At 40.5% G+C, this 72,089-nt stretch overlaps 1 long non-coding RNA gene across 1 annotated transcript; it reads left to right on the top strand.

The window, feature by feature from the left end:
• Positions 1–47,969: 47,969 nt before the first annotated feature.
• Positions 47,970–66,440, top strand: LOC117074729. The gene is made up of 3 exons (XR_004433679.1): positions 47,970–48,011; positions 53,043–53,307; positions 66,175–66,440. It is a non-coding gene; the product is annotated as an uncharacterized LOC117074729 (long non-coding RNA).
• Positions 66,441–72,089: the final 5,649 nt, after the last annotated feature.

Below are 72,089 nucleotides of genomic sequence, written 5' to 3'. Positions count from 1 at the left end.
ATTTTCTACTGGGTTTATATTTGCCACTGAATTTTTAATACAAAGAACATTTATTTGGTGTCTATGATGTGCTAAGCACTTGTGAGTTACGGCAAGAGAATGCAGATATAAATAAAATAGGCTTTCTATTCTCAAGATTACACAATCTACAATATAAAGCAGTCACTAATGAATGGTATTAGAGTTGAGACCAAAAATGCTATGGGAGCAAAAAGCAAAAATAAAACCAAAATGATGTGGGAAGTGCAGTTATTCTGTCAGGGGGGAGAAATCCACAAAGGAGGTGGTACTGGAGAAAGGATGAATGGGGTTTCAGATGGTAAAGAGGGGGTGGTCAATATAACAGGGGCAAAGGGAATGGGGTTTCAGATGGTAAAGAGGGGTGAGATCAATGTATACCGGGGCAAAAGGAATAGCGTGAGCTGGAGAGTGGAGCTGAGAAAGGTTATCAGTTACTGGTGGGCAGTTCTTCTGAAATAAAAGAAATTTGTGGTTTTTCTATTCTTACTAAACCCAGGAGTACCTGCCTGAGCTTAGAACAATACTTGGCACCCTAATTCTGCTTTGGTCTAATCTTCATTTCTGGTGAGCATATGGTGCTTTGCCACCTATATTGCAGATATGAGATCTTATCTGACTGATTCCTTACTCCCATAGTGAAATAATTAATTGTTTTATCCTTTGCACTCTCATATTGCTTTATCTTTTATGCTTAAATTGCTCTTGTCACACACTATTGGGGTTAAATATAGATGCATTTCTCTATCTACCAGGACATGAACTTATTAAGGGTTGCTATTCTGTCTTCTACATCTTTGGACCTTCAGTGCCTAGAACAGTGCAAAGTAATAGCAACAACAATGGCAAACATCCGCTGAATCAAATTAAATGGAAGCCAGAAACTTCTGGCTCTAGTGTTGGTGTTTGAGTGATCTAATGAAAAGTCCCGGGCTACATGCTGGTGAGGACTGGGAGCAAGAGAAGAAATTGAATTTGAATAATTGAATTTTAAGAAGCAGGCATATGCTTCTGCTGTAACCTCACCACACCAGACAGCATAGCCCAGATGCAAATCAAAATGCATTATGTATTTAATGTGTCTCATGGGGTTGGCATCCGAGATAATAGGAAGAGAAGGCAGGGATTATAATCAAAGTAGTAACATCTAAAGACATTTAGCTAGTGGGGAAAGGTCAGGGCGTATCTTTGGATATTTAGTCAATCTTGTGCTAGAGAAGAGTGGATATGATTGAGGGATGTGTGTGTTGGAGGGGGATGTGGATGTGTTTGTGTGTGCTGTAGATAATTTAGAGACAGAAGAAATGAAGTGGAAAAATCAGGATCTCTGGGGCAGGTGTTTCTTGGAGTTTTGAGAGTTGGATATCAATTCTGATTGTTGGTACTAATGTATGGTGCTTGAATTTGAGAATAATAAAAATACTTTGCCCCTGGGGAAACAATGTGTTGTTTCTCAGTTTCTCCTGAAGTTAGGGCAAGAGAAAATGAGATTTTGTGGAACCAAGAAGAAATTAAGTTATGAGGAAGAGGGAAGATATCTAACACCTGCCATATGCCAAACACTTTGTCTTCTTAAATATACCTCCAACACAGTTATAAGTGAGGTATCAGTATCTATGTTTTGAGTGAGAGAAAATGGAGGACCAGAGAGGTTGAATAACATCCTTAATATCACACAGTTGAGAAGAGGCAGGGCTGGGGTTCAGACTCACGTTTGATTAATTACAAAGCCCCTGATTTCATCACCACCTTCTCTTATCTTCCTAGATTCTGAAATCTGAAAAGTGGCTATAAAACTTTTGTGTGATACCCTCCTCCACAGACATGTGAGGGGTGGCAATATAGGTGTTGTCGTGGTACGGACTCATTGTTATTGAGGGGCAGGTAGATAGATAGCCTCAATGAGCTCTGAGTGCCTCATTTAGATCTACAGTATCCTTATGAGTAAGCCCTACATTCCCTTGTGATGCTGTTGTACTAGAAAAGTTGTGATTTTCATCTAAAGGTCTTAGAACTGCCTTCTAGATTCCAAACAGAGAGACAGAAAAGAGAGGATAAAAGGAAGTTGAGAATTCCCAGGACACTAAAGGCTGACAAAACTCTAGTTATTGTACATTACAAACTACCTTCATGATCATTTAATGCAGTGCTTTCACTTTACAGATAAAGACACTAAAGCCGGGGACTGACTCCAGAAAATTTACTTCGAAATGTCAAATATACCCCTGTGGTCTTGCTACAGTCCCTTTCAGCACGTCTTCACCTCCCCGGACATTTCCACTCCCCAGGAGCACATGACCCTTATCATTTTTTATAGGGCCTTTCCCCCAGAGAGTTCTCAAATTCAGGACTTGGTAAGGTCTGAACATATTACCCTTATTGGATTTTCTGTATTTAAGAAATCTAAATGTCCCTCATTTAAAAAATATATATTCTCATAAAAATTTTAGAATATAAAATTAATATAAGAATATCGTTTGATATTCTTCCATCCAGACACAACCATTCTTAATAGTTTAGTAACAGTTTCCTTCCAGTCTTTTTTGCTTTTCAAATGTATCCTTGTTTCCATGTTGCATTAGGAAGCAATTTGAATAGGGGAGTTCAAAACTAAATTTCAGGCATGTGGGACTGATGTTTGGCTCTGTGAATGCGCACACACGCATACACACACTCACACACACACTATACACACACACACACATATACACACATACACACACACACACACATATATATAGTGGCCCCAGAGTGGTGTAAGCTGGCACCAATGTTAGTGGGCCCAGACAGGCCTGTATATACACACACACACACACACACACGCACACACATATGTGTATATATATGTGTGTATATATATGTGTGTGTATATATATACATATATAGAGAGAGAGTGTGTGTGTGTATGTGTGTGAGTATGTGTGTGTGTAGGGGTAGAAAAGACTGGAAAGTTGGGTTTGGGGGGATTGTAGTAAACCCAACCTAGCATCTTGAAATCCATGGCATCAGTGACTGCCACAACTCTCTCAAACCTGGGGCTGAGTGCTTTCCTTGGCAAAGGGGTGCCCAACAGCACCCCTTTGCCAAACACTTAGTATAATTCATCTCCTTTGGGTGTCATTCAAATGGGGACCACAACATGATCAAATGGTGGCTGGATAACCACAATGTCTGCTCCTGCCATCTCTGGTCATGAAAAACTGCTCGGAAAAGAAGAAGCAAGAAACAGAATTTTTAAAAAATCATCCAAAAGGAGTCAGACGCCTTTGGGAACTCATCAATGCCATCTTGTCACCCGTCAGAGGCAGAGCAATTGAGAGATCAAGAGCTGAGTTATCTGCTTTCTCAGTCCAGAAAGAAGAAAACTGGCTCCATCAGGGCCAACCGAAGGAACATGCTTCCAGGATCACACAGAGCGCCTCAGCATTTCTCACTGTCTCCACTGTGTTTTTCCGTTGACAATTCTGAAGCCTCGCCACAGCAACCAGCTGTCTCTGTCAACCCCAGCGTTTTCCTGTCTCTCACGCTTTCCCTTGCTCTCCATCACACAAAAGAGTTCTGTTAACTAGAAGCCTTTGCAGTGTGTCTGTGAGGTCGTGGTGGTAAGAACCTCTGTTGCCCAAAGCTGCCGGTGGCTGTCTGGGGCTCCAGACATTTTTAAGATCAAAATCAGGAGGAAAAAATATCAAACCACTTTTTGAAGCTACTGCTCCAGCATTCTTTGGAGTGCCCAGTCTCCTCCCTATGCACAGCCCCAGGCACTGTCTGACCCAGCCTTTTATGCACTTACACTCCAGAACATTTCCAAAAATACACATCCACTTTAACAAAAAGTCATCTGAGCCAGTGTTCCCTTAGCGGAAGGAGGCTCTGTTTATGCTCTAAGTCCTCTTGCTTCCAGGAAACGAAGATGGGAGGGACATGAAACCCCCAGGTGAGTAGGCAACAGCCTTATGCTTGTTAGTCCTCTCATATCCCCACCAGGTGGAATGGCTCCTACTAGGCAGAATGGCTTTCTGTGAATAAAATGGCTCCCTCTGGGTAGAACAATTCCCCTTGACTAGAAGGGTTCCCCTTAAGTAGAATAGTTTCCTACCCCCCCACCCCCCTGGGTAGAATGGTTCCACCCGGGTAGAATGGCTTCCCCTGGGTAAAATGGCTCCCTCTGGCTGAGCTTCTCCTGCCTCAGGACTCCTATGGCCATAGACGGCAAGGAGGAGCCCAAAACCTCTAGGTGACAAGTGGGTAACAATTCTAGTACTTCCACTCACTGGTTGGTGTGACCTTGGACACATCTTAACATTTTTGACCTTTGGTCAGTTTTCTCACCAATAAATTGAGACAAATAATACTTCTCTCCTGGATTTGTGAGAATTAAGGTAGCAACATATGCTTAAAGCCTAATACAGTGAGCACATGGTCAATTTGTGGATGCAATAGCTGGTATTACTATGTCTAAGTTATTACTATGTCTTTCCATATCTGGATCTCCCTCCTAGTTAGGGTCTCCATATGACTCATCTAGCTTTTTATGTGAGGGAATCTATGTACTTAGACACATAAAGAATAGAAACATCCAAGGAGGTAAAAGTCTGACCCCTAGGAGTTGCCCTGCCCCACGAGCCAGACATAATCCTGCTACTGGGCACAGAAGAAGATGACCCAAGGCTAAGGGCCCTTAGAAGGACTTCATGCCTCCAAAGATTCTTCCTCAGTCTGACTGACTGATGCCAGAACTCCCACCACAACACATTCTTTTCTATGATCTCTGTTAAAGAAATAATTCCCCAGAGGGCTTACACATTATCAGATATTTGTCCTTGTTTGTGACTGGGAAGGATGTTGACAAAAAAAAATATGTGGCTGTTTGAAAGTCAAGGAGTCATGGAGTCATAGTCAGACCTGGGAGGAACTTTCTTTGAGATCATCCTATGGTTGTTTGTATGTTTGTTTTTGTTTTTGTTTCGACAAGGAATAATCTGAAGCCCAGAGGCTTTTAAAGTTGCAGCAAAGCTGCTGTGCAGTGTGAGAAAAGACACATGAAGCAGAAATCTGGGAATCTGGAAGACCAACCTTACTGAATTTTAGAGATGCGCCTCCAGGCCATCCGTATCCACGTTCTCTCCCCCAGTTTTAGAATGAGTTTTTAGAACAATTTTAACTCTGTGGAATTGTGAAAAAATTCAAATGTCAACAGTATAAGTGGAGTTTATATTGTATATAGTAAAATAAAATTTAAGGCTTATGTTAGGAATGTTCTTAGGTAATTTTAACATAGGTAAGTTTTGATTCCTCAGTTTACTAATGGAGTTCCAGGGCAGAGTCTGTTTCTCTCATATCCAGGGCCCTTGTCCACACCTGACTGTCCTGGTGTGTCTGGCATGGAACACAGCCAGAGGTGGCCTTGACTGCAAGTTGTTTGTCAGAATGACAGCTTTTTCTGCTAAATGCTCCCTCCCTCTCATGCATGTTGGCACCAAAAATGCCAGAAAATGAAAATTGCAATAAATAAAGGACACTTGCCTCTCCGCTTCAGCATCAGATTAGAGTTCTCCAGCACACTCTCCTTTCCTTTTCTCTTCCATGGAAAGGGGAAATTGGAGGAAATTTTCTGTGGGAAATTGGAGAGTAACCTGATTAGGTCAGACTAAATGGGGAAGTTTTCTAAATGGTCTTTTGAAGTTAGCCTTCTGCCTGTCTCCATTCCCTAACTGCTCCACGTCTAACACATAGAGGAACGAGGCACATATACTTGGAAAATTCACTAGGAACTGGCTAAAGGAATTACCAAGAGAGAGAAGTCATGAATTCACCAGTATACACTGAGCACTTGCCATGTGCCTGGAGCTCTGCTAGTCAACAGGTGAGGTGCAAATATGGCTGTTCTGTAGTGTGCAGTGATGGTGAGAAGGGAGTTAGAGATTTAAAAAGAAGATTATTTGAATATTTGGTCGCTTTATGGTGTTCTGTATGTCATCAAGGCTTTGCTCATTCTTTTTAATTCTTTTTTAAAATTTTTGTCTGACTGTGTTATTTCAAAAGGTCTGTCTTCAAGTTCTAAGATTCTTTCATCTGCTTGATCCAGTCTATTGAAGCTTTTGGATGTATTACATTTTATATTTTATTTAATGAATTCTTCAGTTCCAGAATTTCTATTTGGTTCTTTTTTATGATATCTGTCTTTTTTGGCAGATTTCTCATTCATAGTCTGAATAATTTTTTTTCTGAATTCTTTGTATTGTTTTGCAGAATTCTCTTATATCTCACTGAGCTTCTTTAGCACCAATAAATTGAATTCCTTCTTTTCAGGATTTTGTGTATTTCATTTTAATTGGTATCTGTTGCTGGAGAGCTAATTGTGTTCCTTTGAAGGTGTCACATTTCCTTATTTTTTCATGTTTCCTGCTCTTATACTGATATCTGTGCATCTGGTGTAACAGTCACTTCTGCCAGTTTTTTGAATTTGCTTTCATAGGAGAAGACTTTTTCCTGAGGATGAATCTATGGTGTTAGTTGAATAAAGCATTTGGCTTTGATTCTGAGTGTGTGCAGTAGTATAGTCTCTATATGATTTCTTTGGATGCAAACAGTGTCAGTGGTATCTGTAATTTTCTTGGTGGCTTAATGGAGGATGTGGAGAAGTCTTGCTGGGGACTGGAATGCCAGGTGAGCTAGTCCTTGGACTCCAGTGGTGGCAGTGGTGGGCCAAGCATGTTGGTCCTTGGGTTCCCAAGTGGTGTATGCTGGCACCAATGTTAGTGGGCCCAGGCAGGCTAATTCTTGGCCCTCCAGGTGGCTTACTTAGATGCCAGTAGTAGCAGCAGGGGGTCAGATTGGTGGATGGGTTCTCATGCCCCTGGGCAGATGGTGTGGTCTGGATGTTAGCAGTATCAGTGGCAGGATGGTCCTCTGGGTCCAAGTGGTCTGTACTGGTATTGGCAGTGGCTGCAATGAGCTGGACTGGGCAACCTCCAGGCCCACAAGAGGCATGTACAGGTAGTTGCCAGCTGTAATGGTAGCAGCCTGGTAGATAAGTCCAACTTCAGTCTCCCAGAAGAAGTACCAATAGTGGCGGATTGGGTTGGGCAATCTCCTCGTTCACAGACTATGTGCTGTGATATGGGGCAGGGGGCAGCAAGGAGCGGGAGGACTTGTTTTCAGCACTCCTGATGGTGTGAACAGGCACTAGCCATGGTAAACAGGGGTGAAGCAATTCCCAGGACACCTGCAGAATACTTGGGTGGGAGCAGCAGTGGCTGCACTACCTCCCTGCCACCGGAGAGAGCGGTGCTGCCTTCAGTGATGGCAGCCTAGACTGGCAAGTGGGGAGCTCGCATGCTACTCATGCCTCAGCCCCGATGGCAAATGCACTTCAGTCGCTGCTGCAGTAGTCTGTGCCTGGGTCTTGCCTTTGCCCCAGGAGCAGTAGCCCGTGAACACTCACACTTAAGCCTGGCACCTAAGCCCTGAAGTTAGCAGCTTCTCTTGCACCTTAATCCCTGCACTACTGGGCCCCAAAAGAGTGCACAGTGTATTGGGGGCGGGGCTCTAAAATGGTGCTTTGCTGTAGCTGCTTAAGTCTCAGGGAGGGTGTGGACCCAGAGCAAGCAGCTTCCCTAGGGCAGTGCCATTGCACAATCTCCTGGCAATTTCCAATGTTAGTTTCAGGGCCTGTGAGGGTCAAAGGGCTCTCTTATGGCTAGGACTGCAGGAGTTCACAGTGGGAATATGGACTACTGAGTGTATCACTTACTCTTTCCCCTTATTAAGGAGTTTCTCTTGGCTCCAAGGCAATCTGGCTGACCAGGTTGCCACATTTCCTTCTCCTTCCTTGCTTTAGGTATTTCCTGTCACTTTTCTGTTGAATTCAGTGTTCTCTTAGATGATCTATTTGATATGTGATTACCTACTCTATTTTGGTTCTTCTTAGTGGAGAAGGCAAGTGTGAAATGTCTTTAATCAGCCATCTTGAAGACCCAGACCTCCAAGCAATCCTCAACAAAATACTAGCAGACAAAATTCAACAGCACATTAAAAAGATGTGATCAAGTAGATTTATACCAAGGAGGCAAGGATGACTTAAAACACACAAATCAATAAACATGATATATCACATCAACGGAATGAAGGACAAATACCATATGACTATCTCAATAGGTGTAGAAGAAGTACTTTATAAAATTCAATATTCTTTCATGATAAAAACTATCAACAAACTATGCATAGAAGGAACATGTTTCAAAATAATGAAGGGTGTATATGACAGACCCACAGCTAACATCATACTGAGGAAAAACTGAAAGCTTTTCCTTTAAAAACTGGAACAAGACAAGGGTGCCCAAATTCATCATTCCTATTCAATATAATACTAGAGGTTCTAGCCAGAGCAATTAGACAAGCAAAAGACATAAAACGCATCAAAACTGGAAAAGAGGAAGCTGAATTTTCACTCTTTGCAGATGACATGATCTTATATTAAGAAAACCAAAATACTCTACAAAAAATTTCTATAGCTGATAAGCAAACTCAGTAAAGTTGCAGGGTAAAAAGTCAACATATGAAAATCAGTAGTGTTTCTAGATACCAATAAAAGAATAGCTGAAAAACAAATCAAGAAGGCAATCCCATTTATAATAGCAACAAAAATAAAAAATACCTAGGAATACATTTAACCAAGGAGGTAAAAGATCTTTGCAAGAAAAACTGCAAAGCACTGATGAAAGAAACTGAAGTGAACATAAATAAATGGAAAGAGATCCCATGGTTATGGATTTGAAGAACTGATATCATTAAAATGATCATATTGCCCAAAGCAATGTACAGACTCAACGCAATTTCTATCAAATACCAATGACATTTTTTCACAGAAACAGAAAAAGGAATCCTAAAATTCTTGTGGAATCAAAAAAGAGCCTCAATAGCCAAAACAGTACTGAGCAAAAAGAATAAATCACACTACCTGTAGCCTTGCAAAATATACTGCAAGGCTATAGTAACCAAAATAGCTTGGTATTTTTATAAAAATGGACACATAGACCAATGGAACTGAATAGAGCATCCAGAAAATAAATCCATATGCTTATGACCAACTTATTTTCAACAAAGTCCCCAAGAAGACACACTGAAAAATTGACACTCTGTTTAATAAATGACTGTAAGAAAATTGGATATCCATAAGCAGAAGAATGAAATTGGACCCCGTCTTTCACCATATATAAAAATATACTCAAGATAGGTGAAAGACTTAAATGCAAGACTCAAAGCTATAAAACTACCAGAAAAAATCATAGGTAAAACACTCCAAGACGTTGGTCTAGGCAAAGATTTTATGTCAAAACCTCAAAAACACAAACAACTGAAGCAAACATAGACAAATGGGACTATATCAAACTCAGAAACTTCTACACAGCAAGGAAACAATCAACAGAATGAAGAGAAAACCTGATGAATGGGAGAAAATATTTTCAAACTATTCATCCAAGAAGGAACTCAAACAACTCAATCAACTCCCCCCCCAAAAAAAATCCCATTAAAAGGTGGGCAAAGAACATAAATAGACAACAAGTACGTGAAAAAATCCTCAACATCACTACGCAACAGGGAAATTAAAATCAAAACCACAATGTGGTATCGTCCTACCCCAATTAGAATGGCTATCATTAAAAAGACAAAAAAATAACAGATGCTGGTGAGGATGTGGAAAAAAGAGAACTCTTATATATTTTTGTTGTTAATATGAATTAGTTCAATAACTGTGGAAAACAGTATGGAGATGCCTCAAAAAACTAAAAATAGAACTACCATATGATTCAGTAATCCCATTAGTGGAGAGCCATCCAAAAGAAAAGAAATCAATATATCAAAGGGATATATGTACTTACATGTTTATTGCAACACTATTCACAATAGCAAGGACATGGAATCAACCTAAGTGTCTGTCGGTGGACAAATGGGTAAGAAAAATGCATCATATATACATAATAAAATGCTATTCACCCATAAAAAGAATGGAATCATGTCATTTGCAGCAACATGGATAGAACTAGAGGTCACTATGTTAAGTATATAGCCCAGGCACAGAAACACAAATTTTACATGTTCTCACTCATATGTAGGACCTAAAAAGCTTGATCATATGGAGATAGAGATAGAATGGTAGATACAAGAGGCTGAGAAGGTTGTGAAGATAGGATGAAGAAACAGAGAAGGCTGGTGATTGGGTACAAACTTACAGTGAGATAGAAGAAAAAAGTTTCAATATTGAACAGTCAATTAGGGTGACTATAGTTAGCAACAACCTATTTTGTATTTCAAGTAGCTAAAACACAATCATTACGCACTCTATGCATGTAAAAAACACGTACTCCATAAATATGTAAAATATTATATATTAACAAAAGGAAAAAGCATGTTAAAAGATAAAAAATTAAAAGGGGAAGAAAAGAGAAAGTAAAATAGCCCCTGGCTTTAGAGAACTTTTACAGTAGTAGGGGTGACATTTGAGTAGCCATGTGAGTGATCAATACAAGCAAACCAAAAGAAGAATGTTGCAGACAAGCAGGAATGAGCCCCATACAGGCATAGTCAGAGGGCTTCTTATAAGAAGTGGGACGGGACTGCACAGCATGGACATTCGTTGAGTGCCTCCTCAGATCAATGAAAGCATGGATAGAATTAAGATGGTTGAAGAAAGAGGGAACGAGGGCAAATGTTGGGATGCCTGGATAGAGAGTCTTCTGCCTAAGGTCAGAATCATCCTGGGTCCTGATGGACAGTGATGAGGGATCTGGAGTCCTAAATTAAAGGGGTCAGCTACAAAGCAGTTAGAGAGGAAACTTGAGGGGGCTGAGTGTAAAGTTGCTTGAATTCCAGGTGGGGTAATTTAGACGACATATTAGATAAGGGTGAAATGTGCCTGATTATTCAATAATTATTTATTACATGCTTACTTGGTGCCAGGACTCTTCTCTCCATTGGGATGAAAATGATTAGGAACGTCAGTGAGCCAGAAGGGAGGGTGTACCTCAGAGTGAGGGAAGTTTTATCTAAACGGCAGGCTGGGGAACCTCGAGGGATGTTTCTGAGGGTGAGGATCTGTACCTGCCTGGTGACTACAGGAATAAAGAGGAAGAAGAAAAAATAAGAGATTATTTTTCTTCCAAAGAATGAATCAGCAGGACTTAGTGGTAGACTGCTAAACTTGTTAAAGACCAGGAAGGAGGAATCATGTGAAATGTGTCCTTTTCATTCTCATTTCCCTGAGCTGAGTAGCAATAACAACAAAACAACAACAACAACAAAAACAACAACAACCAAAAAAAAAAAAAAACAGCTAAAAGGTAGATGTTCCAAGCCACCGAACCTGTTATTTTCTGCTATGATAGCTCCCTGTACAGCAGTATCACCACACAGCATGACCCTGGGAAGCAGAGAGAAGAACTTGCAGGTGTTCACTCAGTGGTACCCACTGGAACCTGAGAAACCATTTAGAGGCTTATCATCCCCTGCCCTCATGAAAGCATGTGCTGCTGCAGCCCTACTTTTGTTTTCTAGGAGAACAAACAGAAAGGAAGAGGATGGACAAGAAATCAAGATTAAGTTGCTCTTCATTCATTCAACCGACATTTATTAAGGGTCAGCTTTGCGCAAAGCATCAGCAACTGTATGTACCTAAGAGCTAACGATCAAAGTCTCCAGGTGCTGCAAGATTCTGAAGACATTTGCAAATGTCTTATGCTGTAACCATATTTGTATCCCTAGTGCTTGATCTGTAGGAACATTTGATCTGGGCTTGATAAATGGACACACAGGTGAAGGAAGAAACAAATGAAAAGTGGCACCTATGAAGGCTGGAGGACTCAGGGACAACTCCTGGATGAGATGAGCTGAGATGAGGACACAGAGGGTAAACAAGAGTTAAATGGACAGGATAAAAATTCTACAGGTACATTAGAGCCACAGAAACAGAGAGGTCAGGATAAATTTAGCCTCTGTAGGCAAAGTTGTCTGATGAATCATTGCTTGAATTGCTTATGTATGCTCATATTCGGCAAACGTGGTCTATGTCTTATCTGGTCTTCCTTACAAGTCCCCATATCCCTGAGCGGTGACAAAGAGACTAAAGTTTAATCTACCATGGTTTAAAACATGGTTCATTCTGTTAATGTCAACATTCCTTGAAGGTAAAGTCCCAAATTTGGGGATTACTCAGTCTCTCCTATTCTTTCCTCTTCTTTCTGAGATAATCCTTGGGTATATGGCAGGGTGGGAGTGAGGGACTCACTTGGCTCTAGGATGGGACAGTGAAGAAGTGTCGATGTTGTCTTTGGATTCTTTGTTGGCCTCCAGTGATGAAGCCAGTGGCTGGTGTCACCCCCTGGGTTTGATCAAGGGCAGTAGTCCCTTCTAGCTGACTTCCCTGGCCTGCCTGGTAGACCTCTCTGTTTCTGTCTCTGCCACAGCTTCCATCTTCCCACCTAACCTCTGCTCTGAGACCCCTTCCCTGGTCATAGTGAGCCCGATGGCAGGCCTTTTGACAGTCAGCTCAGCAGCCTTTCCTGTCTCACTGTTGAGGCTGCAGGTGGGGTGCTGTGGGGACATCTGGGTCCCATATGTACCACTGAAGCTCAAGGAGACCCACCTAAGCTAAGCCTTGAAGTGTGTTTATGTTTCACCATGCTGCAATACCAAGTCAGTGTTGCTGTGGCTGTAACCCAGGGGCAGCCTGTGAAACATCTCCTTGGACCACAGCTCCCTTGTGGTAAGAGAGAAAAACCGAAGGGCTTAATGCACATGTACCCTTTTGAGCCAAACCCAACTTCCTTCTCTAACTCTGTTCTCTCTCTGTGCCTTCTTTTTTCCCATCACCCCCTAAATCCCCTGCAAAATAACTTCCTTCTTCAGTAGAGCAGTGACTCTCACAGCTTATCTGTTACAGGCCAGTGGGTTGCTTTCTTCAGACTCTGAGAAAATGCCATGAACAGAGACGTTTTGCCTTAATTCTTGGTAGACTTAAAAGGAGCATCATGAAATTCAGAAAATCACATCTCAAGACAACATCACTTGTTTAGATGCAAATTCAATTATTCTTTCTACCAAAAATAGCTGACTTTTAACTCTTTCTTTCTTCTGTTAAAAATGAAAAAGTCTCATTGTCCCCCAGGGCAAATGGTCTCCTGGAAAAATTTTTTAAAAAGAAAAAAAGACAATAGCACATTGAAACACATGACAGGTGTTTCACAAGCTTCTATCTTCAAAAGAGCCCAGCATTATTCTGCAGAAGATGAAACCAAGGCACAGACAGTAAAGAGACTTGCTTAAGTCCACGCAGTTCATAGGCCCAGCTCTTCACTTCTAGGTTTTTTGCATCTTCCATAACATCACAGCATACCTAAAGTGAAGACCACAATTGGGAGCTAAGGAAAATAGGACCAGATAGGAAGAACAGGGCTGGAAACTAGGCAGAGAAGTTAAGAATGAATAAGGCAGGAATGGAAGGCTATGGATGGTTTATAGGGAAAAGGTTGGGGGGTCAGGATAGAAGCAGTGTTTAAGGATAATTCCCCAGAGATCAGCTACAGGAGGTTTCTTTTCCTTACCGCCTAGGGGAAGCAAGCTGTTTGTTGCAGAACATCTCAGGAGGAGTGTTTCCAGAGATCTCTCCTCCTGGGCTCCTCCTCTGTGAATCCCCTGCTGATGAACCTACAAAGTGGGTCTGAAGCTACCCAGTCCCTTCCTCACTCAAGGCGGGGTGGAGTGGAGCAGTAGAAAGACCCTCTGTCCTGCTCAGGGACCTCAGCTACTCCTCAGCTTTCACAGTGATAACCCATTCTCCCTGGTGCCTTGGTGCAGCAGAGGAGGCAAGCACTATATAAATGCTAAACAGATGAGGCTGTGCTTGTCCCAGGAATAAAGAGACCATCCACTCCCGCTGTCAATTCTGTACCTTTCATGAACACAGACACGTCTCCCAAGAAGGGGAAAATGTTAGTGTCACTTTTCCATTTATTTTTGTGATTTTCTCTCAATCATGGCAGCAGAATGTTCTATATTTTGTTGGGGGTTATTTTGGTGTTATTGATTTTTTTTTTCAGAAGGACTTTATGGTTATTTTAATTTCTTGAATTCACATTCAGAAAATGGGATGTTTTCTTCTGATTGCCCTTCCAAAATAACAACAATAATAACCATCATGTGTATAGTGCCCTCACAGGCATCATCTCATAAACATTTATTAGACCTGGACTCAGATGAAATGGATTCCTGTCTTGATTTCACCGTCTACTTGCTGTGTGACCTTGAATACATGACTTGGCCTCTCTGAGTCCTAGTTGTTTCATTTGTGTAATGAACATCATGAGACATCTGTTTTTCCTAGCACAAATGCTTGTGCGAGGAGTAAATAGGATAATTTATATGAAAACTTGAGATAGGTATTGATTTTTAGATGAGAAATTTGAGGCACAGAGAAGCTAAGTGGCTTACTCCAAGTGCTATAGCTTATAAGCGGCACAGGTCGCATATAAACACAGGTCTGACAACAAGTGATCTATCCATGAACGTGCAGCTTTGAGTGATGACTGAGACTTGGAGATGGACATGGAAGCCAATATTACAAAATAGAATCACAGTTAGCATTTATTAACGCTACATGTCAGCTACTCTTCTAAGAATTTTTCTGAATTAATTCATCTAGTCCTTATAATAACCTTGTAAAGCTATCTTACATGCATTTTACAGAGATTAAGTCATTTCTCCAAGATCACAGGACCAGTAAGTGGAGTTAACCTAAATTTGCACAGAGACTGACTGCAGGAACTCTGTCATTAACCACTACCTTATCCTGCTTCTCTCAGATCACTCCTATTCCATGCTGCTGCAGGTCAGAGCAGATCTTTTTCCAAATCAGCTCCAGGGGAGGTTGGGACTCACCTGGCCTCTAGGAACCTTTGCAATAAGGAGGAGACTGGGGTGCAGGAGTATTGGGCCATTTCCCTCTGGAAACTCACTTCAAGGTCTGTCCTGGGGCTTAACTGTCTAGGTCTGTGATTCTCACACTTAACCCACATCAGAATCCCTTGGAGGGCTTGTTACAAGGCAAATGACTGGGCCCCATCCCTGGAACTTCCATCTTTCAACCTGGGGTGGGACCTGACCATGTGAATTTCTGACAAATTCTTAGGTGATGTGGGTGCTGCTACCCAGGGACGGCATTTTGGCAAACTACCCAAAATGATAAACCATGGGGCGACATCTGGGTCCCAGATTCAGCCATCTCTGAACTGCCCCGATCTGAATAAAGAAGAACTTGATCTGGACCCTAGAAAAGCCAAAAGCCCATTCGCCGGGTCTCTGTGAAAATGTTTAGCGCTGAAAAGAGCTGGAGGTGTCTTCCCCGGGCCAGATCTCCTCCGCAAGGGCGCTTACTGGGGCTGGCCGTGAACTGCGGACTGAGGGCAGTGGGCTCTGCATTATGGATGGACGAGCTCCGAAGCCCCCACTGCAGATAAAGTAAACACACAGCCGCTGCAGCCGCGGGAAAGCCCGTGACCAAGCCACCCGGCCCTCCCAGACAGAACCTTTCCTTCAGCAGTTGTTGTTTTCCTCTGCTGCTGCCTTCTCATCGCCTTGTACTGACAATAGTCGTAAATAACCGCAGTGCTGTAGAGAAATCATTTTAACAGGAGAGAGTCAAATAAATACATTAGACCTGACAGCTTAACTACGCGGAGTCCATTTGTATGTGGTGGCCGGCAGCTTCTCCAGGCTGACGGGGAACACAGAAGCCACAAGAGGGAGCGCCGAGCTCGCTGTGAACCAGGCAGACGGCGGGCGGCCTCTCCGCGCCCACCCCAAGCCCTGGAGTCGAGGCTTCCGCCTCCGCTGAAACAAAGCTCTCAGGCTCCGACTGGCGTGGAAAAATAATGCCAACCCCGCCTCCATTCCCCACGCCTCCAAAGAGTAACGATTTGGGGTTTAACTCGGCAGGGGGGTTTAGGGTGACACCTGGGGTTGAGGTGGTAGGACCTGTCTTCTGGTCCTGTGTCCCCCGCAGGGGTGGTAGAGTCACCAGTACACAGCAGAAGCACCAGATGCTCATGCGTGTGCCACCCACATGCTCCTTTCCTGGCCCTGGTTTTCAGCAATGGTAGTTTGTGCGTAGCTCAGCTGATCTGGCCGATCATGGAGCTTCTAACACCGATTCTCTGGTTCCCAGGAGTATGTATCTGCCTCTTTTCCTCCCGGTGGCTGAGAGTCAAGATGTCCTGATTCTCAGGCTGCTCACTCTTTCAGGAAGTGCTGAGGCTCGGTCACCAGGAAGGCGTGATAGACTCAGGGTACCACCTTCCTCTGGGCAAGGAAGCATCCATGGAGTGGATCCACAGAGTCTGGTGGGCTGGCTGTGCTCGGCCTGCAGCCCTCTGCTTCCCCCTTGTCAGGGCTCAGCAGTCTGTGAACTAGAGGGCTTCTTTTGTGATTGAACTGCACACCAGTGAGTGGGAGAGAGGCTCTCAGTGCAGAGTTGCCTATCTTGGGTTCAAACCTGCTGACACCCAAACAGCTGGAGGTCAGGGGTGGGGAGGGCAGTGGGAGATGCGGTCTTTGCATCCTCCCAGTTCTTCTCACAGAGCTGGGTCTTCAGAAGGGGACAGAGAAACATAACCAAATGCTCTGCTGCTAGTTGGTGGAGGTTTGATTTGTCTTTGCCGTCTTGCTAGGTCCCAGACTTCAAAGGCCTTGTCAGCATGGACTGGATCTTAGTTGCTGTTGAAAACCTAGAACCTAGCTGAATACTCACTACGCGGCAGTCTTTTTGTCAGTGCTTGATTATAGGCGACACATTTTAGAAATACTTACTAGTTGTCTTTGAGTCTGTGGTTATGAGGTGAATATTTCATATTCTCTAAAGGAAGTGTAGATATGACAGGTCAGATATAAAGTAACACTTGCTGACAATAAAATTATTAGATGCTATAATAAATTCCAAAATAGGATTGTTGTCTATATCTTGGGGACAGATTGGATCAGACCATGTCGTTGTCTCCTTGAAGCTGGTAATATTTCCCTGTGGCTTTGAATGGAGTTCATGGTGGAGTGGGCTTCTATAGAACTGTCTGCTCAGCACTATCTTTTTTTTTTTTTTAATTTGAGATTTGACCCTCTGTCTATCCATAGGCTGAAGAATAGTAGCTGCATGAAGACAGCCCATCCCCCAGTGCCCAGTTTTATTATATTGGTTGAGGACTTGGCATAGGATCCATGCTGGTTTGAATATTGTAATGCCCCATAGCCATAGCAGATTGTTCCATAGTGGATACCTGACATAACCTGAGTTGATCCAAATTCTTTCCTGGGAATTTTGGCACTGAAATGGGTAAAAAGAAGTCAGTTTCTCTTTGCATTCCTTGAATGTGAGACTGAAAGCCAGGATGTGCTGGCAGCCATGTTTCTCACTTTGTGGACAAGAAGAGTAAACAAGAAAGCCTTTGAACAACACACATACATACCATGCTGAGAAAAAGACAGGCAGAGAGACAGAGAGGAGCAGAAATTTGTGATACCTAGATAACTGGATTACTGACAATATGCAAGTCTCTGCTTCCAGTTGTTTCTGAAGCCTAGCTGTATCCTTCTTCTTGAGTCCTCTGAGACATCTTAGCACTTCTATAATAATTTTTCTTAACAATGAAAGCAGCTCTCCCTGTCCCAAACCTGAGCTCCAGCCTGGGTATCATTACTTGCAATTAAAAGGACCTGGCTAACTGTAGCATATAAAGCAATTGACAGTAAGACCCCAACCAATTTTTACAACTTTTATTTTCAATATTCTTCAACAGAATTTATCATCGCTAAAAACAGGCTCAGCAATTTTCTGCCTTTGTACTACGTGCATGTCTTTTCTGCCCAGAATTCTGCAGAATTTATTTATCTCCTTCAGCCTTTTATAAGATGTCCCCTGTCCTCTGAAACTGCCCCAGACACTCAGAACAGATGCATTTGTTCCCTTAGCAGTTTGCTCAGTCCTTGTAGAACATGTTTTTCTGTACTGGGATGGCAGAATTGTCTTCAGCACACGATTAGGATCTTGTCAAGAGTGGGAGCCATGCCCTTGTCATCCTTGCTTCCATAATGTCTGACACATTCTAAACACAGAGGACAGTTTGTGCAATGAGTATGAGGCTTATGTCCAAAAGCAGGGAAAGGTCCTCGTGGCCAGTAATTCCCGAAGGGTGGGATGGTGATGTGGAGGTAGGGAGGATCTATCACAGAAACAAAGTGAACACAGCCTAGTGAATATCTCCATCTGTTTTCCTTTTTTTTTTTTAGCCCCATTTAACTTGCACCCCTTGGTTTAACACACACACATACACACACACACACACACACTTCTCGCCACTTCCCTCTTGTGGCCCTAGCCTCGACCTAGTATTTAGAAGTGACTCACGCTTCAGTGTCTTCTACGGTATTATACTCAGAGGCTTCGCCAAGCGCTAGTCACCAGAGGGAACCCTTCAAACTCAAAGGCAAAACAGAAAATAAAAAAAAAGGGTAGGGAGAAAGAGGAAAGAGGAGGTGAGGCAGAAGTAATATCCAATTTCAACATTTCCTACTTTGCCATGTAAACTTCCAGAGGCAACAACAATACAATTTGTATGTTTTGTTTCCTGCCTGCTTCCTTGTGGGAGTTTCGTAAATTGATGATGATAACACAGTAGATTTCTTTTAAGTTCTTAGACATTCAGTCTTTATTGCTTTGTAAAGTCTGCTCTGGGCACAGATGAAATGAAAGCGGTGAGATTTTGCTCTGTCCATTCTGCAAGTTCCATCAGAGAATTTGCACCTGCTATGCAACTTGCATTCTGAAATAGCAAGTCATATTACCAAAGGTACCTGAGGCCAGCACCGACAGGCCCAAGATAGTGGGTGACCCAGAGAGACTGAACAGGGTCATCTCAGTGGCTGGTTGGAAAGGAAGGGACTTGATTAACGATCATTCTAAGGGAACAGCCATGACTTTCTGTAGCCTCCATATGCAATGAGGATTTTTGGAAAATTATGCAAAACTTATTTCCCTCCAGCCCTATAATAAAATATATGTAATGTGTAAATAGCAGAGTTTCTAATGTGGAAGTCCTAACACTCACCTGCTCTATTTAATTATTGGAATACAATGTGGTTTTTTTCCACAGCTGAATAGCTGCACTAATAGGAATATTACATTGATGGACAAACTCACTCTCCAAGCCAATACATTTTTTGCTTTTATGCTGATTTTATGAAATACAAATGTGTGTCATTTGTAGTTCACAACAGAAAACAATGAGCTCTGCAGTGTATCACTATCTGCCTATGCAGAGTCGGCCTCTTAAATTCAGCCTGGGAGAAAAGCCTTCACAATTGTTAATAAAAGGAATCAGACCTTTTCAGACAGAGTTATAAAACTGTGAGACAGACGAAAATAATCTCAGACAAGTGGATTTTCAATTCTCTTACCCTGAATCCCTCCAATCACAGCACCCCCCACCAACGCCACACACACTCACATATACAGGATTCACTCCCTTCTTGAATGAATTAATTTATTCCAGAGTGCAAGGGTGACTTAACTCATGCTGGCTATATGCAAATGACAAGATGTAGCTGATTCTTGTTTGTGAGGAAAGAACAAATCAGACCTCCATGGTGTGGCAGTCCTAAGCCAAACGAGGAGATGCTGTACTCGTGGTGCCCAGCCCAAGAGCTTTGCCCTTTCAGCTGCCGACCTCCCCGTGGTGGTCCCAGAGACACTGAGCTGAAGTGATGCCTATCACTAGTTGAGTACCTTAAAATACTGCCATTGGTTCCAAGACCTTCTGTAGCAACTGTTTCCATATAAAGTGGATGCAAATGGATCAGCAGGACATTGTGTATGCATTGTTCATCAGTATAATGAAGTTTCATTATGGCTGGGCTTGGTGTGTATGTGCATTCACTTGTCAAATAAGATCCTGCATGCAAAAGAGCTTTACCAACCCTACAGTGCTTTGTAAACTACAAAACGCCATAGACACGCGGGTTTGCTATTATCAGAGTTGTGATTATGAATCCCTGAAGGGCAGACATTACAGCAGGCAGACCTGGGGTGCTCTCAGATGGAGCAAGTTGGGCTTGCAGTCAGAAATGAGCTTAAGATTTACTGACTTTATTATAGGGAATAAATGCTTGGAGACAGAGGGGGACCGTTTATGACTGTCGTTAATATCTTACTTGGAAAATGCACATCGTGTTGCCTGCCACCTAGTGGCAGGAGAATAAATTTGCAATTCCCTTAAGTCCCTGAGAAAGGACTTAACAGAACATTTCTGAGAAGGGCTGGCATTAGGAATGAGGAACTGTAGGTGGAAGCACACGGTGCAGTGAGTGAGAGTGACTGTCACTGCTGCCTCTGCCAGCCCAGGGACCTGACCTCAGGCCCCACCACAATTTTTTTTTTTTTTTTGGAGATGAAGTCTTGCTCTGTCGCCCAGGTTGGAGTGCAGTGATGTGATCTCGGCTCACTGCAACCTCCGTCTCCTGCATTCAAGTGATTCTCCTGCCTCAGCCTCCTGAGTAGCTGGGATTATAGGTGCGTGCCACCACACCCGGCTAATTTTTGTATTTTTAGTAGAGATGGGGTTTCACCATGTTGGTCAGGCTGGTCTCGAACTCCTAACCTTGTGATCCGCCCACCTCGGCCTCCCAAAGTGCTGGGGTTACAGGCTTGAGCCACTGCACCCTGCCAGGCCCCACCGCGCCCTGCCAGGCCCCACCACAGTTTTAACCGGCATCTCCACTGTGTACATCTTAAGAGCCCTGTGGGCCATTTAGACATTAAGTAAAAATAACAGCAGAAATGATCTGGATGGTGATTATAATATTAAGTAACATAAACAGTTATAATCATAATACCAGATCGCTTCCCTGTTCCTTTTTGGGCTCTGATGAGTAAACAGACAAAAAGGACTGAAGAGAGAGGAGGAGGATGCCCAGGAGGTTGCAAACAGAATATAAAATCCTCCCCTCCCTTAACCCCTCACTCCGGGAGGTTGTGCCGAATGATAATCATACCTTTGGAGCACCTATAGCTTTTGAAGACAGGGGACCCATCTTCAGTGGTCTCAGTCCATCTGGACAAATATTTCACTTTAGGATGCCCTGCACTGCCGGCCTGGACTGCCTTCTCTTCTGTATGATAGACTCAGCACCTGCAACATACCTGAGCTTCCCAGGAAGAGTTGGGCAACCATTAATAAGAAATAAATATTTGGTCTTTGTCTCCTGTTCCTGGCAGAGAGCTTCTAAAACTCTTCAGTGATGGGGTAATAGGCACATCTTTTGTAATTCATAACAAGCCTCTTTCAACTATTCCTGAGTTTATGCTAATGAAATGACTATTGGTGGGCCCCTAGATAGCTTCAAGATGGGGTGGGTTTCCAGAGGAACCAACCATGAGTTGAAAGACTTGGTTTTCAGCCCATCCCTCAACCTCCAGGAGTGGAGAGGAGATGGAGATTGAGCTCAGTCACCAATAGCCAATAATTTAATCAATCATACCTACCTCATGGAACATCTGTGGAAGACCTAAATAATAATATTCTGAGAACTTTCGAGTTGGTGAATACATCCACATACTGGGAGGGTGATGTGCCCCAACTCCTTGGAGGCAGAGAAACACCTGTGCTCGGGACCCTCCAAACTTTACTCTATGTATCTCTTTATTTGGCTTTTCATTTGTATCCTTTATTCCTTTGTTATAAACCAGTCAATGTAAGTAAATGTTTCCCTCACTTTGTGAGCCATTCCAGCAAATTGTCAAACTATAGGTAGTTCGTGTCTGACTTGAGTTGGGTTGAAGGGCAACCAGTTGATGTCCAGATGGTTAGAGAATTTGGATAGTGTCAGAAAAAACAACAACAACAACAACACAAATTTAGTGTCAGAAGCGTTGTAAGTAACAGCAGTTCACCACTGAAAGGCAACCACAACAACTACAGATCTAGCACTTATTTAAATTTTATTTTATTTTATTTTATTTTATTTATTTTTTTGAGACGGAGTCTCGCTCTGTCACCCAGGCTGGAGTGCAGTGGCGCGATCTCGCCTCACTGCAAGCTCCGCCTCCCGGGTTTACGCCATTCTCCTGCCTCAGCCTCCCGAGTAGCTGGGACTACAGGCGCCTGCCATCTCCCCCGGCTAATTTTTTGTATTTTTTTTGTAGAGACGGGGTTTCACCGTGTTAGCCAGGATGGTCTCGATCTCCTGACCTCGTGATCCACCCGTCTCGGCCTCCCAAAGTGCTGGGATTACAGGCTTGAGCCACCGCGCCCGGCCTTAAATTTTAAAAATCTTTTTAAATTAGTAATTTAAGGACAGTCAGCCCTCCATATCTGCAAGTTCTGCATCCGCAGATTCAATCAACCTTGGATCAAAAATATTTGTTTTAAACCCAGTAAAAATGATAATACAACAATTAAAAATAATACAAATTTAAAAATACAGTGTAACAGCTATTTACAAAGCATTACAATGCTATAACATAGCATTTATATTGCATTAAGTATTATAAGTAGCCTAGAAGTTATTTAAAGTATATGGGAGGTTGTGTGCAGATGCACCATTTTATTTGTTAGTTTATTTAAAGACAGGGTCTCACTCTGTTGCCCAGGATGGAGTGCAGTGGTGTGATCATAGCTCACTGCAGCCTCAAACTCTTGGGCTCAAGCAATCCTCCCACCTCAGCCTTCTGCGTACCTAGGACCACAGGTGTGTGCCACCACGCCTGGCTAATTTTTAATTTTTGGGTTGAAACTGGAGTCTTGCTATGTGCCCAAGCTAGTCTTGAACTCCTGGCATCAAGTGATTTTCCCTGCCTCCACCTCCCAGAGTGCTAAGATTACAGGCATGAGCTACTACATCTGTCTTACTATGCTATTTTATAACAGGGACTTGAGTGCTGAATGAGAATGTTGAAGTCACTGATAAGAGCTAGCACTTATTGAATACTTACTATGTACTTGGCCCTCTACATCCTATCTCAGGTAACTTTCATAATGGTCGTATGAGGTGAGGGCAGTTACAACTCCCATTTTACAGATGGAGAAATGGAGGATTCGAAAAGTTAACAAGTTTGGTCACATAGTAAGTGATGGAAACAAAATCCAAATACAACTTGCACACACTTCACTCTTCGCACCTTATGGACTTAATTTTGCATGTACGCAATACCAAATATCAGAATCTTGGTGTAGAAAAGAACTTTTAAACTAGCCTAATTCAATTACTCATCTCAAGACAGGTATTTTCTATGGCAGTGGTTCCCAGACTCTGGCCCTTTCTAACTGGTTGCATTAAAATCATTAAAAAACAAACAAAATCAAGCCAAACCAAACCAAACCCAACCAATTAACCAACCAAACAACAGCAACAACAACAACAACAACAAAACAAGTTTGTGAGACACCCTGCCCTTCCCTTCCTGCTCTAACATTCTGATTCAGTGACTTTCCACTCAGGCCTGCAGATTCATACTAAAAAGCTACCTGAGTGATTGCCAAGCCCAGCCAGGTGGGGAGCCTGTGTTCCACAGTAGCACTAGAGAAGGGGCGGAGTAATACAGGACTGGGGCAAGCAACAGAGGGAGGAGTTGGGTTTGAATTATCTAGCAGCATGAAGCAGGAAAGATAAAAGAGAGCACAAGGTTAGGTTGTAGACTGGCTTCAGAGACTGTCAGATCCCTTTTTTTTTTTTCTTTAAAGGGAGTGTGAAACAGTAGCATTCTTTTGTTTGTTTTTTAAAATATCAAGCAGAGATACACCAGGAGCTAGTGCCTTGCTTCTCTCCCACATACTGCCTAAGCAAATAAGGCCCATTGTTCAGGCCAAAGTTAAGTAAAGCCTTAACTGATCTGATTTTTGTGCATCCATTTATAATAGATGGTGGAGAGCAGTGCAGCAGCAATGGTTTGCTGTAGTGCCCTTTACTCACTTGCTAATTTCATGGGCACAGTGAACTACTGCTGCTTCTCGGAGGCTAGGTGGAGTGATAAAGCAATACAGGCAGCTTCAGTGAAATGCCCATGTGGGTTAGGGTTCTCTGAGATATGAATGGGAAATCACATGCTTACTATCCTAGAAATGGGCTACCAGGGATGAGATGTCTTACAGCTGAGTGATCACTAATACAGTGTTGAAGAGGGAAAGCTTTGCCTTTGCTTTATTTTTTATTTTATTTAATGTGCATGAGCAAGGGGGAATTACAGCATAATGATTCCCCAGTAACCCAATGAGGTCCAGATACTTATGTACCCTTCTTCATAAGAGAAGGGGAGATGGAGGTAGTAAAAGTAAATCATTTTCATGGCAAAGGAATGGCCCAAAGAACAAAGGCCTGGGACAGAGTTCTTCTGTGCTGTGGGGGAGATGGCAGGAAGGTGAGGGATGGAACTTCACTGTGAACAAAAGTTGTGTTGTTATGCAGATAAAGCCTCCCAAGTAATCCCTTAGAACTGCCTGCAGAAAAATAGATGAAAAATCTGCCTGGGCATGGTGATGACTCCTAGTGTCTTCTCTTCTCTAGGGGTTAATATTTCCTGATTATTTGATGAGATTCCTAGGAAGGGGGTCTTAAGACAATTGCATTTCTCCAGAGAACGTCCCTCCTGGTGCTTCAGGAAAGAAAGAGGATCAGAGACACAGGAGAGCAGGAAAAGATCAGAGAGAGAGAGATCTTGGTTCTAAGAATATTTCTGAGGCTTTTCCATTGTTTAAAATTCAAAGCAGTTGGCATGTCAAAGCACCATATTTTGGGGCATCATTTTCTTGCCCTAACACTAACTGCCATGAAATGGAATCCTCATATCATACCTCTTTGTGGTTGGTAAATGATGCTGGCTCCCTGCTTGGCCTCTGTCTTTCTAGAGGTGAACTTTTGATTATTTGAGGACTTCAGTATCTGTATGTAGCTAGTGTCTTTGCTTCCCATTAAAGTGAAAACATTTATCTGTCCAAATGAAGCCACCCTAGACTATTCTAAAAGCAAATGTCCTTTAGCTATTTTGTGTCTGATGTTTGTCTTCCTGTGAATTCTGTCTTATCTGAGGACTTTGTGGATTTCTTAAAAATCAATATAAGAGGCTGAAAGTTAGCATGTTACCCATAAGAGCTACATTAATAAGAGACAGAGAAAGAAAGAAGTAAATGGAAAACAGTCCATCAGTTAGTGAAAATCTATGTGCCTTGCCCTGTGTTAGGTACTATGAGAATACAAAAAATAAAGACAGGCTCAACTTTCATGAAACTTACAGGTATTGGAGGATGCAATTCAGCAAAGAGACTAAAAACATCAAGTGTAACCCAAAGGATCTGAGTTTAAATCTTAGCTCTGCCACTTAATGCATGACTAGTTATTTACACACCCAGAACTTCATTTATCTTATCTACAAACTGAGGATAAGAGAGACATCTTATTCATGAGAGTAAGGTGAACTTACAGTGGATTTATTAGTACATCCAACATGACAATTCAAGTAAACAATATAGCAAAATGGTTATGTGTGGACTCTTAATTTGACGTGTGAAATTGAAAATTTGCACATATAATAAATTATGACAAAAAGTAAAAAGTAACAATAATCTGATAGGCTATTCTTAGTTCACATCACAAAAACTTGTTTCCCAGGTAGGTAAAGCATTCTTACAACTTAATAATAAAGTCATGATTTAAGTCATGATTTATATGAAGAGAGAATTCACATACACACATAAAAGAAACACAAATGACTCCCTTGAACACAGAAAAAGATACCTAGTTATATTCACAATAAGATATATCTAAGTGAAAACTGAATTGATATTTGTTTTAAATATTTGTTCAAAAGTTTGAACACTATATGAGTAAGAGTGTGGTAAACAGCTCTATCATACAGTAATGGTAAGTGATTTGGCAAAAATATATCAAAATTATAAACATATGTCTTTGACTCTGCAATTCTAGGAATGTATTCTACAGCTGTAGTCACACAAATGATACATCTATATGGCAACATTGTCCATAATCAAAAGATTGTTAACGATCTAAATTTCCTCTAGTGGATGACTTTTTAAATAAACGGTAGTACATCTGGAAAGTGTAATACAATATATTCATAAGTATTTTCTAAGATCTTATTAAAGATCTTAGAACCTTTTCTCTAAGATACCTTAAGTAGAAAAAATTAAGGTGTATGTGCACGTGCACGTGTGTGTGTGTGTGCATGTGTGTGTGTATTGTAAGGGCAGAAAAAGGGTGAAAACTCAAAGAAGGGTCAGATAGTTGATGCTTAAATATCATCTTCACTGGGGAGATGTAAAGGAGGAAGCTGTAAATGAATGGGCCCAAAGACCAGACAATGGTTTGTCAATGATTGAAGGACAAACGATAGTTTGTGGACAAGTTACAGGAAGGTAAAAGACAGAACAAAGGTTGTCTTATTATGCAGATACAGTCTCCCAGGTAATCTCTCAGAGCTTCTCTCAGAAGAATAGATGGAAAAGTCTACTTGTTCTTAATGACAACTCCAGTCTCCTCTCTTAATCTTTTCTGTTTCTTTGAGGAAATTCCCGGAGAGAGGGTTTTAAGATGATTGCATTTCTTTTGGAAAGAAGTTTTCTTATTCATATAAGAAAATTCCAAATAAAGTTTTTTCTGATGCCTCAGAAGAGGATCAGAGAGAGGAGTCAGGGGGTCAGAAATAGATTTTGAGGCTGCTTCTTTAAGCCAGCATGTCAAAGCAACATATTTTAGGGCATTGTTTTCTGAGTCCCAACAATATTATATATATGCATATGTATATATCATGTATATATTTTACCACATGTTATATTTTGTGTGAAAATGGAAAAAATTGCTTGTTTTTGCATAGAGTATCTGAAATGTACTTAAGAAACTGTTAACATTGGTTGTCTTCAAGGAGAGTTGTGGGATGGTTAGCAGAAAGGGTTGGGAAAAAACATTCATTGTATGCTTTTGGATTTTGTGAGAGTTAATTTTCTTTTTTTTTTTTTATTTTTTATTTTTGAGGTGGAGTCTCGCTCTGTCGCCCGGACTGGAGTGCAGTGGCCGGATCTCAGCTCACTGCAAGCTCCGCCTCCCGGGTTCATGCCATTCTCCTGCCTCAGCCTCCCGAGTAGCTGGGACTACAGGCGCCCGCCACCTCGCCCAGCTAGTTTTTGTATTTTTTTTAGTAGAGACAGGGTTTCACCGTGTTAGCCAGGATGGTCTCGATCTCCTGACCTCGTGATCCGCCCGTCTCAGCCTCCCAAAGTGCTGGGATTACAGGCTTGAGCCACCGCGCCCGGCCGAGAGTTAATTTTCTAAAGTCAAATGACGCAATGGTCAATACATATTATATTTTCCTTTTGGGAAGATTTTTACAAGTGTTGTAGCATATGTACTCATGAATTTGGGGATAAATATGTATGGAGTGTTACTCTGTGCCAGACATTATTCTGTGATAGCTTATGCATGTATGGCACTTTTGTTACAGACCAAAAGAAACCAGAGGGTTCTTATGGCCTGTTGCACAGAAGAAGTCAATATACTGAGACAGCAGGTGTTTCAGTAGCAAAATAATTTAATATTTGTGGGGCACAGAGTGAGGAAGATGAGAAATATTGCTGAAATTCACCTTCCTGAGAACTCAGAGGCTAGGGTTTTTAAGGATAATTTGGTGAGCAGGGGGCTAGGGAATGGGTGCTGCTGATTGGCTGGGTATGAACTCATAGGAATGTTGAAACTGTCTTCATGTGCTGAATCAGTTTCTGGGTGGGAGGTCACAGGACCAGTTAAGTCAGTTCCTTGGTATGAGTGGGTCCAGGTGGTGTCAGTTGTACCACTAGAATGGAAAAGTCTAAAAAATATCTAAAAGATCAGTGTTAGGTTTTACAATAGTGATGTTATCTATAAGAGCAATTGGGGAAGCTACAAGTCTTGTGACCTCCAGCGACGTGACTTCTGAGCAGTAAGCAATTATACAAAAGCAAGCTAGGGAACAATGGTTGGTTACTGTTTAATTATGTTCATGTCTTAGCAGAATTCAGACCCCTATTATAATCCTAATTCTGTGGCCTTTTACAAAGTCTTACAAAGGCAGTCTCAGTGCCTTGAGAGGATCAGTTTTGCAAAGTGACTATTATTCTTATTTCAACATTAAGCTATAGGCCAAGTGTGGTGGCTCACATCTATAATCCCAGCACCTTGGGAGCCTGAGATGAGAGGATAGCTTGAGGTCAGGAGTTCAAGACCAGCCAGAGCAACATAGTGAGACCCTGTCTCTACAAAAAATTTAAAAATTAGCTGGGTGTAGAAGCACATACCTGTAGTCCCAGCTACTGGGGAGGCTAATGTAGGAGGATTGCTTGAGCCAGGAGGTTGAGGCTGCAGTGAACTATGATCATGCTACTATTCTCTAGCCTGGGCAACAGAGCAAGACTCTGTCTCTAAAAAAAAAGTTAAATTATAAACTAAATTCCTCTCATAGTTTGCTCGGCCTCCCCGGAATGAGCAAGAGCAGTTAGCTTGTGAGAGTAAAAGCAAGATGGAGTTAGTTATGTTAGATTTCTCTTACTGTTATAATTTTTGCAAAGGCAGTTTTGCTTGCAGTGTACCACACCCTATTCAAATTGCTCTGCTAATACCAACTCATTTAAACTTTACAATGACCCTATGAGCACGTACTATCATTATTATCCCCACTTAACAGAGGAGAAAACAGAGTTACAGAGGCAAAAATAACTTGCCAATAGTCACAAGTGGCAGAACTAGGCTTTAAAGCCAGGTAACCTGTTTATAGTTAACACCAGAAAAGGTAGGATGAGCTACATAATTTGCAAGGCCCAGTGACAAATAAAAATCTGATGATCCATGTTCAAAAGTTATTACGAGTTTCAAGATGGCAACAGCAGAACATTAAACCAACTATAAGGCTCTTCTGAGCATGAAGACCTGAGCAACTGCAGATCACACATTCCCTCAAAGCTGGTCCTAGTCAACACCCCACTGTCTTTCAAGGCAAACAAGGCTCCAGAGCTCATGGAGCTGACATCCTAATTTGGGGAGGGGAATGTTACATAATAAATAAATAAATTGGACATAGTATGTGCCAGTGAGATGAAGTAAGAACCCTCTTTGAGGTCTGCTGGGACCCCCCAAGCATGAAAATAAAAGAAAGATCCTGACTTCCTTCAAGAGAAATTACAGGCACCTAGCTAGCCTTAAAAAGTAAATGAACAGGCCAGGCATGGTGGCTCATGCCTATAATCCCAGCACTTTGGGAGGCTAAGGCAGATGGATCACGAGGTCGGGAGATCGAGACCATCCGGGCTAACATGGTGAAACCCCATCTCTACTGAAAATACAAATAATTAGCGGGGTGTGGTGGCACACACCTGTAGTCCCAGCTACTCGGGAGGCTGAGGCAGGAGAATGGCGTGAACCAGGGAGGTGGAGCTTGCAGTGAGCCAAGATCCCACCACTGCACTCCAGCCTGGGTGACAGAGCAAGACTCGGTCTCAAAAAAAAAAAAAAAAAAAAGTAAATGAGGAACAGATAAGCAAGAAAATAGTAACAACAATCTCCCAAGCAAGTTGGAGTCACAAGTTGTTTTGGCTCCTTATAGAAACTAAAAGATAACATCTTAGCATATGTTCTTAAGTTGTTTTACAGAAACTCCCACTGGCTAGAAAATGCCCACTGCTGTCGCATAGACCTTGGATAAGGAGGAACTGAAAACTAAACTCTGACTGTGGTTCTTGTTTTAAATTTCTTCTTGAAGGGCCTGGAAAGAGTCACACCTATGGGCAAAACCGATATATAACCTCCATGAGTTGGTTTACAATTTTGACAGCAACTTCTGCTTTCCTGAAACCGTTGCTTGTAAGCTATCAGGTAGTTCAGGTCTCAAGTGTTAACACTCATTCTTCTTGCTTAACGCCATGCAATAAATGCCCTTTTCTCCACTGCAAATCTCAAGCATCAGTGTCTGGGTTTACTGCACCAGGCAACTGGACCCTAGTTCATTCAGTAACACCAGGAAGAAAATATCCATGTAATACGATACAGCATGCCAGGAAGCCTGAGAAGTTCTGCAGTAAAGATACCTGTTTGACTTTATTTAACCCATGTTTGTCCTAATGTATTGACTATAGAATCTTTTACCTGAATTTAATCTAGTATTTTAATTTTTTGCTGGGCGCGGTGGCTAACGCCGGTAATCCCAGCACTTTGGGAGGCCGAGGTGGTCAGATCACAAGGTCAGGAGTTCAAGACCAGCTTGGCCAACATGGTGAAACCCCGTCTCTACTAAAAATACAAAAATTAGCCGGGCATGGTGGCAGGCATCTGTAATCCCAGCTACTCAGGAGGCTGAGACAGAAGAATCGCTTGAACCCAGGAGGGAGAGGTTGCAGTGAGCTGATATCACACCACTGCACTCTAGCCTGGGCAACAGAGCTAGATCTCGTCTCAAAAAAAAATTTTTTTTTTTACCGTATATTCCCACCATCCTATGGAACTAGAGTTGTAATAAACTCATTGGGAAACTCTGATCTAAATGATTCCCCTTATACTAAAGATGAGGAAGCTGAGGCCCAGAGAGGTCATGGGGCTTGGTCAATGTCATAGATGACCGGCTGGTGGGTGCCAAAATCAGATCTCATATCCCTTAGTTCTCCTCCACCATTCTCTCTAATATGCCAGTAGTAACGGAGGCATTGCTAACTTATTTCATTTTCATTCACATATTTCTGCCATTAGAGAGACTTCGTCCAAGAACCAGGTGGTGTTTGGTTGTGCTTTATAGGTAATAAGGATTTTATTTTGTGTTGTCCAATTATTTGCAGATTTTTTTAATCCTTTAGTAAGACTATTCTTTTTAAAGCCTTTTCTCCTTCTCCTTCTCTCTTTTTTTTTTTTTTCCTTATTTTCAATTCGAGGCCACACATGTACCACTGTTTTCTGAAATGCAACTCAATGTTATACTTGATACCATCTTAAGAACTAAAGGATTCACTTCCAAAATAATAGGTTCCATTAAACAACAAATGTATCTATTAAGGAAAGAGTACAATCTTTGCATCTAAAACTAGAGCTTTGTCTTATTTTGTGTGTATGTGTTGGGGCGGAGAGCAGAAATACAGGCAAGTGTTTATAGAATGTTAAATTCATTCACTGTTAAAAGGATACACATAGACACTGTGACAAGGGCTCCTTAGGTTGTGGAGATAGTGACATTTTAAAAACATTTGTCTTAAATTTTGCCTTAGAGTAAAATCTCTTCACAGCCTTTTGCTTCTCATCAAAAAGGTGAACTTTAGGCTTTTCTTACTGCATTTAAATCAACTTTTTGACTGAAACGATGATTTTCTCAACTGTATTGCATGATTTTTCTTGTTTGTATTGACCAACTCAAGCAACTGTTTTGGATTCGCGTGAACTCAGGGTCAAAATGCTGATGCAGCTGAAGAATTGTAGAAATTAATTCTGAAAATGGTGGCGAAAGGAATAAGAGTCTAAGCCGGAATTCGTGCTTGGTAGGCTAAATCTGATCAATTTCCTGGTCCCTAATTAAAACAAGCCACCAAACACAACAGCAGCAGAAAATCCAGGGCTTTTTCTGGTGATGAATGCAACCAGCCTGCAAATTTCTCCTTGCTGGGAACAGTGATTTCATGTGCACAGCAGTTAAACAGAAAGCGTACTGGCAATTTATGTTTAGTAATACATATCTAGTCACTGCTCAGACCCTGCCCCTACCTACCTTCATTCCAAGCATAGGCCCCCAGTGAAATTAAACCGATAAAACGAAAGAGGAAGTTTTCTTCTTTTACATGTGCATCTTTGAAGGAGCTCATTCCTGCCTATTGAAAGGGTAAACAAATATGGCAGGATATCTAATCTTTTATATTACTCAAGTTGTGAAAATCTGTATGTGAACCATCTGCTTTTAAATTGAATCCTAGCATTCCATCAATTAGCACTATAATTTCAGATGTAATGTAGGTTAACTCCTGACTGATCTTCAATTAACACTAGTTCTTAACCATTTGCTTTATTTTAAATTCATTTTTCCCCTCCCAGATAGACAGGGTAGTTGCAGAATGACTTTCTTGCTGTTGAAATGCTGATAGCTCTTTAGGATGAAAGAATCCACATTCTTCCCACCCTCCCTTTATACTTGAGTTAGTGAAAACTCAGGTAATGCAAAGTCAGTATAATTTTATTTTCCAAAAGAACATCAAGGAAATTGCTAGGAAGACCTCATGATATGCAAATATGGCTTTTTTGTGCTTTTCTTAATTAGAATTTAGAATTGGGAATTTTTTTACAAAATAAGTAAAAAATTGCTCCTAGAATTCCAAATATAATCTCACATTAAGCCTCATAAAACTTATGGAATTTGGAGATCATTTGGCTCCTTTGCTAAGGCGTAAACACTCAGGGTTAAAAGAGGTCTCAGACTTCCATCCCATGCCCTCCCAAGGCAGGCATGCCCACCAGAGCAATTTTACATGTTTACTTTAAACATGCAATTTTACCACATAAAAGATTGTTTTTTTCTTCAGAAAAAATATAACTGGTTTTATAATGGTTTTCATTACTGAAATAGATTCACTTAACAGTCATTTCTTGTATGGTCAGTTTACTGGAAGCTTTTTGTATCATTAGGCAAGGGATAGTTTTTTAATGAAAAATATACAACTTTTCTTCCTTATTATCTTCTTTTTAAATATTATTATATGCATCACTGCTTTTTTTATTAGCATGCTGTTTTGAAAGTAGAACCACAGGGTCAATGTACTAGTTAGACCAAGTAATGCTTGCTGATATAACGAACAGACTCAAAATCTTAGTGGCTTAATACAAGAAAAGTTTATTTCTCACTTACGTCACAGACCAAAGTTCAAATTTTTCCCTGGATGGTGTCCCATATTATAGTTCCACTGTCCTCCAGGGTCTTGAATCTTTTTCATTCAGCTAGCATATGAGGGGGAAAAAAAGGAGGATGAAATGTGGGAGTTTTTAAGAGCCTAAACAAATTCATTGTTTCTTTATGTATGGATTTTTATACATGGATTAGAATTCAATTACTGGTCATAGCTAATTGCAAGGCTGACTGGGATGTACAGTCTAGTCATAGGGGGAGAAAACAGGGCTGTGAGCCTCAACTTGGCTCTGCCGTAGTTGTTGTTAGTGTCTATTTAGCCTCTGCACCCTGGAGACCTATCTGTCCAGAATAGTTTCTAGAATTGCTATTGTATGTGTGCTGTTGAACTTCACTGGAAAATGAATGAAGAGGAATGCAAGGCTTTTAAGTGACCCGAATTCCTGGGTATACACACGGATACACAGGGTACCCAGGGCTCCCCTCTGCCATGATCCCTGAGGGAGCTCTCTATGAACCAAGGAGTCCAGAAAGGAAAATCGCTGGAGGTTAGGCTTTGAATAGCGCTAAGCCTTGTTCCCTTTCCCACAAAGAACTGCACAAGACCGTTGATGACACTAGAGGGCGCAGCAGGCGCCGTGCAGAAGATCACCCCCTACAAGCGTGGTAACAGCAGCTGTTAGCAGTGTTGTGAGTGGCGCCAAAGACCGGAGGTTCCTGGCAAGCTTGCGATTCCTGGCGAGACCAGCCTCCCTGAAAAGAGGGATTAAAAGCCTTCTTAAAAGAAGACTTGAAGACCCGTAAACTTGGGCTGGCGTCCTTACTCAACCTCACCCATATAGAGTGAAAAATGTGGTCAGAGAAATTGGGCCACACACTTAAGAGGTTGCCTTAATTGAGTAGATTTTTAATAGCATTTTACGGGCAGAATCTATTTTGGCCTCTTGGCTACCCTGCTAAACTATGGAGACACATTCTTTCCTGTTTGTTAGTTTTCCATCCCAGCATACATAAGGGGCTGTACATATCTGAATACCAGCTGATACTCTCTGAAATTAGATGTGACTCATAGGCTAGTTTTCCTCTCCTCAAGTCAACTTTCTCACCCGTGGACTTACTACCTATTTTGTCCTACCATTTGGTGGGTAGATGTATTACGATATCCTATCTTCTGGGCTAAAGACGGGTGGTGCTTATTTTTGTTTATTTATTTTTTATTTGCAAGTTTTTTTTTTATTGTGGCAAGATAGACGTATCTGTCATTGTAACCACTTGTAAGTGTACAATTCACTGGCATCAAATACATTCAGAATGCTGTGTAACCATCAGTACTCTCTATGCAGATGAGTGATTCTTGCACAATTCTTAAAACATGGAGCTAGCAAGTTAGTGACAGTGAAGTCATTTCCATGTTTACTATCGAGCTGTGCACCATTTGCCAGTTAGGGTAAATGTCACCGTGACCTGTGCTATGGAGACCCTGTTTCGGCATACTGTCTATGGAAAACCTGCTTCCCCAGGACAAGGGAATCTTAGCATCTGGTCTCTACTACTCTACTACCCTGCTGAGCAATTGCAACCATTAGCAATCTGAGTGAGAATAATATACTCACTTTTGATCTTATATTTTAATTTCTTGGATAACTTCTAGTTATCAAGAATATTCTGGGCTATGAAACCTTTACCCAACTTTCCCTGCAACCCACTCAGCATTCTCTCACTGGGGCTATAAATTAGTGAAATAGACCTGGAAGGAAAACATTCTGCTAAATAAGATATAATACTGCATTCCTTCACTTATTTGGATGTGTATTGATAAGGGTTTCTCAGGGAAATTCCTTTTTGGTGAAACTTGGACCTTGAAATTACTTTGTCCAATTTCCAAATTCTACTCTAAGTTTAAAAGCTTGTAGATTTTAACTTATAACAAGAGCAACAACAATAATATTAGACATTTAATGAGTTTTTACTGTATGCCAAGCACTGTTCTAAACTCATTTAATCATCATAATAACATTAAGAAGCAGATGCTATTACCTATCTATCTATCTATCTACCTACCTACCTACCTATATTTTTGAGACAGAGTCTTGCTCTGTCGTCCAGGCTAAAATGCAGTGGTGCAATCTTGACTCATTGCAACCTCCACCTCCCAGGTTCAGGTGATTCTCATGCCTCAGCCTTCCAAGTAGATGAGATTACAGGCAACTGCCACCACTCCTGGCTAATTTTTTTAAAAGTAGAGATGGGGTTTCACCATGTTGGCTAGGCTGGTCTCAAACTCCTGACCTCAAGTGATCCGCCCACCTCAGCTTCCCAAAGTGCTGGGATTACAGGCATGAGCCACCACACCTGGCCTCTTTTCAGTATTTTAAGTGAAAAAACCAAGGCACAAAGTGATTCATTCAACTGTATGAAAGAGTTGTATTTGAATTTAGGTACCAATGTTATATTAGATTTGGAAAGATGTGACTGTTTTTAGGGAAGTAATTTGAAAGAACCAATGCATTCTTGGCATGATGTCCAGTACTTGAATACCTAGCCACACCTTGTAAGGGCCATGCTCACCACTTCCAAGTGGCCATCTCTCTCTGGGGTATCCTAGCATACACACTTGTCCATGCTAAAACCAGCAAACAGGATTGATGACCCTTCTAACCAAAAGGGAACTTGGCACTTTATCTTAAAACACATGCTGCCAGGACAATGTTCATCTGTATTCTTGCATGGTCCTCACACTGTTTGGCACTGTGAGAGCTATCACTGTGGACCAGGGATGTTGCCCTTTCCTCCCTTTGGGGGCTGGCAGATTAGGGGTGGCATGGAGGTTTACTCTTGTTTTACTGATGTCTAGTCAATCTATGTAAGCCTCCTGTAAAATGGCTTACTTGGTTAAAGGAAAATCTCTGCCCATAGTTCTTCCCTTAACGTTTAGGTAAGAGCCTTTAACAGGACCAAAGCAAAGCATTGCTTACTCAATAAGACAAAGTCAGTGAAATATAGCCAAGAATAAGGAAGCAAGTACAAGAGACCCTCAATATGAAAAGAGATGTTACTAACTGAATTCAACAGTTAGGAAGGAGAGATTAACTGGGCAAAACACCAATCCCTAGAGAGACGGCCCTGAAGTCTCAAGAATGTGTATGGCCCCTTTTCCTTGGCACAGACGGTTGAGCATTGGCTCTGCTTACTTCTGTAGAATGACAAGATGAAGGGAGGCAAGGAGAGAGATATGGTTACTCTATTAAAACCTTGTTGGCTTTACATGTTCATGTAGCAAAACCAGTGCCGTTAACATCTGAAGGTCTAATTGTCCTTCCGATCCTCTCCTTTAGAGGTCAATATTAGAGAAACCTGTAGTACTTGCTCTTCTTCCAAAAAATGATTCAATTATGAGAAATAAAAACAAAATGTTAAGCCCCCCAGCCAACTGAATGGACCCCCTCTTGGCCAAGGGTACCTCAGAGAAACCTTGGAAGCTAAGTTCCTGGCTATGACAGGATGGGGATCCGACATGCCTTGTCATACCTTCTCTCTCGCTAACTGCCATTAGGCTTTCTTCCCAAAGGGTTCAACAGAAACCAGCTCTTTCAAAAGACTCCACCCTAGTATTCACCAGCCACCTGACACTGCCCTCTCTTTTGTGGTTTCAACACAACCAACCAGCACTCCTTCCTGTTAAGAGACTACGGACCAGGGAGTGGTTCTGGCAAGTCTGTGGAGGATGTGCAGTGAGGGTTTTCATGTCCTCTGCTTTACCTTTTGATATTAGAGGCCCAAAAGTTCCACCCTTGGATCTTGCTTGCCACCATTTTTTTTTTTTTTTTTTTTTTTTTTGAGACGGAGTCTCGCTCTGCCGCCCAGGCTGGAGTGCAGTGGCCGGATCTCAGCTCACTGCAAGCTCCGCCTCCTGGGTTTACGCCATTCTCCTGCCTCAGCCTCCCAAGCAGCTGGGACTACAGGCGCCCGCCACGTCGCCCAGCTAGTTTTTTGTATTTTTTAGTAGAGACGGGGTTTCATCATGTTAGCCAGGATGGTCTCGATCTCCTGACCTCGTGATCCGCCCGTCTCGGCCTCCCAAAGTGCTGGGATTACAGGCTTGAGCCACCGCGCCCGGCCACCACCATTTTTTTGAACATGGGACCCATGAAGGAGCATGAAGTTCATGCATATTTCTCCTTTTATAAATATTAATGACTTCTCCTATAATATAATATAATATTATATTATGAATGACATCTCCTATTATATAATATCAAGCATAATGGATTTATATATATTTATGTATGTATATAAATTGCTTTGTATATACTTATATATATTTATATACACATATTATATATACATACACACATATCTGTAAATAAAATATATAGAGCCATTCTGCTTTATATATTATAAATTTCCATTCCATTTATCCTTCCCTCAAAGTGTCTGTTTCTGGCTTCTGTCCAAAGGCTATCCTTTCTAGCCTATCAGAATGGCCACCCTGCAGACTGTAACCATTTATAAGAAATGAAGCTCTCCTTCCTAAATTTACAAACTCATCATTCTTCGGTTGACAGTTATAAGACTAAATCTGTTTCTCTTTTGTCATCCATGAATGGAGACCTCCACCTTCCTTTTTTTTTCTGGTCAATACATTCTTTTCCCCTTACAGGTGAGTATCTGTATGTTCAGTTCTCAGTTTGACTTGAAACACTTTCCCCAATTCCTTTTTTCCCAAGAATCAGCCAAAAGTTGAGTAAGAAACAAATTCACTGGAGATTAGTCTTGCAATTTGCAGGGAGTTGGCTTAAGAAATCCAGATTTAAATATTTCCTAATGAGTGGCTTTAAAGTAAATAATCACTCTGACAGAGTGTCTGTTACTCAGAGGACATCACGAGCAAATCAGATGGGGTTGCTCCTGGGTGCCTTGGGAAGGATTTGGCCTTTCCAATGAAAGTGCCCACCTTTGATCTCTGATATACAGGAATGCGAGACAGAGAAGGCTGAAGGGTAATTCATCTCCCACTGTGCCTATCTCAGTGCCTTAACCACAATGGACACTTAATTTATGAATTTTTGAGTGAGCTGATGGAAGCTAGCCTGCAGGTGTGAGAACAAAAGAAAAAGAAAATTACCTAGGAAGGGTGGAATGCAGAAAGGGTGGTTTTTCTATTTTAAGACACTGAAATTCCTGAGAGGGGCCTGGGTCAGTGCATTTTGATTTCTGGAGAGATGAAACACCCTGTGTTGGACAAGAGAGGAGGGACCCCAGGAAAGCACAATTAATCTCTGAGTCTGTAAAGGGTGTTGCAAGAATGTGTAGAGGTAGTAAGTGCGGAAGTTGTGTCTTCCTCAAATCCCATTAGTGGAGAATGAGAGCATTTTCACAGCCATGTTTTTTAAAAAGTTAATGGCAAGAAACAGGATTTTTCTTTCCCTCCCCCAAAAGGGACTGAGTGAGGGACCCTAAGCCAGCACATCCAGAATAATGGTGCAAGAGCAATAATGAGACCTTTCACTAAGGACTGATTTGTCTGCAGAAAGGGGGAAATCGTCAGGTATCCATTGTGAGAAGACTCGCCTCCTCATAACAATGGCTGTGATGAAACTGCTAGAAGGTTCTTATCAGAAAAAAAGCCTCCCAGCAGCAGGAGAAGGGGAGAGGGGGGAGAAATAATAGGCTACAAAACCCCAAATCATCCTTAAGGCTCAGCTCAGGGGAGACAGTGAGGGGGGAGACATGCTTCCTGAATGCCAAGTGATGTTGGCTGGTCAGTCAAAATGAGCCTCTAAAGAGACATATTAAAAAAGAGGAGAGAGGGCCAGTTCTCCTCAGGCAGCTTTTAGCAGGGAGTGCCAGGCTGGCTGGATTTAAGCTATGGAATTCTAAGTTTCTCAGGCTCAAGTAAATAGCTAGAGGTCACAAAAAGTTATCCTCTGGCCTCCACCTGGGGATTTTCTAGACTCAGGTCACAGGGTGACTCCTTTAACTGGATTCTGGGAGGAAAAATGAAATTCACAGCCAGCAGAGTCTTGACAGGACTCTAGGCCCACTTTTGCAGATCACAGCTTCAGAAACAATGAGTGCAATAGAAGGGAGAAGAGGGAATTAATTTTGCACCTACTAAATTTAGTTAGATACTTCATTGCTTTGGACTCATTTAATTTTTATCACTTCCCAAGATGTGAGTATCATTTACCACATGATTAATGGACTGTGATGAAAACTCCAATCATATTGCCCCCTGTTCAAAATGTTTCATTGGCTCTTTCAAATTGAGTTAATCTCCATCCCCAACATTTAAAGCATCCACAATATGGCCACAACCCACCCCTGCTGCTTTTTCTTCCTATACTTACATGTATCTCTTGCTTTAGTGCAATCGAAGTTGACTCCTTGATATTCTCCAAGTAAGACATCATTTCTCCATCTCCATCCTTGGTTAATGTTATTCCCTCCACCTGACAGATTGTCTTGACATCTCCTCTTGCTCTGCTCCCTCCACTTGTTGAAATTCCACCCATCTTTTAAAGTCATGTGAATTCTCCTTCATGAAGTCTTATTTTTAAAATTTATTTTTCATTTCAATAGGTTTTCAGGGAACAGGTGGTACTTGGTTACATGAATAAGTTCTTTAGTGGTGATTTCTGAGATTTTAGTGCACCCATCACTCAAGCAGTGTACACTGTATTCGATGTGTAATCTTTTATCCCTCACCCCCCTTCCACCCTTTCCCTTAAGTCGTCACCAAGGTCCATTGTATCATTCTTACACCTTTGTGTCATCATATCTTAGCTCCCACTTATGAGTGAGATCATATGATGTTTGGTTTTCCATTCCTGAGTTACTTCACTTAGAATAATAGTCTCCAATTCCATTCAGGTTGGTGCAAATGCCATTATTTTGTTCCTTTTTATGGCTGAGTAGTATTCCTATATACTGTATATATCTGTATAGATATAGATATAGATATAGATATAGATACCACATTTTCTTTATCCACTTGTTGATGGATGGGCATTTGGGTTAGTTACATATTTTTGTAATTGCAAATTGTGCTGCTTTGGACTCATTTAATTTTTACCACTTCCTAAGATGTGAATATCACTTACCACATGATTAATGAACTCTGATGAAAGCTCCAATCATATTGCCCCCTGTTCAAAATGTCTCATTGGCTCTTTCAAATTGAGTTAATCTCTATCCCCAGCATTTAAAGCATCTACAATATGTCCACAAACCACCCCTGCTTCTTTTCCTCTGGGTAGATACCTAATAGCAGGATTGCTAGATCAAATGGTAAATATACTTTTAGTTCTTTAAGGAATCTCCACACTGTTTTCGATAGTGCTTGTACTAGTTTACATTCCCACCAACAGTGTAAAAGTGTTCCCTTTTTACCACATCCACACCAGCTGTATTAGTCCATTTTCATGCTGCTAAAAGGAACTGCCCAAAAGTGGGTAATCTAAAGAGAAAGGAGGCATAATTGACTCATAGTTCCACAAGGCTCAGGAAATTTACAATCTTGGCAGAAGGGGAAGCAAACATGTCCTTCACAAGGAGGCAGGGAGAAGTGCAGAGTGAAGTGGGGAAAAGCACCTTATAAAACCATCAGATCTTGTCAGAACTCACTATCACAAGATCAGCATGAGGGAACCACCCCCAGGATCCAGTAACCTCTCACAAGGTTCCTATCTCAACTCATGGGGATTGCAATTTGGATTACAATTCAAGATAAGATTTGGGTGGGGATACATAGCCAGAGTATATCATTCTGCTCCTGGCCCTTCCAAAATCTCATCTTTCTAACATTTCAAAATACAATTATGCCTTCCCAACAGTTTCCCACTCTTAACTCATTTCAACATTAACCTGAAAGTTCAAGTCCATAGTCTTATCTGAGACAAGGCAAGTCCCTTCTGCCTATGAGCCTATAAAATCAAAAGCAAGTTAGTTAATTCCTAGATATAATGGAAGTATAGGCATTGGGTAAATACAGCTGTTCCAGATGGGAGAAAGTGGCCAAAACAAAGGGGCTAAGGGCCTCATGCATGTCCAAAATCCAGCAAGGCAATCATTAAATCTTAAAGCTCCAAAATAATCTCCTTTGATTCCATGTCTCTTATCCAGGGCATGCTGATACAAGGTGTGGGTTCCCACAGCCTTGGTCAGCTCCACTCCTGTGGTTTTGCAGAGTACAGCCCCCTCTGGCTGCTTTCATGGCTGATACTGAGTGTCTACAGCTTTTCCAGGCACATGATGCAAACTGTTGGTGGATCTACCATTCTGGGTCCTAGAGGATGGTGGCTTTCTTATCACATTTCCACTGGACAGTGCCCCAATAGGGACTCTGTGTTGGGGCTTGGACCCCACATTTTCCTTCTGCACTGTTGTTCTCCATGAGGGCTGCACCCCAAAGCAGACTTCTGCCTGGACATCCAGGCATTTCCGTACCTCCCCTGAAATCTAGGCAGAAGTTTCCAAACCTCGATTCTTGTCTTCTGCATACCTGCAGGACTGACACCACATGGAAGCTGTCAAGACTTGGGGCTTGCACCCTCTGAGACAATGGCCTGAGCTGTACCTTGGCCCCTTTTAGCCAAGGCTGAAGCAGCTGGAATGCAGGGCACCAAGTCCCAAGGCTGCACACAGCAGGGGGGCCCTGGACCCTGCCCAGAAAACCACTTTTTCCCTGCCAGTCCTCTGGGTGTGTGATGGGAAGAGCTGCCATGAAGTTCTCTGACATGCCCTTGAGATATTTTCCACATTGTCCTGGCAATTAGCATTTGGCTCTTCGTTACGTATGCAAATTTCTGCAGCTAGTTTGAATTTCTCTCTAGAAAATGGACTTTTATTTTCTTTTGCATTGTCAGGCTGCAAACTTTCCAAACTCTTATGCTCTGTCACCTCTTGAATGCTTTGCTGCTTAGAAATTTTTTCTGCCACACACCCTAAGTCATCTCTCTCAAGTCCAAAGTTCCACAGAACTCTAGGACAGGGACAAAAAGCCACCACTCTCTTCAATAAAGCATAACAAGAGTCACCTTTATTCCAGTTCCCAATAAGTTCCTTATCTCCATCTGAGACCACCTCAGCCTGGACTTCATTGTCCATATCCCTATCAGCATTTTGGTCAAAGCCATTCAGTAAGTCTCTAGGAGGTTCCAAACTTTCCCACATTTTCCTGTCTTCTTCAGAGCCCTCCAAGCAGTTCCAACCTCTTCCTGTTACACAGTTCCAAAGTTGCTTCCACATTTTTGGGTATCCTTATAGCAGTGCCCTGCCCCTTCAGTACCAATTTACTGTATTGGTCTGTTGTTACACTGCTATAAGGAACTTCCAAAGACTGGATAATTTATAAAGGAAAGAGGTTTAATTGACTCACAGTTCCACAGGGCTGGGGATGCCTCAGGAAACTTACAATCATGGCAGAAGGGAAAGCAAACACATCCTTCTTCACAAGGCAGCAGGAAGGAGAAGTGCAGAGTGAAGAGAGGAAAAGACCCTTATAAAATCATCAGATCTTGTGAGAAATCACTCACTATCATGAGAACAGCATGGGCAGACCAACCCCATGATCCAATCACCTCCCACAAGGTCCCTCCCCCAACATGTCAGGATTACAATTCAGACTACAAGATGAGATTTGGGTAGGGAAACAGAGTCAAACTGTATCACCATCATCTATTATTTTCTTTATTATGGCCGTTCTTGCAGAAGTGAGGTGGTATCATATTGTGGTTTTGATTTGCATTTCCCTGATCATTAGTGTTGTTGAGCATTTTTCCATGTGCTTGTTGGCTATTAGTGTATCTTCTTTTGATAACTGTCTATTCATGTCCTTGGCCCACTTTTTGATAGGGTTGTTTATTTTTATCTTGATGATTTGTTTGAGTTCTTTGTAGATTCTGGATATTAGTCCTTTGTGGAATGTATAGATTGTGAAGATTTTTCTCCCATTCTGTGGGGTCTGTTAACTCTGCTGATTATTTCTTTTGCTGTGCAGAAGGTTTTTAGTTTGAGTTCCATCTATTTATCTTTGTTTTTGTTGGAATTGCTTTTGGGTTCTTGGCCATGAAGACTTTGCCTAACCCAATGTTTAGTAGGGTTTTTCTGATGTTGTCTTCTAGAGTTTTTACGGTTTCAGTCTTAGATTTAAGTCTTTGATCCACCTTGAGTTGATTTTTGTATAAGATGAGAGATGAGGATCCAGTTTCATTCTTCTACATGTGGCTTGCCAATTATCCCAGCAGCATTTGTTCAATAGGGTGTCCTTTCCCAACTTTATGTTTTTGTTCGCTTTCTCGAATGTTGTAAGTATTTGGCTTTATTTCTGGATTCTCTATTCTGTTCCATTGGTCTATGTGCCTATTTTTATACCAGTACCATGCTGTTTTGGTGACTATGGTCTTATATATGGTGTGGGTTAAAGTCAGGTACTGTCATGCCTCCATATTTGTTATCTTTGTTTAGTCTGGTTTTAACTATGCAGGCTTTTTTTTTTTTTTTTTTGGTTCTATATGAATTTTAGAATTGTTTTCTGTAGTTCTGTGAAGAATGACGTGGTATTTTGATGGAAATTACATTGAATTTGTATATTGCTTTTGGTAGTATGGTCATTTTCACAGTATTGATTCCACCCATTTATGAGCATGGGATGTGCTTCCAGTTGTTTGTGTTGTCTATGATCTATTTCAGCAGTTTTGTAGTTTTTCTTGTAGAGGTCTTTCACATGCTTGGTTAGGTATATTCTGAAATTTTTAAATTGTTAATGTAGCTATTGTAAAAGGGGTTGAGTTTTTTATTTGATTCTCAGCTTGGTTGCTGTTGGTGTATAGCAGAACTACTGATTTGTGTACATTAATTTTGTATCCTGAAACTTTGCTGAATTTATTTACCAGTTCTAGGAGCTTTTTGGATGAATCTTTTGGGTTTTCTAGGTATACAACCATATCATCAGCAAACAGTGACAGTCTGACTTCCTCTTTACCAAGTTGAATGCCCTTGATTTCTTTCTCTTGTCTGATTGCTCTGGCTAGGACTTCCAGTAGTATGTTGACTAGAAGTGGTGAAAGTCTGCATTCTTGTCTTGTTCCAGTTCTCAGAGGGAATGATTTCAACTTTTCCTCATTTGGTATAACATTGGCTTCGGGTTTGTCATAGATGGCTTTTATTACCTTAAGGTGTATCACTTCTATGCTGATTTTTCTGAGGGTTTTAATCATTAAGAGATGCTGGATTTTGTCACGTGTTTCTTTTGCATCTATTGAGATGATTATGTGATTTTTGTTTTTAATTCTGTTTATGTGGTGTATCACATTTATTGACTTGTGGATGTTAAACCATCCCTGTCTGCCTGGCATAAAATCCACTTGATCATGGTGTATTATCTTTTTGATATGCTGTTGGATTTGTTTAGCTAGTATTCTATTGAGGATTTTTTACATCTATGTTCATCAGGGATATTGGTCTGTAGTTTTATTTTTTTATGTCTTTCCCTGGTACTGACTTCATAGAATAATTTTGGGAGGATTCCCTCTTTCTCTTTCTTGTGGAATAGTGTCAATAGGATTGGTACCAATTCTTTGAACACCTGATAGAATTCATCTGTGAATCCATCTGGTCCTGGACTTCTTTTTGTTGGAAACTATTTTTATTACCATTTTAATCTTGTTTCTTGTTATTGGTCTATTCAGAGATTCTATATCTTCCTGGTTTAATCTAGAAGGGTTGTTTATTTCTAGGAATCTATCTATCTCCTCTAGGTCTTCTAGTTTATGAGTATAAAGTTGTTCATAGTAGCCTTGAATAATCTTTCATATATCTGTGGTATCAGTAGTAATATCTCCCATTTCACTTCTAATTGAGCTTATTTGGATCTTCTCTCTTCCTTTCTTGGTTAATTTCACTAACGATATACCAATTTTATTTATCTTTTCAAAGAAGCTTTTTTTTGTTTCATTTTTCTTTTGTATCTTTTTTTTTTTGTTTCAATTTCATTTAGTTCTGCTCTGATCTTTGTTATTTCTTTCCTTCTGCTGGGCTTTCATTTGGATTGTTCTGGTTTCTTCAGTTCTATGAAGTATTACCTTAGATGGTTTATTTGTGCTCTTTCAGACTTTTTGATATGGGCATTTAATGCTATGAACTTTCCTCTTAGTACCACTTTTGCCAAATCCCAGAGGTTTTGATAGGTTGTGTCACTATTATCATACAGTTCAAAAGTTTTTTTTTAATTTCCATATTCATTTCATTGTTGACCCAGCCATCATTCAGGAGCAGGTTATTTAATTTCCATTTATTTGGATGGTTTTGAGGAATCCTTTTGGAGTTGATTTCCAATTTTATTCTACTGTGATCTGAGAAAATAGTTGATATAATTTCGATTTTCTTAAATGTACAGAGACTTGTTTTGTGGCCTATCATGTGATCTATCTTGGAGAATGTTGCATGTGCTGATGAATAGAATGTATATTCTGCAGTTGTTGGGTAGAATATTCTGTAAATATCTGTTAAGTTCATTTGTTGTAGGGTATAGTTTAAGTCCATTGTTTATTTGTGAGTTTCTGTCTTGATGACCTGTCTAGTGCTGTCAGTGGAGTATTAAAGTCATCCACTATTACTGTGTTGCTATCTGTCTCATTTCTTAGGTCTAGTAGTAATTGCTTTATACGTTTGGGAGCTCCAGTGCTAGGTACATACATATTTAGGATTGTGATATTCTCCTATTCAGCTAGTCCTTTTATCATCATATAATGTCCCTCTTTGTCTTTTTTAACTGTTGTTGATTTAAAGTTTGTTTTGTCTGATATAAGAATAGCTACTCCTGCTCATCTTTGGTGTCCATTTGCATGGAATATGTTTTTCCACCTGCTTATCTTAAGTTTATGTGAGTCCTTATGTGTTAGGTGAGTCTCCTGAAGACAGCAGAAACTTGGTTGGTGAAGTCTTATTCATTCTGCCCATCTGTATCTTTTAAGTGGCGCATTTAGGCCATTTTTATTCAATGTTAGTATTGAAATGTGAGCTACTATTCTATTCATCATGCCATTTGTTGCCTAAATACCTTGTTTATTATTATTTTTTTAATTGTGTCATTGTTTTGTAGGTCCTGTGAGATTTATGCTTTAAGGAGGTTCTATTTTGGTGTATTTTGAGGATTTGTTTCAAGATCTAGAGCTCCTTTTAGCAGTTCATATAGTGCTAGCTTAGTAGTGGCATATTCTCTCAGCATTTGTTTTTCTGGGGAAAAAAATGTGTCTTTTCTTCATTTATGAAGCTTAGTTTCACTGGATACACAATTCTTAGCTGTAACTGTTTTGCTTAAGGAGCCTAAAATCAAGACCCCAGTCTCTTCTAGCTTATAGGTACTCTCCTGAGAAATCTGCTGATACTCTGATGGGTTTTCCTTTATATGTTATCTGATGCTTCTGCCTCTTAACTCTTAAGATTCTTTTCTTCCGCTTGACTTTAGGTAACTTAATGACTATGTGCCTAGGCAATGATCTTTTTGTGATGAATTTCCCAGTTGTTCTTTGAGCTTCTTGTATTTGGATCTCTAGATCTCTAGCAAGGCCAGGGAAGTTTTCCTTGATTATTTCCTCAAATATATTTTCCAAACTTTTAGATTTCTCTTCTTCCTCAGAAACACCAACTTTTCTTAGGTTAGGATGTTTAACATAGTCCTAAACTACTTGGAGCCTTGGTTCATTTTTTAAAAACTCTTTTTTATTTGTCTTTGGTGGATTACTTTAACTTGAAAGCCTGGTCTCTGAGGTCTCAAGTTCTTTCTTCTGTTCGATTCTATTGCTGAGACTTTCCAGTGCATTTTGCATTTTTCTAAGTGTGTTTGATTTCTAGAAGTGTGATTATTTTTTATTTATGTTATCTATTTCACTGAAGATTTTTCCTTTCATATCCTGTATCATGTTTTCAATTTCTTTAAGTTGGACTGCATCTTTCTCTGGTGCCTCCTTGATTAGCTTAATAATCGACCTTCTGAATTCTTTTTCTGGCAATTCTGAGATTTCATCTTGGTTTGGATCCATTCTGGTGAGCTGATGTAATTTTGGGGGGTGTTAAATAAAATTATTTTGCCATATTACCAGAATTGTTTTGCTAGTTCCTTCTCATTTGGGTAGACTATGTCAGAGGTAAGATCTGGGACTCAAGGGCAGTTCAGATTATTTTGTCCACGGGATGCTCCCTTGATGTCCTATTCTCCCCCTTCCCCCAGGAACGGTGCTGCCTGAGAACCTAACTGTAGTGATTGTTTTTGCTCTTCTGGGTCTAGCTACCCAGCAGAGCTACTAGGCACTGGGCTGGTACCAGGGAGTGTCTACAAAGAGTCCTGTGATGTGAACTGTCTTCAGGTCTTTTAGCTGTGGATACCAGCACCTACTCTGGTGGAGGTAGCAGGTGAGTGACATGGACTTTGTGAGTGTTCTTGGCTGTATTTTTGCTTAGTGTTCTGGTTTTGTGTTGGTTGACCTCCAGCCAGGAGGTGGCACTTTCAAGAGCACATTAGCTGTGGTACTACAGAGAGGAAGGAATCTTGGCTAGGGTCACCTAGTTAAGCATTTAGGTTTCTCAGGCAGTGGGTAGGGCCAAAAGCTCCCAAGAGATTATGTCCTTTTTCTTTGGCAACCAGGGCGGGTAGAGAAAGACCAGAAGGTGGGGAAAGGGATAGGTGTGTCTGAGCTCAGCCTCTCCTTAGGTGGGGCTTGATGTGGCTGCTGTGGGAGTTGGGTGTGCAGTTCCCAGGCCAATGGAATTATGTTTGCAGGGGGATTATGGCTGCCTCTGTTGAGTCACACAGGTCACCAGGGAAGTGGGGGAAAACTGGCAGTCACAGGCCTCACCCTTCTCCCACACAGCCCGCAGTCCTAAAGGCCAGTCTCACTCCCACCTGCCCTGCAACAGTACAGAGTCTATCTTGAGACAGCCAGTGACCAGGGCTGAGAACTTGCCCCAGACCACCAGCCTCCCCACTGAGAAAGCAAGCAGACTCACAGTTTTCTGGAATCTCAGGGAGCCTGCAGCAGCGATCCAGTTCCTTCAAAAGGTCTGTGGATTCTCTCAGTTTTCCTGGTATGTTCCTGTGGTATTTCTTGGAGCAAAAGCTCACAGTGTGAGCCTCTACATGCTGCTCTGTCTGACTGAATAGAAGCTGAAAGCTACTTCTGCCTCCTATCTGCCATTTTAATCCTTCTTCATGAAATCTTAATCAAAGTGGAAGCACCTTTTTCTTCCCTGGAACTCTTAAAATACCTTTCTTCTCTCTTGTGCAGCTCCTCTTATTGCACCTTATATATACAGGCATACTTTGGAGATATTGCAGGTTCAGTTCTAGACCACCATAATAAAGGGAGTCACATAGATTTTTTGGTTTCCCAGTGCATATAAAGTTATGTTTACACTATAATGAAATATATTAAGTATGCTGTAGCTTTATGTTTAAAATAAACAATGTTCATACCTTAATTTTAAAATAAATTGTTGCTTTAAAATGTTAATAATCATTTCAGCCTTCAGCCATTTGTAATCTCTTTGTTGGTGGAGGGTTTTGCCTATATACTGATGGCTACTGACTGATCAGGGTGGTGGTTGCTGAAAGTTGACATGGCTGTGGCAATTTCTTAAAATAAGACCACAGTGAACTTTGCTGCATCAGTGAACTCTTCCTTTCACTAAAGCTCTCTCTGTAGCATGAGATACTGTTTTATAGCATTTTCCCACAGTAGAACTTTCAAAATTGAAGTCAATACTCTCAAACCCTGCCACTGGTTTATCAACTTAGTTTATGTAATTTTCTAAATACTTTGACATCGTTTTAACAATGTTAACAGCATCATCAGGAGCAGATTCCATTTCAAGAAACCACTTTCTTGCTCAGCTATAAAAAGCAATTCCTCATCCATTCACATTTTATCAGGAGATTGCACTAATCTGGGCACCTCTTCAGGCCCCACTTCAAGTTCTAGTTCTCTTGTTACTTCTTTTATATCTGCAGTTACTTTCTCCATTAAAGTCTTGAATCCCTTAAAGTCATTCACGAGGATTGGGATCAACTCTCCCAAACTCCTGTCAATGTTAATATTTTGGCCTCCTCTCATGAATCATGAATGTTATTAAAAGCATCTAGAATGAGGAATACTTTCCAGAAGATTTTCAATTCACTTTACCCAGATCCATCAGAAGAATCACTATTTATAGCTGCTATAGCCTTACAAAATGTATTTGTTACATGGTAAAAGTTGGAAGCTGAAATTACCCCTTAATCCATAGGGTACAGAATGGATGTTGTGTTAGCAGATACAAAAACAACATTAATTTCTATGTATATCTCTATCAGAGCTCTTGTGTGAACAGATGCATTGTCAATGAGCAGTAATAATTTGAAAGAAATAGTTTTTTCTAAGCAGTAGTTCTTAACAGTGGGCTTAAAATATTCAGTCAACCATGCTGTAAACAGATGTCTTCTTATCCAGGCTTTGTTGTTAAGTTTAAAAAGCATAGGCAGAGAAGATTTAACATATTTTTTAGGAGCCCTGGGATTTTAAGAATGGCAAATCAGCATTAGCTTCAACTTAAGGTTACCAGCTGCATTAGCCTCGAACAAGAGAGGCAGACTGTCCTTTGAAGCTTTGAAGCTAGGTGCTGACTTTTCTTCTCTAGCTATGATAGTCCTAAATGGCATCTTCTCTCAGTGTAAGGTGGTTTTATTTATATTATCTATATTGTTTAGTATAACCACTTTCCTCAATTATGTTAGTTACATCTTCTGGATAACTTGCTGCTGCTTCTCCATCAGCACTTGCTGCTTCACCTTGTACTTTTAGGTTATGGAGAGGGCTTCTCTCCTTAAACTTCATGAACGAATCTCTGCTAGCTTCAAACTTTTCTTCTTACCTTCCTCACCTCTCTCAGCCTTCGTAGAATTGAAGAGAGTTGGGACCTTGCTCTGGATTAGGCTTTGGCCTAAGGGAATGTTGTGGCTGGCTTTGTCTTCTATCTAGACCACTAAAACTTTCTTTACTTCAGCCACAAGGCTATCTCTTTCTTATTCATGTGTTCACTGAAGTGGCACTTTTAATTCCCCTCAGGAACTTTTCCTTTGCATTCACAATTTGGATAACTGTTTGGCAAAAGGGCCCCAGCTTTCAGCCTATCTTAGCTTTTGACATGGTTTTCTCACTAAACGTAATCATTTCTAGCTTTTGATTTAACATAAAAAATGTGAGACTTGTTTTCACTTCAACACTTAGAGACCATTGTAGATTTATTAATTGGCCTAATTTTAATATTATTGTCTCTGAGGGATTGCAGAGCTCAAGAAGAGAGACATAGGGAGATAGGGGAATGATCAGGTGGCAGAGTAGTCAGAACACCCAACATTTATTGATTAAATTTACCATCTTAGGCTGGGCGCGGTGGCTCAAGCCTGTAATCCCAGCACTTTGGGAGGCCGAGACGGGCGGATCACGAGGTCAGGAGATCGAGACCATCCTGGCTAACATGGTGAAACCCCGTCTCTACTAAAAATACAAAAAAAAAAAAAAATAGCCGGGCGAGGTGGCGGGCGCCTGTAGTCCCAGCTACTCGGGAGGCTGAGGCAGGAGAATGGCGTAAACCCGGGAGGCGGAGCTTGCAGTGAGCTGAGATTCGGCCACTGCACTCCAGTCCGGGCGACAGAGCGAGACTCCGCCTCAAAAAAAAAAAAAAAAAAAAAAATTACCATCTTACATGGGCACAGTTCATGGTTCCCCAAAGGAAAAATGACAGTAGTAACATCAAAGATTACTGATCACAGATCACTATAACAGATATAATAAAAATGAAAAAATTGTAAATATTTTGCGAATTACCAAAATGTGACACAGAGACACAAAGTGAGCATATGCTGTTGGAAAAATGGCACCAATAGAGTTGCTCAATGCAGAGTTACCACAACCCTTAAATTTGTAAAAAAAAAAAAAAAAAAAAAAGGCAGTATCTATGAAGTACAATAAATGAAGCACTATAAAACAAGGTATGTCTATTGTCATTTATGATCTTATCTAATTCTCTCTAATAAAACACATGTTCCTCAAAGGCAGGGACTATGTCCTGCTTATTTTTCTTTTTTAATCTTCCAGTGACTGTCATAGTAGGTAATCATTAAATAGTAGTTGAATTGGATTTTCATTAGCATCTGGATTTCTAATTTTGAAGAAGCATGATCTTTCTTTTGCCATTTTAAAATTGATTTGAAAAACAAATGTACGGGAAGCATCTGGATCCATAACAGCAACATTCGAGTGCTAAAAGTCTTTTAGGAGTCTTTTAAGAATGGAATAGATGGATAGCAAGATGTAGCAATGGGTACTATGTCTGTTGATTCTCATACCATTTGAGGCAATTTTGATTATCACCAGATCTGGAAGCCAATGCTCAGGTAGACAGAGTGTGAATGTGGTAGTTGGAAAACTATGGTTCAAAGCCCATCGCAGCCAATGACCAGTTAAGTGAAGTTAGAGCTAGTTATGCAAACTTTGTCAACTCAGTATTCTCATCTGTAGAATGGAGAACATAATTCCCTCCTGGATGTTTATTTTAAGAACAGAAAGAAGGAATTAAATGTGATTAAATGACCATAAAAGAGGAAAAATTGATACCATGATGCTTGATACGCAAGCAATTAGAGCACCCTTTAAACATGTTTTTTAGATATTGTCTCTTTTATTTCCTAAAAGTAACCAACTCCAGATGATAAAATATGTTATTTTAAGGCATGTCTATGGCCGGGCATAGTGGCTCACACCTATAATCCTAGCACTTTGGGAGGCTGAAGTGGGAGGATTGCTTGAGTCCAGGAGTTTGAGACCAGCCTGGGCAATATATTGAGACCTCATCTCTACAAATAATTTAAAAAGTGAGCAAGGCATGGTGGCACATACCTATAGTCCCAGCTACTCGAGGTGCTGAGATAGGAAGATTGTTTGAGCCCAGGAGGTTGAGGCTGCAATGAGCCATGATCATGCCGTTGCACTCCAGCCTGGGCAACAGAGTGAGACCCTAGCTCAAATAAATAACAATAATAATTATAATAATAATAATTCATGTCTATCTTTGTGCAAGAAGCTTTCCTGACCCAACCCTAGGCTCAGTGACTGCCCTTTCATGGTGTTTCTGGAGCACCCTATGCACACGTTCGTTTTTGTCCTGCCTCACCCTATAGTAATAATCTATAAAAGAATTTTGTCAAGATGGCCCTGAGGCAGAGCAGGAGGGGTGGCAGTGTTCCATTTTTAAAAATAGCAAAGATAAGTCCAGGTGTGGTGGTTCATGCCTGTAATCCCAGCACTTTGGGAGGCCCAGGCGGGCAAATCATCTGAGGCCAGGAGTTCAAGACCAGCCTGGCCAACATGGTGAGACCCCCATCTCTATTCTTGTAAGAATACCCCATCTCTATTCTTGTAAGAATACAAAAATTAGCTGGGCATGGTGGTGTGCACCTATAATCCCAGCTACTTGGGAGGCTGAGACAGGAGAATCATTTGAACTCAGGAGGCGGAGGTTACAGTGAGCCAAGATTGTGCCACTGCACTCCAGCCTGGGTAACAGACTGAGACTGTGTCTCTAAAAAAAAAAAAAGAAAAGAAAGAAAAAAAGCAAAAATACTTAATAATTTGCTTGAGACCATGATATGATTAGTTAGTGGCAGAACACAGGATCAGATATTGGAGCTAATCCAACTACATCAGGGAACAGCAACTTAGAAACTTGTCCTGTCCCAAGGAAGAGGTAACAGTCCAGAGGTAGATGAGACTGGGTTTTCTCCTCTTCTCTCTAATGTCCTTTGATTTCTTTACCCTGGTTACATGTTAATGGCTTGGCAGAAACTTCAAAATTGAACTCGTGAGAGACACCATTGTTATTAACCTCTAGGCAATTACAGTAGCTGTCAAAGGTTTTAAGCCAACATGCACCCTGACCCTTTCTAAATGACTTAGAAGTGACATTTTAATGAGAAAAGAAAGCAGAAGAGGTGTTTTTTTCTAAACAGGAAATTTTTATGGAGAAACTGACACTGAATTTTACTGTCTATCCCCAGGGTATGTGTGAGATGAAGAGCAGAGCCCAAGGCTGTTAGCTTCTGTTTGGTACTTCTGCTCCCCTAGTCCATCATCCACTGGAGCCTCTCCTGAGAAGTCACATAGAGGCATGCTAAGGAATGATTCCCATAGCAAGACTTTGTGCTCATGAGTGCATTTGGGGTAACTAAATTACCAGCTCCAGTCAATCTGCCTTTTCTTCTTTATCTATGGTCCTGGTCAAAGGAAATCTACGGGGTACAAATACTAAACTTTTTGGAAAAGGTATAATTCATGTATCACAAAATTCACTCCTTTAAAATGTACAATTTAGTAAGCTTTAATGTACTAGCACAGTTGTGCAACCATCACTACTATCTAATTCCAGAATATTTTCCTCACTCCTGAAAGAAACCCATATTCTTTAGCAGTCACTCCCCATTTCCTTCTTTCTCAGCACCTGGCAATCACTAATCTACTTTCTTTTTCTATGTATTTGCCTATTTTGAACATTTTCTTAAAACGTTGTATTAAAATACATAACCTTTGTATCTAGCTTCTTTCACTTACCATAATGTTTTCAAAGTTCAGAAGTTAGAGGAACGGTCTGCAAGACCACTCTTTCTTCTGATACCAATTGCAAGTTTGGGGATTCCCAAGACCATCAAGATAAAACCCCACAAAGCTCACTGAAAGCTGTTTTGCTCATGATTATGGTTTATTACAGCTAAAGGATACAGATCAGAATCAGCCAGAGGAAGAGGTACATAGAACAGAGTTCAAAAAACGACCAAAAGTAAAACTACCAGTTGTTCTTTCCTCATGAGTCACGGACAGCATTGGCAAGAACGCTTCATATTCTTGCCAATGCCATTACTTTCCTGGTATTGGTATGTGACAGTACCCATGGAATACTGCCAACCAGAGAAGCGCACCAAAGCCTTGGTGTCCAGATCTTTATTGGAGCTTGATTACATAAACCTGGCTAGCTGCTCACATGGCTGACTTCAGTCTTCAGACTTTCTGGAGGTCAACTGATACCATATGCCCCAAAGCCCTCATCCTAAATTAGATTGTTAGTATTTGGCGGCCCAAGGATCCCAGGCAAACAAAGATATTTTATCAGGCAGGACATTCCAAGAGCCTGGAGATTACCTCCCCAGAGTCGAGGGCAAATGTCAGAACTTGCTTTGAGTAAAGTTAAATTGTTTACTACATAAAAGTTCATTCATGTTATATCCTGTATCAGTATTTCTTTCCCTTTTATGGCTGATTAATATTTCATTGTAGGGATTTACCACATTTTGTTTATCCATTTATCAGTTGATGAACATTCGGGTTGTTTCAACTTTTTGGCTATGATGAATAATACTACTGTGAACATTTGTGTACAAGTTTAACTGTAGACATATGTTTTCAATTATTTTGGATAAATGCTGGATCATATGGTAACTCTTTGTTTAACAAAATACTAAACTGTTTCCAAAGTGGTTGTACCATTCTACATTTTCACTAGTAATGTATGAGGGTTTCAGTTTCTTCATATTCTTGCCAATGCTAGTTGCTTTGAAAAATTATTATTATTATTATTGTTATTATTATAGCCATCCTAGTGGGAGCGATGTGGTATCTCATTGTAGTTTTGATTTTATTTCCCTAATGAATAGGGATGTTGAGCAAAGTTTTATTGCTTATTTTCCATCTGTGTATTTTTGGAGAAGTATCCATTCAGATACTTTCCCCATTTGAAAATTGGGTCATTTATCTTTTATTGTTGAGTTGTAAGAGTTTGTTATACAGTCTGCAAAGAAGTCCCTTATCAGATATATGATTCGTAAATATTTTCTCTCATTCTATGGGTTGTCTTTTCACTTTTTTAATAGTGTTCTTAAAAATGTAAAAATTTTACATTTTGATGAAGTCGAATTTGTCTGTTTTTGTTGTTGTTGCTTGTTTTTTGGTATCATATTGAAGAAATGCTTTCTTAATCCAAAGTCATAAAAGTTTATGTTTATGTTTTCCTCTAAGAGTTTTAGAATTTTGACTTTTACATTTAGATGTTTGAACCAATTTAATTTTGTATATGGTGCGAGGTAGGGGTCCTACTTTATTTGTGTCAGCACCACTTGTTGAAAAGATGGTTCTTTTTCCATTGAATTGCCTTGGCACCTTGTAAAATAATATTAGTTTACCATAAATTTAAGGTTGTATTTCAAAACTCTCAATTTTATTTCATAGATCTATAAGTCTTTCTTTATGTCAGTATCACATTGTCTTAATGATTGTAGCTCTGTTTTGTTCTATAATTCTTTTTTTAAATAGTTTTGAAGTTAGGGAGTATGAGACCTCAAACTTTGTTTTGTTTTCAAAATTGCTTTGCTTATTCTAGATCTCTTGCAAATTATAGAATCAATTTGTCAATTTCTGGAAAAAAGCCAGCTGGAATTATGGTAGAGATTGCATTAAATCTGCAGATCAGTTAGGGGAGTGTTGCCAGGTTAACAATATTAGGTCTTTAGTCTGTGAACATGTGCTGTTTTTCCATTTATCTTGGTCTTCTTTTATTTCTTTCTGTTATGTTTTGTAGTTTTTAGTTTATGAATCTTGCACTTCTTTTGTTAATTTTTGTGTATTCTCTTCTTTTTAATATTATTGTAAATAAAATTGTTTTCCTAATTGTATATGCAAATTGTTCGCCATGAGTGTGTAGACTGTACAATTGACTTTGCATGTTTTTCTTGTGTCCTGTAACCTTGTAGTGGTTGTTTATAAGTATTAATAATTTGTGTGTGTGCATGTGTGTGTGCATGCATATATATTTCTTAATACTTTCCACATATAAGAGATAGTTTTATTTTTTTTTCAGTCTGGATAGCTTTTATTCCTTTTTATTTCCTACTTTCCCTGGCTAGACTCTTCAGTACAATATTGAATAGAGGTAGCAAGAGTAGACATCCTTCTCATCTTTCCAATATTAGAAGGAAACCATTCAGTCTTTATTAAGTATAATATTACTTGTGAGTTTTCCTTAGATGACCATCATCAGGTTGAAGAAATTCCCCTCTACTCTTAGTTTGCTGTTTGTTTTTATTTCATAAAAGATTGTTGGATTTTGTCAAATATTTTCTCTGCATTGATTGTAGTAATCATGTGGTTTTAAATTTTTTATTAATATAGCATATTGCACGGACTGATTTTTATATGTTGAGCTAACTTGGCATTTTTGGGATTTGTCCCATTTGGTCATGTTGTATACTTCCTGAGACGCTTGTGAGGTCTTCCGAGATCATAGGCTCCAAGCTCAGCTGGACAAGAAACTCTCCTCAGGACCACTGAAACTGTCAGTTTTACCGTGCTGTTAAGTATGACAATGGTCTGACTTTACTGCCAGATTGTGTTCAAATTAAAATACCTCCAGCTGAGCTCCTTGAACACAGTTACTGTGTACTTTCATCTCTGGGCCCCAATACTGACTGCAGTATGGCACAAAGTTGACATACCACAAATAATTTCAAGTGAATTAATTAATACATACATGAATGAGTTCCAAAATAAATTTCACCTCTTTGGAGGGCATCTTCTATTGTTCTGAGCTGTGGGAAGTTGTGAGGTGTGATTCTGAAAGAGAAAGTGGACTACTACATATACAGGTTCTTCACTAAGCACTAATGATAAAATTCTACCTTATGATCATTCAGATTGATTTGAGAGGTAAAACAAAAAGCAACTGAATTCAGAAATTAGCCTTTTTTTGTTTTTAGGATACTTCATTTTATGGCCATTTTGTATATATCTGATTATGGGATAAAATTTAACGATTATTCTTCCTTTACATAGCTTTTGGCATATTCTCTCAGCTCTGTGTTTGTGAAAACGATGCCAACCTTGACCACATTTCTCCTCAATGACTTGCACTACCCATGGAACACATAAGTATTTGTTAAGTAAATAAATGTACTATAAATACAGGTTGAATTAAAACTAAATGGCAAAAAAAAAAAAAAAAAAAATGGAATCAGTACAGCAGGCTGTTCCTTAGAGGATCTTAATAGTCTGGTACATTTTATGTTTAAGTCAATGGCATCTCCTATTTCCATTTCTTCCAGTAAATTATTTAGAAATGATCTCATCTTCCCTTTCTTTCATTCCAAGTTCTGCCCTCACCTTATAGATCGTTTCTCTAGGTATCAGTGGCATAGGCATCACCTCAGAGCAGAATCTCAGGCTCCTCCACAGACTTAGTAAATCAAAATCTGTATTTTAGCAAGATTCCCAGGTGATTCTCATGTATAGTAATGTTTGAGAAAAGATTATCTAAAATGTTGCCATATGCTTACTCTACATGCTTGCTTCACTATCAAATAAATCTTGGTATCTATAGGTATGGTTCAACTTGAGATAGCAGAAATCATAGCAGAAAGTTTCATCTCCACTGAGGCAGGAGAATGGTGTGAACCTGGGAGGCGGAGCTTGCAGTGAGCTGAGATCATGCCACTGCACTCCAGCCTGGGCGACAAGGCGAGACTCTGTCTCAATTTAAAAAAAAAAAACAAAAAAGAAAAGAAAAAGAAAGTTTCATCTCCTATTTAAAAAAATTAAATAAGCAAATAATTATGGAAACCCTATTGGATGAGGGGTAGGTGTTTCTTTATGTGCTGCAAAGAAATGTGTCAAGGTAGTTGCTCCTTCTAAAAAAGTGTTAGGCTGTTTTTACATTGCTATAAAGAAATACCTGTGACTGGGGTAATTTATAAGAAAAGTGGTTTAGTTAGCACATGTTTCTGCAGGCTGTAAGGAAGCATGGTGCCAGAATCTGCTTCTGGCGAGGCCTCAGGAAACTTACAATCATGGTGGAAGGTGGAAACAGGAGCAGGTGTCTCATGGCAGAAGCAGGTGCAAAAGAGGGTAGTGGAGGGAGGTGTCACAGACTTAAACAATCAGATCTCATGAGTACTCACTCACTATTGCAAGGACAGCACCAAGCCATGAGGAATCCACCCCCATGACTAAAACACTTTCTATCAGGCTCCATCTCAAACACTGGGGATTATAATTCAACATGAGATTTGGCAAGGACATATATTCAAACTTTATATAAAAAATACCTCAACAGTGGCCCACAAGGACCCAAAATTCTGTTACAGTCATTCTTTTGAATTCTCATTCGTTTGTCACATCAGGTGAGACAATGAGATAAACTGCTATTATGTGAATTACTTTACCATAATTCAGAAAAATTGACATTAAATAGAAGAAAGTCCAATTTTGATGGGGGAAGAAGTAGCAAAAAAGTCCTAGAAGGCAGAGAGAGCAAAAGTGGTGAGGCTGGTTATAGGAACCTGTGGGAACAGTGTGAGGAACTGGGTGTATTAGTTATAGTTCTTCAGAGAAACAGAACCAATAGGATCAACAGAAATGTTTGAGAGAGGATTTATTATGGAAATTGGCTCACACAAACATGGAGGCTGAGAAGTCCCACCATATGCAGTCTGCAAGCTGGAGAACAAAGGAAGCTGATAGCATGGCTCAGTCCAAGTTCAAAGGCCCAAGAGCTTGGGGAGCCAATGGTGCAGTCTTAGAGTCCAAAGGCCAGAGAACCCGGATGTCCAAGAGTAAGAGAAGATGAGTGTCCCAGTTCCAGAAGACAGGAAAATTCATCTGTCCTCTGACCTTATTGTTCTATCCAGACACTGAACCAATTGTTCGGGGCCTGGCCACATTAGGTGAGGGTTGATTCTCCTTACTCAGGCCACTGATCCTAGTGCCTCTTTTCTGTAAACACCCTTGTAGACATACTCAGAAAGAATGCTTTACCAGCTATCTGGGTATCTTTTAATCCAGTCAAGTTGATGCCTAAAATTAACCATCACACTGGGGTTGCTAGAGCAAGAAAGAATGCTCTGCAGGAGGAGGTGAGAAAAAAATCCAGGATATACCCTGCATACATCACAGTGCTATATCTGTCTAGTCTTGCCTACTGAAAGCAATGCAATTATGGTTTTCTAACTCAGGTTTGATTTTTCCTTATTGAGAGCCACCCCAAGGATTCCTATTATGGAATAGTGGCAACAATGCAATAAGACATCCTTTCTTATCCAATTCCTTTGGAGAGAGAGAGATTGATAGAAAACAATGCAAGTATCTTCCTGGCACATATGGACAAGGCATTTTGCTTGGGGCAGCCGAGGCTTAGCACATTGAAGACAGTTCCAAGAACCACATCAGAAATGTTTAGGGAATGAAAGACTTGGCCGGGAAATAGCAACAGGAGCTAAATATGGACTGGCTGACTAATCATCTCTGAAAGGGGAACCAAGCAAGGTGGTGATGATCTTATGGGCAAAATGCTGTGGGGAATTTGCCTGGGCTGTAAGGGACAGCATGAAGCAAATGTAAGGTGAAGGACCATCCAGGAAGAACACCTCACACCAATGGATTTGCAGGGGACTGACTCCCTCTTTCTTCTTCCCTTTCCCTAGATGATATACATTCCTCATTTTTGTTGTGTATGCACTTCTAGTGTAAGGAATCCAAGAAGACAACTTGAAAATTGCCTAAAGAAAGACCACATGGTGTGTGCTAACTTAAGCAGATGATGTGAATAGCAACACCTAGGCCTCCTTCAACTTTATGCACTTGATAGACGAACCCCATTTGAAGGTCTTTTTTCATACAATTCTGGGGACTGTAGGGAAGAGACATGCCTTTTTCCTCATTTTGCTTTTGCTTGCCAAGGTAAGAAGACTTAAAAAAAAAAAAAAGTATGAGTCTTCAGCTTGATTTTCAAGTCAGTGAAACAGTTCAGTGGATTAAAGAGGCTTCAGTGGCTCTTTTACCAAGATAAGAAATTATTATCACGATGATACTTTTATGTTAATTGTTTTTCTTATTTTTTAATGGATTTGAGTTGATAAGGGATAATGTATTTAAAAAAGAAAACACAAATTTTATTTGTGATTGTTTTAGTTTAAGCTGTTATAACAAAGTACCACAGACTATGTCAACTTTCAATAATGAGATTCAGAAAATATGATTTAAGTATAGAGTTTATTTGACCCTAAAGCTTGAGGATGGCCACCCGGAAACGTAGATTCAAGTTGCTGTGAATATACACTCTGATTAGCAGCAGTTACAAGTGGATTTTCAAGGGAAAAAAAGAGGCAGTTCCTCCATTATTTACTAATAATTTACACAGAAATAACCTAAGCTGTTGATTGGCTCTGCATTGTACTTTATGTCACAGATTCTAGGAACATGAAGATAATGGGCGAGGCAGCCAGTTTGGGGCAAAGAAGGTGTTAAACAGTCAGCCCTGGGCATGGACGTGCCCCCTCCTACTGAAGTCCTATAATCATGTCTTTCTGGGCCTGGTAAGTTTTACATACTTCACAGGACCCAGACTGCCTTATTATTATTATTATTTTCTTAACTGGGTGGCTTAAAAACAACAGAATTTCATTTCTTACAGTTCTGCAGCCTAAAAGTCCGAGATCAGGCTGTTAGCATGGTCAGGTTCTGGTGAAGGCTGTCTTTGAGGTTGCAGACTACCACTTTCTTGTTGTACCCTCACATGGCTGAAAGAAAGCAAGCTAGCTCTCTGGCTTCTTCTTATAAAGGCACTAATTTCATTTATGAGGACTCCACCCTCATGACATAATCACCTCCGAAAGGCCCCACCTCCAAATATGATCACCCTGGAGATTAGGTTTTAACATATCAGGCAGTTTGGGGTGGTTCATATCTGTAATCCTAGCACTTTGGGAAGCCAAGTCAGGAGCATCACTTGAGCCCACGAGTGCAAGGCTGCAGTGAGCAATGATCGTGCCACTGCACTCCAGCCTAGCCAGCAGAGTGAGACCCTTTCTCTAAAAATATATATTTTTAAGATTTTAGGCTGGGCACAGTGGCTCACGCCTGTAATCCCAGCACTGTGGGAGGCCAAGGCAGGTGGATCACAAGGTCAGGAGTTTGAGACCAGCCTGACCAACATGGTGAAACCCGTCTCTACTAAAAATACAAAATTTAGCCAGGCATGGTGGTGTGTGCCTGAAATTCCAGCTACTCAGGAGGCTGAGATAGAAGAGTCACTTGAACCTAGGAGGTGGAGGTTGTAGTGAGCCGAGATCGCGCCATCGCACTCCAGTTTGGGTGACAGAGCAAGACTCCGTCTCAAAAAAAAAAAAAAAAAAAATTTAATGTATGAAATTTGAGGGGACATAAGCATTCAGCACACAAGAGTGATCCCACACACAGATTCTCTGAGACATTTTGGGTACCACTCATAGAATACTGTGACCTTAACAGGTCCATTGCCTGAGCTGTGGCAAGTCAGTACACTGACACCAAGGGTTCTAGCAGAGAGTGTTTAAACATCACAGGGCAGCAAAATGAGAAGATGGTGGGAAACCCCAAATCCTCCTCCCCAGAGAGTTTGGGGCTAGGGATTTTAAGGGGTTTGTAATGGGTTGAGGTGTGGGGATTGTTGATTGATCAAAGAATGTAGGATGCAATCATGGAACAGGGAAGTGATGAAACTGTATTTTATACTGATTTGGTGTTTCTATGGAGGTCTTTAAACTGGTTGGTGTCAGCTGCTTCACTGGAATTCTGAATCTGATAAACATCTTAGGCATTTTTAAACAAGTCTTTCATTCTAACATCAGTGGTCTTGTCTTTAAGAATGATAGAGTAGGTGGTTAGGCAAGCAAGAGCAGGACAAGTGCAGAGCAATTCACCAGAAATGTCAGGCGACCATCAAGTGATTGTCAGGCAGTTGTTAAATTGTTTCTCTAAAATAATAATTGGTTGTAGCTGGTACCAAGGAAAGACAATCTCCCAATAGAAAGAAAACACCTGAAGCTGGTGACCAGTAGCTTCCCAGTAAGATCTCAGGAGTTGGGTGAATGGGCTCAAGCATGTGCACTAAGAGGCAAAATGGCAGAGTTTAACCAGTATAGGACCTTCCCCTAGGAAGACTCAACTGATAACGGAAAAACGCCTCAAGTGGGCATGTGCACAACTTCAGTAAACACACTGCATGTGGCCCCTCCCAAGTGCTGGCAGGCCACTGTGCATGTGCACAGCCCACCCCGAGGAAAAATTAGGGAAGAAAAAATGCAAACCCCAGAACCATGCCCAGGTCAAGGGTCAGATGGCGCCCTTGGATTTCTCAAGTGGCCTACTTAGCCCTCTTCCAAGTGCACTTTACTTCCTTTTGTTCTTGCTCTAATATTTTTTAATAAACTTTCACTCCTGCTCAAAAACTTGCCTTGGTCTCTGACTCTGCATTATGCCCCTCGGCCGAATTCTCTCCCCTCCAGAAGTCAAGAATCGAGTTGCTGCACACCCAGATGGATTCTCCACTGCTAACGAAAACAATGGGGATGTAAATCAGTTATTAAACTAAAGCCTTATGAATTTAACGTCAGAAATCCTATCTATACAAACAATGAGGCTGTAAATTGTCAGTATCTAGTGCTACATGATTTTCAGTTATAAGGAAGTAGGCCAGAGTGCAGTCTGATTGATGTTTAATGATAATTATATATATATATTTTTTTTCCAGAAGCTGGCATGTAATTCTCGTTAACCCTGTGAGCACAGTTCCAATACTGCCCTGGCCAGTGGGCAAAGGTGATTCCCAGATCTGCTGCAAATATCCAGAAATTAACTTTTGCTTTAAACAGTTTTTTTGTTTGTTTAAGTTTCATGCAACTGGTTCTGAGTAACAATGCTCTCTTCATTTATTTGGCTTTTACAAAGCAAGGTTATGACAATTAGGCTTGTCCCCCATCCTTAGATTTTTAGCTCTGGGGCAAAGGAGAGTTTAGGGCCCAAGGGAAAACTTTTGGCCTCCGAAGTTTTGCTGAGAATCTAGTGACAAAAGGCAAATTAATAGGATAAAAGGTATACAAATTTATTAACATGCACAAGAGTCTTACAAAATAGATCTCAAAGAAATGACCAGATGGTTGATGCTTTATACCACCTTGAAGTTACAAAAAGAATGGGGGCTTGGAGTAGGTCCAAAAACATGTTATGGTTGGTAAATCAGTTGATAGTGGCAAGACAGGTCATCAGAGGGAGAAGAGGAGGCCTGGCTAGCAAAGATGGCCTTGTTATATAGGTGAAACCACACAGGTAACAGCTCTCTAAGAGAATAGATGGTAAATGTTTCTTTCAGACCTTTAGAGGTGTCAGACTTTTATTTAATCTTGCCTAGATCTGGACAAGGAAGGCCCTCTGAAGAAGCCTGGCTGAATCAATGTGGATTCACTCTACAGATGCAAATCTCCCCCGAAAAGACAGCTTTTCAGTTATTCCTGTATTTCCACCCCTTCTGAATAGCCATCTTAAAATATATCAAAAAAGTATACTTTGGGGTGAAATAGTTTGGTTTCCTTTAAAAGAATGGGAAGTGAGATCCAAGATGAAGTAGAGAAAAATATAGAGCTAGGAGCAGAACGGAGCCATAAACCTTCCTGGCAGTGGCCCTGACACTCGAGGACTGCTGGGCTTTCAAAACGGAAGTGGAAACTTGTGTTGGTTATTTATGGGGAGCACCCCTGGGGCCTGGTCCTGAAGAAACAGCCTCATCCCATTACTCCCTGGAAGTGGTTGTAAACATTTACGGATCCTGAGCACTTTGAGCGCATGCGGGCAGGGTTTTCAGAAGCAGATTGTTCACTTGCCAGCACACCGCAGGCCACTCGTAAACACTGTCTCCTTGGAAAACGTGCTGACTTCTATTTCATATCCCTCTTACCTCCCTTTAACTTTAGGAACTAGAGTTTCAACGATTGCCAACTCCTCCTTCCAGGGGTGATACATATCAAGAGGTTAGAGGGCCGCACTGATATGATAGGCTTTTCCACAAGCAGCTCCCCTTTGAAGAAAAGGGTCTCCATCTTGTGTGCAGGGAAGTATTCCTGGCCCTGTGAAAGTGAACTCATTCATCACAAGGTAACCAAACTCCTGTGGAGTAGAAAATATGAAGCTGAATGACACGCATCCAGCCACAGATGTACTAATTCAATTTCATGCCCCTGCATCAGCTGCTCCTCTCCACTTAAAAGGAACATTTGCATCCATCTGTCATCATCTCTTCCCTTCATTTTAAAATCTCTTTGCTCTCTTTTCTTTCCCTTCACTCCTCCCCCCTCCACCAGAACTTGATGAAATAATGGGGCACATTTAAAATCCAAACTCAGGCAATTCAAATTCTGAACCGATGTGATTTTGTTCCATTCTAAGTCAACCTCGAAGGGTGTCTGGGGAGCAGAAATCAAGGGGCCAAACAAAAAAGCAAGTCAGGGAGAGAAGATTTCGAATGCAAATCAACCTCCTCAACCCATTTGAAAGAACCTGCTGTGAACTGGGCTAGAACGTATGGCCCATTAGCACCTCGTTAGGCTGTCAGAGCCTGAGCCGCTGAACAAGGAGATAATGGGGAGGAAATGGCTGAGACCTTTCTGATCCCAGCCCCAGTTCTTTGGCATTCTACCCTCCTCACTTCTGGGACCCGAGGGTCAGGGTCAGTAAAACAGTTGCGCAAGAGAAAAAAAAGGTAAAAGAGAACAACTTAATTAAATTTGCTAATTTTTTAAAAAACATCTTTCTAGAACAAAGGAAGACAGAGGTTAATGTAAGTTTTCCAGGGTGGGGGGCAATTGATTTTTTTTTTTTTTTTTACATTTTGGTGGGGATCCCTATGTGCTTGCTATCTTTTGCTTTATTCTATATTAATTTGAGATTTAGTAAAAACATTATAGGATGTTGAAGACTGCATGGTAAAATCTCAGTGATTAAGTCTTAATTCTCATAAGGCAAATCCTCAAATTAAAAAAAAATCTATGGTTAACACGCATATCTGCAGACATCCATTTTAAAATGTGTTTAAGAATGCAATACTTACTTGCTTAGGATTAGGAGAGGAAAAGCTTACTAGAATATGCTGGATCCCTTTCTTTCTCCAATGCTTTGGTCAACAGCCCAGTCAGTGACATTGTCTGTAACACCATAATATGTAGATTGCAGAGAGCTCACAGCTTTTGCTGATGGCAATGTTTACTTCTTGATATTAAAGACATTAGATATTCCACTATTAGGCAATTGAAATATTTTATTTCTTTCTATCATAAAAATGCACAATTTAAAGGCCAGGTGCCATGGCTCACGCTTGTAATCCCAGCACTTCGGGAGGCGGAGGCGGGTGGATCACAAGGTCAGGAATTCGAGACCAGCCTGGCCAACAGGGTGAAATCCCATCTCTACTAAAAATACAAAAATATTAGCATGGATTACAGGCATGATGGCTCATGCCTGCAACCCCAGCTACTCGAGAGACTGAGGAGAATTGCTTGAACCTGGGAGGCAAAGGTTGCAGTGAGCTGAGATCATGCCACTGCATTCCAGCCTGGGCGACGGAGCGAGACTCCGTCTCAAAAAAAGAAAAAAAAAGAAAAACAATTTAGTATTAAATAAACCAGAAAAGACTTGCTGACTTTAATGACCCATTAGAGATGGTCATGGATGGAAAAAAAAATATGTTACCAAGTTTTTGAGAAGAGGTTCAACTGTGCTGGTAGTGCCTTTAAGGTCAGGCTTAATGAGCTTGGGCCAACTTAGGGTCAATGACCTTACAAACTTAGGATTTGCTCACAGAAGAAAAACAATAACAACAACAATAACCACAGGAATTAGTGTGGACATTGGGAAAAGGCAGTTACTAGAGAACCCATGGTTTCCCAAATGACTGCCATTTTCAAGTGAAAGTTCTTTGAAAATACATTTAATTGATTGTGTTGTCATTATCAGAAATTTTAAGTGATTTTGTGTGGAGTAAGATGATAGATTTCATGACCTCTTAAGGTCACCAGAATGTTTCTGTGCTGTCTTACATGTTTAAATACCAATAAGAGATAGATAATCCAAGGATGTTTATTTTGGTTTTCATTTCAGTCTGGAAGCGGAGATGAGAGTTTACAATACTAGGACAATTCTTTTGTCTGTCCAGATTTTTTTCAAAAAGAGTAATAAATAACCATATTATACTTAATTTTATAAAAGTGCAAAGTAAGTGCAAAATTTTGCAAGTTTTAAAATAGTGCAACATAAGTGCTGAACACTAATAGTCTTGCTTTCATTCCTCAGGGAGATTTCTCCCACTTTTTTTCTATGGGCTGTATCCCTGAACGCTAACTGACATCCTGCTTTTCTTAAGGGATATGGAAATTTCCCTGGGACAGCTGTGCTCTGCTGGCTAAGGAGCCCACAAGGTTAATGAACACCCACAAAGACTGAGGAGGAGAGAGAGTATTCTTCACTGGATGATTAGCATGCCGGCATTCTTTCCTCTGTGGTAATGATGGTCAAGAAGGTGCCTGGTGATAGAGGGGAGAATGAAGGGTTGCTGCTTCTTCTGCCTCAAACGCTTATTAAAATTCATTTCCATTCAAATAGCCATCCTCTGATTTTCATCATCAAATAAGCACATGCTGTACATACTTAACAGGCAGGTGACCTGTGCCGAGTTCATGTCTTTTTGAAGCAAAAGCCTGTTCTCTTAATGAGTGTCCATGCTTATCTCTGTATGTAAATTTCTCCCCTCTCCTCTTACCCACTCCACTTCCCTGCTACCCCAGTTCTGGGATCTTTGATGGGCAGCCTAGATGCCTATTATAATGATAATTCATTTGGAACGAAATGGAATCTCCTCTTCCAGTCTAGCTCATTATAAAGGTGAAGCCCTCGAGAGGGCGGGCTGAGAATGAACAGGCTTACAGAGTTCTATTTTCCTGTAAGGGGCAAAGGCAGGATGGGAGTGGTTTCCTTAGTTCTCTGGGCTTTGGGTTTCTCTCTGTTTGGAACTGGCCTCCATTCCTATGCTTGGTGATTGTCTTCTGGCTCCTGGGGACCATCATCAGCTGGCAGGCATTTCAGCTCAGGCAGTTCTTCACCAAACAGCTGCTGGGAACAACTGGGGCTGCTCTACTGTTGTCAGTGAGAAACCAAGTGGCAAATGTGAGTGTGTTGGGCTTCCTTAATGTGTTTTTGTGCTCTGATAATTCAGAACAACACAAAGATATTGTCCTCACTTGTAGTGTACCAGGTAGATCCCAGTAAGGCTTATCTTAATTTTTTTAAACATAAGAGACATAAAAAATGTCTTTGAGGACTTTGAAAATCCCTGAAGACATGATCAAGAAGCATATCAATTATGTAATTGTACAAGTGGAGAGTTCTTTTTTTTTTTTTGAGATGGAGTCTTGCTCTGTCGCTAGGCTGGAGTGGAGTGTAGTGGCATGATCTCGGCTCACTGCAACCTTTGCCTCCTGGGTTCGAGTGATTCCCCTGCCTCAGCTGCCCGAGTAGCTGGGACTACAGGTGCACACCACCATGCCAAGCTAATTTTTTTTTTTGTATTTTAGTAGAGATGGGGTTTCACTATGTTGGCCATCGATCTCCTGACCTCGTGATCCACCCGCCTCAGCCTCCCAAAGTGCTGGGATTACAGATGTGAGCCACTGTGCCTGGCCAAGAGTTCTATTAAACTCATGGCATGATTGCATTTTCTAGCTTGATTTACATTTGTAAATTATCTCAGTGTACTTAAAGAGCAGTCAGGGCAGGTTAACAAATAGCTTTTTAAAATTTTCTTTTTGTTTTGCTCTTACTTGCCTTTAATAATAATAATTTTAGAAAACCCTTTCAGGTCTAAAATAACCTAATTCAGTCTTGTGGGGGTTGAAAAATCATTACTACATCTGCAAAGAGTCCTTATGGAGAGTGTGAGGGAAGAAATTAATTTTGCAAAACATATGCTTAAACAAAATATAAAATAAGTGAGACTTGGGGTAAAGCAAAGAAAACATTTCTTGCTTAGGGTCTGGTTCTTGTGATTTGTTTCTTATGTTGAAGCATATTGTGTCTCCTAATTTTAGAAATGATTATTCATAGGAAGTTCATTCTGATGAAGCAGTTTCCCTGTTTTTCAACAAAGAAATTGGACAACTTCAGAAAGTTTGTCTCGTCTCATCTGACTGTCTGGAGGAAAGAGCTGCCCCCAGGATTTTGCCACAGTTGCTATGAACTCATTTTTAACCCTCAGGAGCCCCCAGAATAATTTAGACACCAAATGACCTGACAATATCTGATTCCTTATTGCTCTGGCTACAATTTTTTTTTTATGTAGGGTATGGCACTCATTGCCCACTGAACAATAAGAATAAAGTTGCGCAGATGTGGAATTATTAGAGTAGCTGTTTCAGTTTCATCAATATCAAGGTTGGCAAACATTCCCCTCTCTTATCTGTAACAGAAACCAGCCAAGGCAATGTGATGGATTCCAAGAGAGGCAATATGGATGAAACCATTTATTAGATTTATAAGAGCTGAAGGAAAGTGGTAAAGCTATCCATCTTCTATACTTTATTGAGAACAGGACCAATGACTCAGACTATCAGGACAGTATCTCCAAGACAGAACTGAAATCCTAAAGTAAGCGGAGAATAAGTGCATACATTTTAGGAGAAGAGGGATCAAAGGCAGAAGTAAGAAATGCACGTAAGCCTCCAAATACATTGAATACAAATCTATCTGCAACAGTTATGCAGCTACATAACTTTGTAAATAAAGACTTCATTTCAGAAGGCTTTAAAGATTTTTTTCCTTAGTCCTTTCCTCTATTGGAAATCATAGCTCTAAAAGCCAGTGACAGCAGGCAAAATTATTATTTGGGTCATGTAAGATGCATATGTATATGTGAATAAATAAAACTAAGGGTGACGTAAAGAACAAATAATACCATTTAATTCAGAAATGGCACAAAGCAGCTCCCCTCTTTTGTCATGAAGAAATTATCAGCATCAGTCAAATTGGCTGCATAAAATCTTTTCTGTGTTTAAAAATATTCTGAGCACATGCAAGTTTTGAAATTAGGTAAATCTAAAAACATTTGCTTTAGAACTTTCGAACTTCAATAATTCAGGATTCTAACATGTTCCTCTAAGGGTTTCATGGGTTTTATTTTTTTTAGTACCAATTTCAAAATCCCTTTTTTGACCTGCATTTCATCAAACAGAGCTGATTTCAGATCCCACTTTGCTATATTACAAGCTATGTGAAGTTTTATTTATCTTCTATTTAGCTCAATTTTTTCCGTTACAATAATGGAATAATAATAGCCCATAGTACAAAAATAAAATGATAATGAAGTTAAAGGAATCAGATCAGTGCTTAATAATGTTGGCTATAATAATAATTATTATTATTATTTAGAAAAGGGGGTGATAGAGGACAGAGGCTGCAGTGAGCCGAGATGGTGCCCCTGCACTCCAGCCTGGGGGACACAGCAAGATGTCATCTCAAAAAAAAAAAGGTGGGTGACAGAGCCCTGGCCCATTCTGGGAGAGAGTTATCATAAAGCAAGAAGAGGCCTGTGGGCAAGGAATTCTCTGGGATATCTAGTCAGTGCAGAGAATTGAAGCTAAAATTTTAATTCCATTAAAAATACATTCACTGAGCACCTACGAGCTTCAAATTGAACATTTACTACTCTCCTGTAGACTGTATTCAAGTAATGGAAACAAAATACCTACATAATTTTCTTTGCTCCAACTCAGAATAATATAAGTGCCACAAGGAAGCCACACACACAGCACTATGGGAATTTAAAGAAGAGACATGCCATTGCTGGGGTTCAGAAAATGATACCCTAACATGAAGACCCGAGAAGGAAAGTCTCTCTCTGACCTTCCCTTGACCTCTTGTCTCTCACTTATTATTCTCCCCTGAGGCTAGCCACAGAAACTAGAATTCCTCTGCCTCAAGGTGGTTCACAGAACCAAGACCCTTTTCCCCAAAGGAAGCCATAAAGCTTAAAAATATTACCCTAACTTTCCCCCACCTTTCTATGAAACAGCTAGCTGTGAAAAAATTACCCTCATTCCAGAGGAATCCTACTCCATCCCTAGGGGGAAGAAATGCTACAACAGAGAGGTCAAGAAGAATCTAAACAGACAGGCCTTGCTGAGGTTTCCCCGCTCAGTCTGTTACTACTAGAGCCTACCCTTTTTATCTCATCACATGTCTACATGGTTGTTCCAGCTTCGTCAGACCTAAGCATATAATCAGATAGTTTCCATTGTATCTTTGAGTCTTCATTCTGAATACTCCCATGTCATATAAAACTGTTATTGAACACATCTGTTATGCTTTTCTCTTGTTAACTTGTCTTTGTTATAGGGGTGTCAGCTGTGACCCTCGAAGGAAAGGAATCACCCTCTTTCTGACCCTATACTACCTTCAGCAGGGATGAAGGCAGTGAGAGAAAAGTTAGTTAAAAAGTAACTGAAGACGCTTTATTTAAGGATTAATATAACTTTAAAAGGCAGAAGTCAGAAATGTTCATTTATTTAACAAATATGTGTTGAGTATTTGCCAGATACTCATTTATATAGCAGAGATTCAGCAGTGAGCAAAGCAGATGAATTGCTTTACTTGCTGGAACCAGGAATATTTGAATAAATGTTCTTTGATTTTTAGAAAAAAAATCTAAACTTTATGATAAAAAGTAAGAGTGATCTATTAATAAATATCTTAAAGTCACAATGCCTCACTTATCTCTATCCAACAAGCATAAAATTGTAATCCATTCCTCAAAATTGGAAAATTAGAGACAAAATTTTATAGATAGACATAAAGTGATAAAATCTTAAAGCAAAAAGTGTACTCTTCATTCTGTTTCCTTGACTTATCTTCATTAAGTTTTTCTATTTGACATAAATATAATAATTTTCTATATATGTTTATATCTTTCTTTCCATCTCTTGATATAAATTTCCTCAAGAACAGTATATCCAAGCTAATTTCTTTCATAACTAAGAGTCTACATTTTATCTTCTAATATGTCCACTTGGCACATTTCAGATTCTGCCCTTTTATTTCTACTTTGAGTTTACCGGATGGCACTCCTGAACATTCTCTTCACAGTTCTCAAAACAGTTTATGTAAAGGAAATGAAATGGGTTATAAAATAGGGCCCAATGATGCTGTTGGGTGCGCTATCAATCTCCCTGAAGCAACAAGGAAGAAACCTAATGTTGGTGGATCCTGTCACACTGCCCCTAAAACGCAAAATTACTGAATTAAGGAAAACATAATTATTAACAAATATGGTGACACAGTGATTTTTAAAGGTACTGTATTTTGTTTATTAGACAGGCACATTTGTCCTTCGTCAGCCTGAAGGCATCAAGTGTCCTAGGCAATATCCATCTTCATTGAGTTTTGAAATCCTAGCGGTATGAACAAACCAGATGGCCCCCCCAAATGAAGATGAATACATATAACTGTCATTGAAAACTCAATAGTCCATGTTGCCATATGCGATGAAGAGTTTACTGCTTGTGCAAGACGGGGTGGGGGTGGGGGGTAGGGGGGCAGTAGTGTGTTTCTGTCCGTGGTCCTGAAAAGCTTGCCTTGACTTCAGATGCAGGAAAGCCATTAATGAAGACAGTAGTAAATATTAGAAAAGCATATTTAAAAGTAGACTTCTGACTTATCACTGTTTCTCAGAGACACATGTGCTTCAATTATAGCTATTTTTTCACAGTGCTGATTTACTAATAGTCTTTTTAAAAACAATCAGTGTCTCTCTCTCTCTCGACTTGGGTCATAGGAAGAAAATGTCAGGGTTTACAGGAAAGAAAGGAGCCTGTATTTATTAAAGGCAGATGGTTGAACTGAAGCTAGAGTTTGTTGCTTCCCTTTATAAAATTATATTTCAAAGGTTTTACAACTCAACCATAAAATTATATTTTTGGATAAAACTTAGGAAAGAAATGACTCTTTGCAGGCTAACTAATTAAGGGAAAGTTCTGTAACCTACAGGTTATACTCATGGAAAATAAAGCAGTACTGAACTGTAAGTGCCTAAGAATCTACCACCCATTGTGTGAATTATAATTTGAAAATTGATAACTAAGTAGCATATTTAAGACTTCTACCCCCAGAGTTGTACAACACTACCCAATTAGGTTTTGTATTCAGGGAAAAACATTGATAGT

The sequence above is a fragment of the Trachypithecus francoisi genome, unplaced genomic scaffold (assembly GCF_009764315.1).
Source record: "Trachypithecus francoisi isolate TF-2019V2 unplaced genomic scaffold, Tfra_2.0 Lachesis_group5, whole genome shotgun sequence".
Classification (NCBI taxonomy): domain Eukaryota; kingdom Metazoa; phylum Chordata; class Mammalia; order Primates; family Cercopithecidae; genus Trachypithecus; species Trachypithecus francoisi.
This window is presented reverse-complemented; position numbering and strand designations above follow the sequence as displayed.